This window comes from Gossypium arboreum, chromosome 12, assembly GCF_025698485.1.
Source record: "Gossypium arboreum isolate Shixiya-1 chromosome 12, ASM2569848v2, whole genome shotgun sequence".
NCBI classification, from domain to species: Eukaryota; Viridiplantae; Streptophyta; class Magnoliopsida; order Malvales; family Malvaceae; genus Gossypium; species Gossypium arboreum.
Genome location: NC_069081.1, coordinates 101,659,969 through 101,732,057, shown reverse-complemented (window position 1 = coordinate 101,732,057; position 72,089 = coordinate 101,659,969). Strand labels below are relative to the sequence as shown.

Genomic DNA, 72,089 nt, shown 5'->3' with positions numbered 1-72,089 from the left:
ATCCCAAACCGAAGAGGAACACATCCAAGTGTTGAGAAAGCTATTCTTGAGATTGAGAAAATTTCAACTAAAGCTTAATCCAACAAAATGTACCTTTGCGGCTAGACCAGGAAAGCTGTTGGGTTTTGTAGTCAGTGAGAGGGGAATTGAGATTAATTCAGACAAAGTACGGGCTATACAGGAATTTTCTCCACCACGCACTCAAAAAAAAGTTCGAAGCTCCTGGGAAGATTAAATTACATTGCTCAGTTTATTTCTCAATTAACGGAGAAATGTGATCCCATATTTCATCTTCTTAAAAAACATAACCCAGAAGAATGGGATGATGAATGCTAGATAGCTTTTGATAAAGTTAAAAAGTACTTGACAAGTCCTCCAGTGCTGTCACCTCCAAGCTTAGATAGGTCGTTAATATTGTATTTAGCAGTATTTGATAACTCTATAGATGTGTGCTTGGTCAGCATGATGAGTCGGGAAGAAAAGAAAGGGCGATATATTACCTCAATAAGAAATTCACTGAGTGTGAGTTGAGATATTCACCAATTGAAAATTTGTGTTATGCTTTGATTTGGATAGCTCGGAGGTTGAGGCAATACATATTGTACGATACGACTTGGTTAATCTCGAAGTTGGATCCTCTAAAGTATATGATGGAGTCAAATACCTTGAATGGAAGGATGGCTAGGTGACAAATTTTGCTTTCTAAATTTGACATAGTTTACGTGAGCCAAAAGGCCGTGAAAGGGAGCGCAATAGCAGATTTTTTGGCCAGTAGAGCTTTAGAAGATTATGAGCCCTTGAATTTTGATTTCCCCAATGAAGAGATAATGTATGTGGTAGCTACCAAAGAGGATACTACAAAAGATCACTCTTGGAAATTAAATTTTAATGGAGCCTCAAATTCTGTGAGTAATGGAATTGGAACAATCTTGGTATCCCTAAGTGAAAATCATTATCCATTCACATGTAAATTGGATTTTAATTGTACAAATAATATGGCAGAGTACAAGGCATGTATCATGAGACTCCGTGCAGCTATAGAACACAAGATCAAGACACTGGAAGTATATGGAGACTCTGCGCTAGTGATTTACAAGCTTAGGGGTGAATGGGAGACAAAAGATTCCAAATTAATTAACTATCGAAGGTTAGCGTTGGAGTTAGTTGAGGAGTTTGATGATATTACCTTCCCACGTGATGAAAACCAGATGATAGATGCTTTGGCTACTTTGGCTTCCATGATCCAAGTGAGCAAACAAAAAGATGTAAAGCCCATCCAAATAAGTACTTGCGAGGCTCTATCTTATTGTTACAATATAGAAGAAGAGGAGAGAGATGATCACCCTTGGTATCAGGATATATTGTGATACGTAAGAAATCGTGAGTACCCTGATCAAGCAACGGAGAATGACAAAAGGGCATTAAGAAGGCTAGCCTGTGATTATGTCTTAGATGGGGAGATCCTGTACAAAAGAAGAAAGGATCAGGTACTATTGAGATGTGTGGATGCTGTGGAATCCAAGAAAATTTTGAAAGAAGTTCACGAAGGCGTTTGTGGAACACATGCTAACGAATTCACAATGGCCAAACAAATTATGAGATTTGGATATTATTGGTCTACCATGGAAAGAGACTGCATCAATTATGCTAAGAAGTGTCACAAATGTCAAATTTATGGTGATAAAATTCATGTACCTCTTTCGCCTTTGCATGTTATGACTTCCCCATGACCATTTTCCATGTGAGGCGTGGATGCCATGGGTCTAATCTCGCCGAAGGCTTCAAGTGGGCATTGTTTCATTTTTGTAGTCATTGACTATTTTACCAAGTGGGTGAAGGACTCTTCATATGCCACTGTAACTAAGTCGGCAGTTAGAAAATTTTTAAAGAAGGAAATTATATGTCGATACAGAATGCCTGAGAGGATCATATTTGACAATGCATTAAATTTGAATAACAGCACGATAGCGGAGGTCTGCAGTCAGTTCAGGATCAGACACCATAACTCATCACCATATCTCCCAAGAATGAATGAGGCAGTGGAATCAGCCAATAAGAATATCAAGAAGATTGTGGGGAAAATGACCGAAACTTACAGAGATTAGCATGAAAAGTTACCATTTGCTCTCTATGCTTATCGAACATCGGTCAGAACTTCTACTGGGCAACACCTTTCTCATTGGTCTATGGAATAGAGGCAGTTTTACCCATCGAAGTAGAGATACCGTCCCTCCGAGTTTTGTCAGAACTAAACTTAGATGAAGCAGAGTGGATAAAGTCTCAATATGATCAATTGAACTTAATTGAGGAAAAAAGGCTAAGGGCTATCTAGCATGGTCAGATGTATCAAAAAAGAATGATGCGGGCTTATGACAAAAAGGTTCGCCCAAGAGAATTTTATGAGGGAGATTTGGTTTTGAAAAAGATCCTTCCTATACAAAAGGATTTTAGAGGAAAATGGATGCCAAATTAGGAGGGGCCTTACGTGGTGAAGAAAGCTTTCTCCGGAGGAGCATTAATTCTGGCTGAAATGGATGAAAAAAACTTGTCCAATCTAGTGAACTCAGATTCAGTCAAAAAGTACTACACTTAACGAGGGGAAGAAGTCAAAGTGAAAACCTACATAGAGCGCTTTGAGACCCAATAAAAAAATAAAATCAAAAAAAAATTGGGTCAAGGTGAAAACCCGTAAAGGGTGCTTTAAGACCCAATAAAAAAATGAAATAAACAAAATCGGGTCAACGTGAAAATCCGCAAAGGGCGCTTTGAGATCCAATAAAAAAATGAAAAAAAAAAAGAGGCCAAGGTAAAAACCCGCAAAAGGCGCCTTAAGACCAAAGGGTATTTGAGTTGAAAACTCGAAAAGGGCGGCTCAAATATTGATCTAACATGGGGAAGGCGATGATTTTGCTATACTTGAATTAACAAGGAAAAGGGTATGTTGCATCTTGGGGCATTGGCGAAGTACTTCTAATCTCCTAAACACATGACAAGTTTAAATTGGTCTTCAAGAAGTTCGTACAGAGAAACTTAGTTTGCAATATCAGGGGTACCTAGTCTTCATCTTATTCATAATAAATTGGCTATCTTTGAAATATGCATTCCCAATCAATTACCATTTTTATTCCTTTGATAATTTATTCACTTTGAGCTCAAATTTAATTCCATTCTTATCCATTATTATGATTTGATGCAAGCATGTTGCGTTGAAATAATGATTAATGAACTAGTAATGTTTTCACAATAGAAGTTTCACATATTATTCTAGAAGTTTCTAGAAAATACAAGAACCTGAAATAGGACTATTGCTTAGAACTCCTCAAGCTCAAGGAAATATTTGAGTAGGGAGGGTTTAAATTGAGGTCGTTTCCTTAGATTTTTGTCCAAAATGATGACTGAACAAAAGGACAAGATATGGCGTCGGTGATACAATTTTGAAAAAATGATTAGTATAAAAAGTAGTCATTCTCGAGAAAAGAAAATCATATTATGCATTCATGCAAATATCAAACATACACATCTGGCTATGACACCTAGGAGTGAGGTAGCAGACCAAATGGATGAAAAATGCACCTATGAGTTGCAATGGGAGGTAAAAAAAAACTTTTTGTTCCAGAAGGAACAGTGGAAGGGACATTGGAATTACAGCGAGGCAAGCTTGGTGAGTAGAATGTGATTGTTTCTTTGGGTACTCTATCAAAATGCTAGTTGAGCGAGATGGTAGCGTAATACGTCAGTGACAACATACTGATGAACAACAAGTGATGATACATTAAGCATTTAAAAAAAAAAAGAATCATTCTCATTTCTTCATTCATATATCATTCATAACACATTTAGTTAGGAGCATTTGATTCATTTTGATCATAGCATCATTTGACATAAGCATCGCATCTAGTTAGGAGCATTTGATTCATTTCGATCATAGCATCCTAATTATTTGGCATAAGCATAGATACATGAAACTGATTTTACAGATCATGTCCCTAGAGGACGGTGTAGCAATATCGGTAAATTCACAACCTTATCTCCCTGAAGTTGCAGTGGAGCGGGTTGAAGTGATAGGTCTTATCTCCCTGAAGTTGCAGTGGAGCAGACTAAAGATAGTGAATCTTATTTCCATGAAGTTGCAATGGAACAGATTGAAGCTATAAATAAACAGATCTTATCTCTCTGAAGTTGCAGTAGAGCAGATCATAGCAAACATTATCTCCCTGAAGTTGCAGTAGAGCAGACTGAAGATAGCAAATCTTATTTCCATAAAGTTATAGTGGAACAGATTGAAGCTATAAATAAATAGATATTATCTCTCTGAAGTTGCAGTAGAGCAGATCATAGCAAACATTATCTCCTTGAAGTTGCAGTGGAGCAAGTTGAAGTGACAGGTCTTATCTCCTTGAAGTTGCAGTAGAGCAGACTGAAGATAGTGAATCTTATTTCCCTGAAGTTGTAGTGGAATAGATTGAATCTATAAATAAACAGATCTCATCTCCCTGAAGTTGCAACGGGGCAGGTTGAAGTGACAGGTCTTGTCTCCTTGAAGTTGTAGTGGAGCAGACTGAAGATAGCGAATCTTATTTCCCTGAGGTTGCAGTTGACCAGATTGAAGCTATAAATAAACAGATCTTATCTCTCTAAAGTTGCAGTAGAGTAGATCATAGCAAACCTTATCTCCCTGAAGTTGCAGTGGAACAGGTTAAAGTGATAGGTTTTATCTCCTTGAAGTTGCAGTGGAGTAGACTTAATATAGCAAGTCGTATCTCCCTGAGGTAGCAAGGAAGTAGACTGAAGATCTTATCTCCCTAAGCAGTAGTGGAGTGGATCGAAGATGGCTAATCTTATCTTCCCAAGATAGTAAGGGAAAAGAATGAAGCCACCAGCCTTATCTCTCTGAAGTTGCAGTGGAGTAAGTTGAAATCATTAATTTTTATCTCCTTGGAGTTCCAAGAAAGTAGATTAAAGCACTATTTCTTATACACCTAATGGCGCAGGGGGATAGAATGGGACTACTTGAAGAAAAGAAGTGCCAAGAAGTCAGGATTCAGCAAGACCGGGAAAAATTGGTCCTTTTAAAGTCTTTGCTTCATTCCCGTTACACGACAATGAGCAAAGAGGGGCAGCTGTAGAAGGACCATTTCAGCCGGGCCCATAAAATCATTAAAACAAAAAAAAACTCCCAATAAATAAAGGTCCATTTATAGTTTTTACTAGCTCATACAAAAATGAAACCGTAAAATAAAACCAAATAAATAGTAAACCAAAATAAACTTTTAAGGGTCCAGTGTCCTTTTACAAACTTCAAGGCTAAAATCATAAATTAAAGGCCTAAACATTAAATCTAACCCAAGCCCGGATACTAAGTCTAACCCAACAATCCTAGATGGCCCAAAGGGGCCCAACGATTTGAAAATACCAGAAACCCTAGAGGTTTCTGGAACATGCTAGCATCATAGCCAGCCAGGGAATTAGGCCTTCATGACTGGTTTCCCACGCACGGCCTTGCCACATCACAGTCTTCTCCTCCGTACGGCGCTCCTGAGCCAGTAGAACCTGCTAGAAGAAGCCAAAGAAATGACAAAAAGTGCAACAAAGAAATAACAGAAAATGAAAAAAGAAACAATTGTAATTTCATTCTTTTAATTTTTTTTCTCTTCGGCTATATAAGGCCAATTGTAAACAAGGAATAGAGAAAAAATGCATACTGAATACCAGAAAAAGGCAATCAAAAAAAAATTATCAAAAGGTGATTTCAAATTCTGTCTCCTTTCTTTGAAGTTTTTTTTTTTCCTTTTGTTTGTTTGGAATTTTTAGCATGGAAAAACGAAAAGAGATTACCTAAATCGATGCCGATGACAGCCCAAACACCTCAGAAGCATGGAGGTTTGGGCGAGGGTCGAATGATGTTGAAATCCTTTTCATTCTTTGAATCTCACTTCGTTTTTTTTTTTTTTGAAAAAATAACAGAGGATTTAAAGTTTTTTTGTAAAGAATAAATGAGAGAATAAGACTTACCAAATCTCCATGGGTATAGTCAAAGTTCTCAGTCGCTGGTAAGTTCAGGCCATCATTTTGCTACTGTGTACCAACGGATATGGTGGTGGTTAATTCTTTGCAAGTTTATTAATTAGAACCCTAATTGAAAGGGTTAATAATTTTGAAGGTTTTTATTTAGAAAAGGGAATTTTGTAAGCTTTTAAAATATATAAATATAATAAAGGTTATATTAATTTTTAAAGCAGCGCAATTAAGGAGGGAAAAAGCCCGCGCGTTGACCAGATTTGTAAGCTGGATATGAGCATTTTTACCTTAAATGGGAAATTTACGCGGCCAGTCCCTCCCATTTGCGTCACCTTTAATTTAATCCTATCCTATTTCTTTCATTTTTGCCCTGAAGTTTGCGCGCCATTCCAATTCAGTCTGCGCTTGAGTGCTGTTTTTTGGGGTTGGGAACATTTGCACTTTTAGCCCTTGTGCAATCAATCGCATTGCATTTTGGTCCTTATGTCAGTTTCATTGATTTATTTTATTTATCAATTATCTCTGTTAGTTTAATTTTATTTCAATTAAGTTTTCTTTTTATTTCAATATGTATAATTCATTATTTTAAAAAAATTCATTTAGTATTCGTCTTTAAAAAAATTATTTAAATATACACTTGGAATTACTTTAATAATTTTACTTTGTTTATTTTTTTATTTGTTTAAATTCTAAAATTATTGTTTTAAAATTCTCTTTTATATTATGTTGTTTTAAAGTTTTGCATAATATTTACTTTAAATTACCTTTATATTATATATATATATAGTTTATGTCAAAATTAGTTTTATTCTATGTACATTATCAACTCCATGCGGTTTTATGTATATTTTTTTAAAAAATCTATTTTGGTATATATATTACTTTTCAAATCTATTAAGTATATATTTCATGCCTTAAAAATATTTTATTATATATTTTCATTATTTAAAACCCTTTTATGCATTATTATCTTTTTATATATTATATGTATACCATCAACTTTAAATAGATATTTCGTTTTTAAAAATATTTTGTACATTATTTACTCAAGACTTCTTCTTTCATAATGGCTATTTGAATAATCATTCATATATTATTGGTTCTTTTTATTTTATACATGTAAATTATTTCAAATTCTAGCATATGTTTTTCATTTGTAATTTCTCATGTGTTTTTAAATTGTTTTATACCATATCCTAGTTTCCATATTGTTTTGAATATTATGTGTGTTTTTTGTTTTCATATTGTTTCATATATTATTAGTTCATATTGTAAATTAGTATTTGGTGTCACTATCTTAATTTTATTTATCTATGTTTGAAAGCTTGTTATAGTTTTTATTTTGGTTTGTTTTAATTATATTTTTAGTTTTCATTATTTTGATTGTTAATGTGTGGATATGAGCTTATTGTTACTTTGTACATGTTAATTTGTTTTTTTTTCATTCATTAATAAAGTTCGCTATCCATTTATATTGTCTCATGTCTATAATTTCGCCTTTCATTCGCAATTTTCGCATTGTAATTTTCAACTTTTTGATCCAAAATTAATTATTCCATTTTATTTCAAGTCAAATTAATGTATTTTGAGCCGACTCTATAAAACAAAGGCGATGTTTGATGCTTGGAAATTCGGGAAGTCGTGCCCTAACGTGCTGGGTTTTGATCTTCCGTTTGTCCAAATAATCAAATATCCCTTTAAAATTTCGTCTGCGTTTTCTAAACTTTAAAACAAAGGTGATGTTTGCTGTTCGAAAATTCGGGAAATCGTGCCCTAACGTGCTGGGTTTCAATCTTTTGTTTGTCCAAATAATCAAATATCCCTTTAAAATTTCGTCCGCGTTTTCTAAACTTCAAAACAAGGCAATGTTCTATGTTTGGAGATTCGAGAAATCGTGCCCTAACGTATTGGGTTTCGATTTTTCTTTGGACCAATAAATCGAATATCCTTTTTGTAATTTTCAAATGTATGAGCTTTTAGAAGTCAAGAATTGATCATGGTTTCGAGGGTTTAAAGGATCGTGTCCTAACGTACTGGATGTGATACTGTATTCCTATGAAACAAGAGAATTTTGACGTCCAATTTGATCCATTCAAATGTTTTAAAAGAAATTGTATTTCAAAACAATTTTTTAAATCTTAGATATAAGGACATTATTTAATCAATTTGGTACCAATTTTGGGCGTAGCGAGAGTGCTAATCCTTCCTCGCATGTAACCGACTCCCGAACCCGTTTTCTCAAATTTCGTTGGTCAAAATTGATTTAAATAGAATAAAATGTTTTATTTGGTGATCCAATCACACCTAAACAAAAAGGATTGGTGGCGACTCTACACTTCGTTTAAAGGTCGATCCCCTTTTTTTTTCCAAATATAAAAATTGGTTTCGACAGCGGGTTTTCACCTTGGCCTCCCTTTTTTTTCAGATGAAATACCTTTTGACTGAATCTAAATTCATAGGGTTGCGCAAATCTCTACCATCCATAACAGTCAAAATCAATGCTCCTCTAGAAAAGACCTTTTTTACAATATAAGTTCCTTTTCAATTCGGCATCCATTTTCTTCTGAAGTCCTTTTGTATAGGAATGATCTTTTTCAACACCAGGTCCCCCTAATGGAATTTTCTAGGGTGAACCTTTTTGTCATAAACTCGCATCATTCGTTTTTTAGTACATTTGACCATGACGGATAGCTTTTAGATTCTTCTCTTCGATCAAGTTCAACTGATCATATCGAGATTAGATTCATTATGTTTCATCTAACTTCAACTTTGTTAAAACTCGGAGAGAAGGAATCTCAACTTCAATTGGCAAGACTGCCTCCATTCCATAAACCAATGAGAAAGGAATTACCCTGGTGGAGGTTCTGACAGACGTTCGATAAACATAGAAGGAAAATGGTAACTTCACATGTCAATCTTTATAAGTCTTTATTATTTTCCCCACGATCTTCTCAATATTCTTATTAGCTGCCTCCACTAAAACATTCATTTTTCGGCGATATGGTGACAAGTTGTGATGTTTGGCCTTGAATCGACTACAAACCTCTACTATATTGCTGTTGTTCAAATTTAATGCATTGTCAGATATGATCCTTTCTTGCATTCAATATCAACATATGATCTTTTTCTTCAAGAATTTGCTAACTAACGACGTTGTGACATTGATAGAAGAAGCGACTCCTACCCATTTGGTGAAGTAATCAATGACCACAAAGATGAATCGATGCCCATTGAAAGCTTTTAGTGAAATTGGCACAATGACCTCCATGCCTTATATAGAGAAATGTCATGGAGAAGTCATAACATGAAGAGGTAAAGAAGGCACATAAATTTTGTCTTCATAAATTTTGCATTTGTGACATCTCTTGGCATAATTAATATAATCTCGTTCGATGATGGACCAATAATATCTTAATCTCATGATTTGCCTGGCCATTGTAAATCTATTAGTATGTGTTCTACAAATACCCTAATGGACTTCTTCTAAGATTTTATTGGATTTAACAGCATCTACTCGCCTTAGCAACACTTTGTCCTTTCTTCTTTCGTATAGGATCTCCCCATTTAGGACATACTCATTGGCTAGCCTCATTAGCGTCCTTTTATCATTCTCGGTTGCCTATTCAAGGTATTCACGGTTCTTTACATATTGCAATATGTCATGGCACTAAGGGTGGTCATCCCTTTCTTCTTCCTCGATGTTGTACAATAGGTCGGGGCCTTATAAATGCTCATCTAAATCTTCTTGATTGTTTACTTTGACCATGGCGGCTAAGAGAGCTAATGCATCGGTCATTTGATTTTTATCTCGTGTGAGGTAGAAGGAGGTGATGTCATTAAACTTCTTAATTAACTCAAGAACTAGCTTTCGATAACCAATCAGTTTTGGATCTCTCATCTTCCATTCACCTCTGAGTTGATAGATTACTAGTACAGAATCCCCATATACTTCCAGCACCTTGATCTTGTGTTCTATGGCCGTACGGATACCCATGATACACGCTTCATATTTTGTCATATCATTCGTACAATCAAAATCAAGTTTACTGGTGAAAGGATAATGTTCTTCGTCTGGGGATACTAGGACTGCCCCAACTCTATTACCCATAGCGTTTAAGGCGCCATCAAAATTCAGCTTCCAGGAATATTGTCTTGGAGCACTTTCTTCAATGGCTGCAACATACATCAAATCTTCATTTGAAAATTAAAATTCAAATGCTCGTAATCTTCTAGAGCTCTGCTAGCTAGGAAATCTACTAATTTTCAATCCAAATGGCATTACTTTATAATAAAATATTCCTCACGTTGTTCCGAACGTGATCTTCTTCATATCATCATGATGCATCTTTATCTGGTTATATCCGGAGAAACTGTCCATAAAGGAAAACAGTGAATGACCTACCATGTTGTCTACTAAGGTATTGATGTGGGGCAACGAGAAATTGTTCTTTGGGCTGCCATTGTTTAAATCCTGATAATCAACACATATTCGCACTTTCCCATATTTCTTAGGGACAAAGACTATATTGACTACCTACTCTGAATATTTGACCACTTGTAGGAAACGAGCGTCAAATTGTTTCTTGGCCTCTTCTTTGAATTTCAACAGGACGTCGGGCATCATTTTTCGAAGTTTTCACTAAAATAGCTTCCATTCTTCCTTTATGGGAAACCGGTGTACCACAGCATTAGTACTTAGACCAAGCATGTCCTGATAAGACCATGCAAAGACATCTTTGAATTTTTAGAATAACTCAACGAGGTCTCGCCTTGTTTCTGCAGTGATGCAAGTTCCAATTTTCACCTCTTTATTTTCTTGTTCATTCTCTAAACTCACAATTTCCACTGACTCTTTGTGAGGTAAAATATGTTTCTCATCTTGCTTTACCATCCTTAACAAATCAGGAGACAAGTTACAATCTCGATCATCTTCAAAATCCTATGGTCCTTCTAGACACATATCCTGCTCAAAAGGAGACTCTGAGTTAACAACCGCATCACTCATGTCATTGATATCTGGAGACCTATTATAGGAATAAAAGGAGACCCAAGAAACAAATAAATTTAAGAATGATTAGTTGTGTCGTATAAGTTTGAATGAAGGAGATAGTGAAGTGTTTATTAAATAGGATATAAAAATGCATTGTTTTCATTGAAATAAAGATAATGGACATGTACCTTTTTCACAAAAGGATCCCTCTTATTCCTAGACTTAGAGCAATAGGTATGTTCTAAATATTACTCTGAAATGGTCCTAAAAACTACAGGGATCTCCTCTACAGTCTAGTTGTTAAGAACACTTTCGGGGATATAGGGATGAATTTTTGATAGGTTCCCTTCTTCAGTTCCATCTTCAGAGCCACAATCATATTCCCTTTCTGAATCCTAAATATCTTCAAAGAATTCTAATTCTTTGTTGTCCATCAGGCTCTATACCAGAGTTCTGAACTCGACGCACTTTTAGATTTCATTAAATTTATTGGATGTAATGAAATGTAATGTTAATGAATGGAAAAGATGTATGCAAAAAGGCTTGATTCCAGTTCAATTCCATTAGAAAAACTTTACTAGAAAATAAGTTTTTATCCCATAAAGCGAATACATATACAACCTCGCTTTAACACTCAAAACCTTAATTTTCCCAATAGGCCAAGCTAATTCTCGGCCTTGATCTGACTCCGATTCATATTTCAAGCTTTGAATTACTGGGGTTTGCAAGTGGTTAGCCACTTCTCGTACTCAGGCCACAGCTTCGCTCATAATGTGGTCCATATCTCTAACCTGCCCCTCTCACAAGCTATCACATTTCTTTTGTTGCCTTTTCTCGGACCATATCCGTACGGCCACATGGTCTTCCACTTTATCAAGAAATCTCTTTTCTATGACAAGCTCTCTATTTAGCAACTGAACATGAATCAACACTCTTTTTTCTAAGATGAAAATGTAAAGCAATCATAGCCAAAACAAAATGCAACAAGTTAATATATTCTATATAAAGCTAGAATATAAAGCAAAAAATAATAAATAGAGCATTTATTTGGGTGACCGCTAAAGGTTTGACATGGAGAGATGGCCGAGTGGTTCAAGGCGTAGCATTAGAACTGCTATGTAGCCTCTTGTTTACCGAGGGTTCGAATCCCTCTCTTTCCGCACCTTCACTAGGGCTGGCGTTTAGGGTTCATTACATGCAGTTTGGTTATAAAGTAAAGGTACTTGAACTGAAAGATTCCTCGATCTTCATCCATTATAGGTTCATAAAAACAGGTTTAGTTTAGGGGAATACATTTCCCTATATCTTTGCGGAGGTAAACATATCACGAAGACATAGGTGCAGATGTATCCCGAAAGCGATCCACTATCCTATGCGGAGGTGAAGGCCTCACGAAGGAATAACTTTCTACTCCCACTTAAGAAAGGTAAAATAGAATGATTATGCCATGCAATATATGTGAAAAAATAATAAGATAAACTCAAACCAATAAAACAGACGTATTAGATCGTTATGTAACCCAAGATAACAAAAACATTATTCACTACCAAAATAAAGCATGAAGGGTGAAATGTAAGCAAGGAATTGTAAATTTAAACTGAATTATCAATTTTTGACAAAAGACTAAAAAATAATCAACTCGCAACTTGACTCTCTTATTTTATCCCTAGCGGAGTCGCCAGTTGTCGAAACCCTTTTTTTGGCTCAACTTTTTATTTTAAAAATGAAGATGGAGTCGCCACCAATCTTTTTTATTTAGGTGTGATCAAATCACCTTGAAACTTAATTATTTTAATAAAATATTAAATATACTAAAATGATAATTTTTAGTTTACAAAATCCAAGAAATGAGTTTGAGAGTCGGTTACATATGAGGAAGGATTAGCACCCCCATAATGCCTAAAAATTGTACCTAGTTGATGACTTGATGTCTTAGCGTAAAAAAAATTGAGAATCTGAAGAAAATTTAAAATCAAATCCCTTTCGCACGACGTTATTTGATGGTATTGAAAAAGTCCCTATCTAAATTGAATTTTTTCTTTAACGAGATCTTCACATTTTGGGTCGATAAAGACGAAAAATCATATCCTGTAAGTTGAGGCACAAAATCTTGAATTTTCGAAAATAAGAACACTCACCTTTTAATTATTTCTCAAATCTTATATATTTAATTAATTTTTTTTAAAAAAAAGAAAAGGGACGTTCGATTATTTCAGTTCAAGGAGAAAATCGTACCTCGTCAGTTAGGGACACAATCTCTCGACTCCTCAAAATAAAGAATATCGCATTGGTTTTAATTTCTTCTTATGCATTGTGCAAAAATGAATGCATCACTTAATTGGATATGCAATTGAGTGTAAAAGAGAAATAAATAAACGTATCTAAGCATAATGGATAACATAGTAATGACTAAAATAAAATAACTACACAAGAAAAAAATAAAAACATAAATAAAAAATTTGAAATGACCATAGTAAAATACTAATATAAGAAGAGAAATAACGATGATTACTATAATCAAATAGCAATAAAACAACTATAATAATAATAACACAAATAGATGATAATAACAATAACAATAATAATAACGATAATAACGTGGTTAATGTCATATTTAATAATAATAAATAATAATAAATCAAATACATAAGTAAAAATTGTTTAATTTAAAGGTCAAAATGCAAATAATAAAATTAAAAATACTAAGAAAACAAAAATATATTAAAATAAATGAGTTAAATTAAATAAAAGACCTAAACAAAAGCTGTGGTAAAATTTAAAGGATAAACTACAAAGAATTCGAAAATAAAAAATTAAAGTAAAATAAAACAGAAAAACACAGGGAGTCAAAATGCAATTATCCCAACCACTGCACATGTGCCATATTTAAAGAAGCTGCCAATCAGTTAGAGGGACCAAATTGAAAATGTAATAAAATTTAAAGTGTAAAATTAAAAACAAAAACAAAACATAAAGAATCAAAATAAAATAAAATAAAACAGGGTCCTAGATGGTTATTTTCCAAACCCCTTCTGTCAACAGTGGGTCAAAAGATGGAATCGCAAGGAAATTAAAATAATGGGGTAAAAGTTTAAAAAATAAAAGAGGAATAAAACGAAATTGAAAAGAGCCATAAAAGCGGAAGGACTATAGAAGAAATTTGACCGGCATTTTTAAAACGCGCTAATCCTAGGGAATCCCGATCGAGTTGTCGATTCACCCATCAAAACGACTCAGTTTTGGACATTTTAGGCTATGCCTCAAAATGACGTAGTATGGTCTCTTTATATAAGTTAATAAATAATAATAATAAATTCATTTCCCCTTTTTTTATAAAAAAATATTCTTCTTTTTCTTTTCTTTTTTTTCACTTAAGAGGCCTTCCCCCTCTGATCCCAAAGGCCGCCGCAACCATCGGTCATCTACGACGGCAACGGCAACGGCGACTTTCTCCTCCTGTGACCAGAAAATACCCAAAACGCCCCTTTTGAGCCTTTTTTTCGCGAAGAACACGAATATAGGGTTGGAACCCCCAAAATCTTGACCAAAATCAGACCAAAGGCGGGGAAACTTTTCAGTTTCTCCCTTTTCCGATGGGGCCTTTGACGAATTTTAAGGGATTCGAAGCCCTCTCAAGTTGGAAAAGAGGGCCCGTACAACAGAGGCACAGTGAAATAGGAAAAAAACGTAGCTTTTCTGTTTTTCCCTTTCTTATATTTTGAAACTTAAAAAAAAATGAATGAATAGATGGACTATCTCTTGTTAAACTTTTTTTTCTCTTTTTTTTTATTCTCATTGATCTCCTTTGTTACAAACTGTTTTCGACTTTTATAGCTGTAATATAATACATTATATTATTTGTTTTGTCTTCTTTTTTCTTCTATTTCTGCCTCTGTCATTTGCTTTTGTTTCTCTGTTATTTTGCAGGTGGTGGTGGCAGAAGGGCGAAGTCAATGGAACGCCTGCAGACATGGTGAGGCTACGGCGCAAGAAAGAGCTAGGGTTTCTAATTTTTTTTAAGGTTTCAAGCTTTTAGGGATTTTGTATTTGGGCTTGTAATTAATGGACTTTTATTATTTATTTGTTTGTTTGATGTTGTTTGGGTTGGACAAAATTGGGTTGTTACACCACTATCTATTTAGTTAGTCATTGAATTTCCTTGATTTTCTCTGAGTTAACGTTGATTCCTCATATTGAAGAATTTTTCAATGCTAGCTTCGAAAATGCACTTACTCAGATTGATTTTCATGTTGTATCTGTGCAATATTGTGAACACGTTCGAAAGGTCGTTTATATGTTGTTTCATGGAAGCAGTTTTGATCAGCATATCGTCAACGTACATCTCCATATACCTTTCTATATGATTTTGAAATAATTTGTTCATCAATTGTTGGTATATAATCCCTATGTTCTTAAGATCGAAAGGCATCATCTTGTAGCAAAATAGCCCGTCTTCAAGGATGAATGTTGTTTTTTCTTGGTCTTCCTCTACCATGAAATTATCTGAAATGTTGTCCACACTCACCAATTGTTGATACAATGATACAATAAGGAAGAGATACAGAGGAGAGAGTAATGATAACAATGGAGGCTAATTCACCTAATCAAAGCAGAGAGCTAGATGTTATAAAGAGTGAATGTGAGGAGAGTATGAAGGTTTAAGAATAAAGGTGAGTTAGCAGGGTGTAGGCTTGGTACCTTAAGAAGTCAATCTCTTCTTCTTCTGTAATAGCCCAATGTTTAGTGGTGTCAGAAACAGTGCTTCAAGATCACTAAATCAGACAAGTGAGCTCGTAAATTTCTTATTTAGTGTTTATGAGCCAATTGTGAAGTTAGGGAAGCTATGAAGTAGTGATTTATGCTTTAGGAATAATTATTAGATTAATTGGTTTTGAAAATGAGGTATCGAGACCTCAATTTTATAAATCGAGCCGTAAATATTTATAGTTAGTATTAAAGTTTCGTTAGAAAATTTTAACATTTTGATAGTTAATTAATTAAAAAGGAGTAAATTGAAAAAAGTGCAAAATTTGCTAAAATGATTAAATTGCTCAAGTGATAAATGAGGGAGGACTAAAGGGCAAATCAGCCCAAAGGGGATGGCTAAGGTGGCATTAGCAAGGAAAAAAATCTGGAAATTAGGTGAAATAAGGGTAAAATTGGAAGTTTTGCAAAATTAAATAAATAAAACAACAATTAAAAGAAATCTAGACAATTCTTCATCAATTTTTCAGCCAGAACATCATAGAGGAGTCCTCTTGAGCTGGTTTTTCATATTTTTGCTACAAGTGAGTTCAATTCTTGCCTTTTTCTTGTAATTTTGTGTTTTGAGGACTTTTATAATTAGGTCCAACTATCTAATTCATTAGTTTTTGATTCTATGGGTAATTTTAAAAGTTACCATTGATGAGTGTTGGATGTTTATGATGTATTAACATGGATTTGAAGCTTTAATTTTGTTATATGATGATTTTATTAAGTAATTTTGATTGATATGGATTTTAGAACCAAATTATTAAAAGGTTAAGAATTAGGGTTTGGTATTAAAATTCTGAATATTAAAGGCTGTATGACAGCATAAAATAATTAGATAAAATGTTAATTGAGAAAAATTAGCTCAATTGATGGGTTAATTGATGAAGGTCTAAATTGTAAAAACTATAAAAGTTGGGGTAAATGTGTAATTTCAAAAATGGAAAGGCATAATTAGATCAAGAGCCCGAAGAAAATCGTGAAAAAGGGAAATTAACAGTATAGTCCCTGAATTACAACAAATTCTACAAATTAGCCTAGGTAAGTTCATATGGTTGAACTTTCATGATTAATTGTTAGTTTAGGAATGATATAATGTATTATTTCATATTTTTGTTATTGAATTATGATTATTGTAAAAATATGAAAATTGAATTGAATGTTCAAATTGAGTAGAACGCGGGATTGAGTACTATCGTTAGTGACAAAGTATGAATTAACGGATAAGACCATGGTTGAACTATGCCAATATTTAAATGTAAGATTATAGTTGGGCTATGACATTTTAATGAAAAAACTATAACTGGGTTATGGCATCTTGAACATAAGACCATGGTTGGACCATGGCAATATATTTATGTGTAAGACCATAGCTAGGCTATGGCATCCTGATGGTAAGACCATAACGGGGTTATGGCACTACGAATGTAAGACCATGGCAGGGCCATGGTAATACACGTGTAAGACCATAGTTGGACTATGGCACAAAGAAAATGATGTACTCAAATCCGTAAGACGTTCTCTAATTTGACAAGGATTGGTAAGTATTATATGGAATTAGTGTGGAAGAACTTAAGTAATTATTGTTATTGAGCTCAATCAATTGGATTCATCAATCGAAGTTGTGATTAGCAGGAAATGTTTGTGAAATGCTTAGTCTAAATGAAATATTTAGTATGTTCGATAAGATTTATATTTAAATCCTATGAACTTACTAAGTTTCATTAAGCTTACCTGTGTTATTTAATGTTCTATGTAGATTTTCAAGAAGTTTGGAAGATCGGATCAACACATCAGGCTACATTATCCAGATTACCCCAGTAAATTTTATTATACATTTTTAGGGTTTATATGGCATGTATAAGGTTGGGTTGTGAAAGAGCTAAATTTAAAATATGGTTGTGAATAACATATAAATAAATATGTTTGCATGCATGTATTTAGTAGTATATTTTGGGTAAACCAATGAATGAAGTTGTTTTGGTAAGTTTAGGTAAACAAGTTTTGTGATGATATGCTATATTTAAAACATGAATTTTGGTTGTTTTGGTTGCTTGGTTGGGACATATTAGTGTATTCAAATGTTGAGTGCAAGGTGGAGTTATAAAGGGTGAGAAAAGTAGCCTTAAAATAGCCTATTTTTGTCCACACAGGCGGAGACATGGGCGTGTAGTCTAGCCGTGTGTCCCCTGCACCTTGAAATTTCAAAACAGAATGCCCAGGTTTTTACACACGGCCTAACACACGGGCATGTGACTTGGCCGTGTGACCCCTGCACTTTACCCACGGCCTAGCACATGGGCGTGTGGTTGGCTGTGTGAACCAAGTCAGAGAGTTACACGGGTAAGGACACGAGTTGAGACATGGCCGTGTTTTTCACATTGATTGCCCACACGACCTAAGACACAGGCGTGTGTCTCCTATTCCTAAGGAAAATTTTGAAATTTTGAGAAAAATTCTCTAAGTTTCCGATTTGGTCCTGATTTGTTTCTAACGTGTATTTTGGGCCTCAAATGCCCATATAAGGAACAATATGAGTGATATATGAATAATTCTTGATATTTATGTTAATGGTTGTGAAATTTTTGTAATTAATCCATAAAGCTCGGTAATACTTCGTAACCTTGTTTCGGTGACGAATAAGGGTTAAGGGTGTTACATCTTCGTTCCTAGAGGTATTTATAGGAAAGGGCTCCATGTAAGGTGATGTTAACGTGTTGAGCATGCCATTAAGCTATCATTATAGAACGTGTGAAATGGTTTTCTTCCATGGAATGATGATGTCTGTGATAATATGGAACAGTTGAACTCATGTGGAATTTGATGACTAACAACTTTATATTCTCAATAAAAGCTCAAGAATCCGAATAATGAATGGCATGTGGTAATCTTGATGATCATCCTAGAAGGGAGATTTGTAAGGGACCTTCCAGCTTATTAATAACCGGCTTACTATTCGAGTATCCTTGACCTACCTCGTGCGCTAATACGGATTGGATATCATATAACAAATAATAACAACATTCGTTCTCCACCATAATCACTATCTTATTTTATTTTAAAATTGCCTTTTGTCATCAATGATGGGGTTACTTTTACATTACTGTAAAGTATGTGTTTTCCAACTCCGCCGATCGATCTCACCCTCGTACAATGCAGGGTTTGAAGGATTGGCATTTAACTGTAACACGTGATCTCTAACAATTCAAGGCCATTATTTCCCTGGGAAATTGTGATTTCCATTTCCTGCAAAGATAAGAATGAAGTATAATGATAGTTTTCACCTCTAATTTTATAAAAAAATTAATTTTTTATTTATTTAATTTTAAATTTATATTTTTTGTTAAATTACTTCAAAATAAATTCAAAAATTAATTACTATGTAGAAAACATATTAACATTTAATTAATCTTTTTCAAAATTTAAAATATTTAAAAATATTTTTATAATTTTAATTATTTAAAATTAATTTTATAATAATTTTAATTTTAAAAAGTTAAAACGTTAACTTTTTAATCATATTGAAATGATTTAAAAGAAAATACAAATCTAAGAGTTAAAAAAGACGAAAAATTAAATGCAAGGCTAAAATAACTCTTTACGTAAAATTAATTTTTTGTCAAAAAATCTTCTTTTTTTCTTTTAACCCGATAATTTTATGTTTTTAATTGTTATTTCATTATTTTTAAAAGGATTATTGAAAAGATAAATTATTTATATTTTAATAAATGATTGATAATTTAATTTGTTTTAAAAATACAATTGTGTGATAAACAGTAAAAATAAAAAGCTGGCATAAAATAACTAATTTCTACAGTATTTTCTCTAAGAAAAGAGTACACAAAATTAGCAAACAGCTAAACAAAATATAAGATAGAACTATGGGCTATTAGCAAATTAGCAAATCAGCACGGGGTGTGGTGCGAATGTTGTTCCAATAGGGTCGGAAGCGTGTAAATTATTGTACTAAAAAATCACACAAAGTTCAATTCCCAGGGAAGAGAGGTGGATCACATGGATCTCTTAAATACCAAGTCTTTCCTTAGTCAGAATATCCCTTCTATAGTAATTTAATAGCACAATTAAATACTACTATTATACCCTCAAATATTGAAAGAAAAATAGGACAAGAAAGAACACAAGAGTTTTAACGAGGTTCGATAAATTATACCTACGTCGTCGGGCACTAACACCAGATGATAACTTTACTATCTTCAAAATATTACAAACAAATAGAATTCCTTAAGAATTCTCAAATGGGAAAAGAGAGAAAACTAAGAGAGAAAGATTGGTTGGGATGGTTGAAATGAAAAATGATTAGGCCTATTTATAGTTGAGGTTCAAGGACTAACTTGCAAATGGCCTAAAAAATTAGGGACCAAAATTGCAATTATCCCATTCAACTTTAAACAACTTGCCTATCACTTTTTCTTTCGGTGCCAATTGCACCTCCCATTTTTGACTTTTCAACACCCCTTTAATTGACTTTGCAACAATCTCCACCTTGAAGATTTGATTAGGATAATCACATCTTCACACACTTCCTTCAACTCCCCATATTCGATAAAGCTATCTTTTGTAATGCCTCTAAATGCGCTCTCGAGCGCCATACACTTGAAGGTGCTCAAATTCTCAGGATGTTAATCAAGTTCAAACAATGATTAAACTTGATTGTTGTTACCACCTTGGTCATCATATCTGCGGGATTATCTGCTGTCGAAATCTTCTGAAGTAGAATTTTTCCTTTTTCAAAGACTTCCCGCACAAAGTGATATCTTACGTCGATATGCTTGGTTCTTGAATGATAGACTTGATTTTTCGCTAAATGAATAGCGCTCTGACTATCACAATATAGACTAATGTGACTTTGAACAACTCCCAAGTCTTTCAACAATCCATTAAGCCAAATAGCCTCCTTAACAGCTTCTGTAACTGTCATATATTCTGCCTCTGTAATAGACACTGCTACTATAGACTGTAAGGTAGACTTCCAACTCACTGGGGCTTTCGCAAGAGTAAACAGATACCCTATAGTTGAACGATGTTTGTGTAAATCACCAGCAAAGTCGGAATCAACATATCCAACTACAAACTGACCAAGTGCTTCATCCTGTTCAAAAATTAAACCAACATCTACGGTTTTCGAATATACCGTAGAATCCATTTCACTGACTTGCCAATGTCCTTTTCGAGGATCATGCATATACCGCCACAAATCCAACAACTTGTGAAATGTCGGCAGACACACCATCAAGATACATCAAACTCCCAACTGCATTAGCATATGGGACTTTTGCCATATATTCTCTTTCTTCTTCGCCGGAGATAATTGAGCACTAAGTTTCAAATGAGAAGCAAGTGGGGTACTTACATGTTTTGTGTTTTCATTTACACCAAAACATTGTAATACCTTTTTCAGATATTGCTTCTGATTCAAACAAAGCTTGCCTCTCTGTCTATCTCTACTTATCTCCATGCCGAGAATCTTCTTTGCCTCACCTAGATCTTTCATCTCGAACTCTTGATTCAACTGAGCCTTCAGCTTATCTATCTCTTTTTGGCTCTTTGAAGCGATTAACATATCATTAACATACAAGAGTAGATAAATGAAAGATCCGTCATGCAGCTTCTACAAATACACACAATTGTCATTTTTACTTCTTGTGTACTTCTGCCTTCTCATAAAGCTATCAAATCGCTTGTACCACTGCCTCGGTGATTGCTTCAATCCATATAGCAATTTGTTCAGCTTACAAACCCAATTTCTACCACCAGCATCTGTGTATCCTTCGGGCTAAGTCATATAGATCTCCTCTTCTAACTCACCATGCAAGAAAGCCATCTTAACATCAAGTTGAGCTAGCTCCAAATTCAACTGTGCTACCAAGGCCAACAAAATTCTAATGGAGGAATGCTTTACAACAGGGGAAAATACATCATTGTAGTCAATTTCTTCCTTCTGAGCGTAGCCTTTAGCTACCAATCTTGCCTTGTAGCGAACATCTTTCTTGCTAGGAGATCCGTCTTTCTTTGCGAATACCCACTTGCATCCGATTGCCCTTTTACCTTTCGACAATTGTGCCAACTCCCAAGTATTGTTCTTCTGGAGAGATTGCATTTCTTCATCCATGGCGCTTTTCCATTTATCACTTTCTAAGCTTTGCATTGCTTCTTGATAAGTGATAGGAATATCATCATCAACAACGAGAAGGGTGTAGGCCACCATATTAGTAAATCGAGCAGGTCTACGAATTTCTCTCCGTGGCTTTGCAACTGCAACTGGTTCTGATGTACTTAACTGTTCTTGGGTTAGAACCTCTTCAACTTCTAATTCCTCCATTGTGGCTGGAGAATTAGACTTATTAACTGGGCAAATCCCCATCTGCTCAAACTCCACCTGTTTTGGAGTACACTCCATCTGCTGTGGAGTATCGCTCGTCTGAATATCTTTATCTACTACCTTTTTCAATGTGGCAGATTCATCAAAGGTAACATCTCTGCTATGATCATTTTCTTTGTGTCTAAGCACCAAAGACGAAATCCCTTCACCCGAAGTGATTCCCATAAAGAGAGCTTTCTTTGCCCTCAGATCTAACTTTGACTCCTTCACATGGTAATATGCGGTGGATCCAAACACATGTAAGGAATCATAATCAGAGCCGCTTTTCCGACCATACGTCCATAGGAGTTTTTCTTTCTAATGCGAGATGATGGCAAACGATTAACAAGATAGCCAGATATATCACACCTCATTCAAAATTGCTTGCCCAACCCAAAGATTGGACAACATACGTCGAACTTTCTCCAAAGAATGTTCGATTCATACGCTCTGCCACTCCATTCTCATTGTGGTGTATCCCTAAGCGTGAAGTGTCGAACAATACCATACTCTTGGCACACATCGAAGAACGGATCACTTTTATATTCCCCTCCATTGTCCGTCTTAAGCCGCTTGATTTTCTTGCCAGTCTGGTTTTCGACCATAGTTTTCCATTTAAGAAAAACTCCAAGCACTTCATCCTTAGTTCTCATGGTATACACCCAAACTCTTCTAGAAAAGTTATTAAAAAAGTAACAAAGTAGTGTTTTCCTCCCAATGAAGGTGTCTTGGAAGGCCCCCACACATCTGAGTGAACATATTCCAAAATACCTTTTGTATTATGGATAGTAGTACCAAATTTCACTCTCTTTTGCTTTCCCAGAACACAATGCTCGCAAAATTTTAATTTCCAAGCCTTTGCACCTTTCAACAATCCTTGCTTTGCCAGAATTTGCGAGGATTTTTCACTGGCATGTCCCAACTTCATATGCCACAACTGCATTGAGTCTAATTCTTTGTTACCGGAAGCTGCAGCGACTGTTCCAATAACTGTACTACCTTGGTAGTAATACAAGTTATTTTTCCTGATCCCCTTCAATATCACAAGTGCGCCAGATGTCACTTTCAAAACCCCATCTCTCATAATAACAACTGAACCATTGGATTCTAAGGCTCCCAATGAGATAAGATTTTTCTTCAAACCGGCACGCATTACATCATCGAACTCGTTGATCCATCTTGATTCTTTAATTGGATTGAACCTATCCCAACAGTTTCTGAGCATTGTCATTGCCCATATAAACAACTCCTCCATTTAGTTCTACTAAATCGAGAACCACTCGGTTAGGGACATATGATAGGTACAACCCAAATCCAATATCCACTCATCCGAATGGAACGACGATGATGATGCAACCAAATGATAGTTCGAGTCACGGTATCATGCTTTGCAACACAAGCATCTACGAGCATTGTCATTGCCCATATAAACAACTCCTCCATTTAGTTCTACTAAATCGAGAACCACTCCGGTTAGGGGACATATGATAGGTACAACCCAAATCCAATATCCACTCATCTGAATGGAACGACGATGATAATGCAACCAGTGATAGTTCAGAGTCACTGGTATCATGCTTTGCAACACAAGCATCTACAGGCATTGTCATTGCCCATATAAACAACTCCTCCATTTAGTTCTACTAAATCAGAGAACCACTCCCGGTTAGGGGACATATGATAGGTACAACCCAAATCCAATATCCACTCATCTGAATGGAACAACGATGATGATGCAACCAGTGATAGTTCAGAGTCACTGGTATCATGCTTTGCAACACAAGCATCTACAGCAGCTTTTCCCTTATTCTTCAGCTTTGGACAATTTTTCTTCCAGTGGCCTTTCTCATGACAAAAGGCACATTCATCTTTTCCGAGTCTGGACTTGGACTTTGACTTTGATCTTCCTTTCTGAGTTTTCTTCCGAGTGTATGAACGACCTCGGACTACTAAAGCTTCTGTATCTTTGATTAAGTTTTTCTGTTTGTCCTTCTTTCTCTGTTCATAATCAGATAAGGCCGCATGAGACTTAGCTCGAGATATATCACTCCCGCCATGAAGTAGAGTAGTTTCTAGGAACTCAAACTCCTCGAAGTGACCCCAACAACATCAAAGCCAAATCTTCATCTTTGAATGTCTCATCCAGATTTAGCAAATCGGTGACTAAGCGATTAAATTTGGTGATGTGATCATTCATTGTGGTACTGGGACGTAAGTGAAGCGAAAGCAGTCTTTTCTTCAAGTGGAGCTTATTTTGACTGTTTTTCTTCAAAAAATTTCTTCAAGTGCCACCCACAACTTATTTGCGAAGTTTCCTTTGAAAAAGCATACCGCTCTCGAGAAAGGCATGATCGAATTGTGCCACATGCCAACCGATTGATCGCCTTCCAATCTTTCTCCTGTACATCATCCGGTTTCTCTTCATCAATGGCAATGTCTAGACCCTGTTGAAAAAGGGCATCTAGAACCTCACTTTGCCACATACCAAAATGGCCCGTGCCATCAAAGATCTCTACGGCCAATCTTGCATTTGCAATTATCGGTCTTGTCCACATGGACGATGTTGAAGCTCCTACACCAACCGCTTTTCTCCATAATCTTTCAATATACCTAAGGAAATCTTTTTCGATGTGGAAGATCGGTTTAAGCGCAACCACAGAGCATACTACGATTAACCTTCTACTCGATACCACTTGTTGTTCCAATAGGTCGAAGCGTGTAAATTATTGTACTAAAAAATCACACAAAGTTTAATTCCCAAGGACGAGAGGTGGATCACATGGATCTCTTAAATACCAAGTCTTTCCTTAGTTAGAATATCCCTTCTATAGTAATTTAATAGCACAATTAAACACTACTATTATACCTCAAATATTGAAAGAAAAATAGGACAAGAAAGAACACAAGAGTTTTAACGAGGTTCTAAATTATACCTACGCCCCGGGCACTAACACCGATGATAACTTTACTATCTTCAAAATATTACAAACAAATAGAATTCCTTAAGAATTCTCAAATGGGAGAAGAGAGAAAACTAAGAGAGAAAGATTGGTTGGGATAGTTGAAATGAAAAATGATTAGGCCTATTTATAGTTGAGGTTCAGGGACCAACTTGCAAATGGCCTAAAAAATTAGGAACCAAAATTGCAATTATCCCATTCAACTTTAAACAACTTGCCTATCACTTTTTCTTTCGGTGCCAATTGCACCTCCCATTTTTTACTTTTCAACAGCCCCTTAATTGACTTTTCAACAGCGAAATCACTTGGGGGAATGAGTTGTGGGTTATAATTGTTGTTTGGGCACTTGTTCAATTTTTGACGTTAAACTATGAAATATTTTAAGTTGGTTGATGTTTTTACAAAACTGAGGTTTAAACAAGATTTTGATTTAATCTGATAGTTTAAAGACGGTTTATAGTTTGCATATTAGAAATTCAAATTTTTCGACGTCATCACTAGTAAGACGTATTCATCAATTGCTAAAGAATAATGAGTATCAAGTGGTATCATATGTTCCTAGGGAAACTAATTAGATTACAAATTAAATTATAAAAATGGTCTAAAGTGATTTAGAGGGTATCAATGTGATAGCAAAAATCCTTCCAATTTAATTGAAAACCTTATTAATGATAAGTCTAAAGAGTTGTTCAAACTAATCAATATAATTTAATTTTCTAAGCTTTGTTTTATCTACTAAAATATATATAAGATTGAAGAAAAAAAAATTGAGGGAAATAAAAGAAGATATTATTTTTGATTTAAAAGTTTAGTTCGAGAATATATATATATACAATGTAGAAAAAAGAAATGACAGATCCTCAAAGAAAATAATGCAATCAAATTAGCAACGCCCACGCGCTTAATCGATATGAAAGCAGGAACAGCTAAACTCAAGCTTCAAAATAAAAGGATAAGGCTTACGTCAGCTGTCCCCACCTAAGATTTCCACGTCTGCTCTCATCCATAAAAGCAATTTCAATACACGCGCTCATGATTACTTGTCATCCAAAAAGAGTTGTTTACTGTTCTATTTATTTTGTTTTTGGTTTACGAAAATTCCAATTAATCGGAATAAAAGCACCGCCGCGTCTCTTCCTTTTTCACTTTCCCTCTATAATTTCCAGAGAAACAAACAATTGTTTGGCTATCAGAACTCTCTAGTTGTTAATTATTCTCCAATCAAACTGTGGTTTTGATAACTGTCCCTGGGTTTATCCATTCGCCTCGTTTTTAGAAAAAATATCTCAAAATCTTTTTAATTTTTTCTTCGGATAATAGGGTTTAGGAAATTTTTCATCTTCCAATTTTCAATTGGATTTTGCCTGAGAAAAAGAATGATGAGAAGACAAGAGGAAAATCATCGACATCAGGATCAGCAATCAAGGGTTTTCCACGAGCTGTCGGCGCTGGTTCTGAATCTTATACGATCGCCGCCGATACCTTTCGCCGACCAATCTCCGGTGCCGGGGTGGAGGTCTCACCCCCAATACTTGTCGACGACGACGATATCTCCGGCGGGATACGCTTGGCTGATGCTAGGGATATCGGTTTCGTTGATGTTGTGTGGATCGGTTACTTTCTTTATAGGTTTCTTGTTGATGCCTTGGGTTATTGGCTTGTTCATGGTATTTTACGTTGCTGGGATTGTTTCCGTGATTTCCATGTTAGGTCGTTCTATTCTTTGTTACGCCATGGCCCCCCCTCCTTCGCCTCGAAAGGATATTCCTGGTAAATTGTTTCTTTTACTTAATTTAATTACTTTTTTTCTTATTAAAAAATCGATGATTGGGCTATGGGAATTTTCATGTTTGAGATAAATTTGTTTTCTTTTACTGATTGTCTGTTTTCTGGGTGTTGGCTTTTTTGTCTCTGTTTTAATCTAAGTTCTTTTATTCTGATTTGAGATACTATAGTTGAATGAATAAAAGATACTAAATAGATCATTGTGAATTAAAACCTTATATTCCCCAAGTTACCTTTTCTAGTCAGTAAAATTAAATCCCTTACTCCCAATTTGTCTCTTTAATTTTTTATCGATGAATATGATTTGTTAGAATGGTCATTCAGCTCTTCTGCTAAATTTTAGCATTGGATGTTCTACAATGAATGGTGATACCATGTTTTAGACTACATGAAGTGATGAATTTTATTTTGAGAGGTGATCACCAAACCCTTATCGAATAGAATTTGCTGATCAGTGGTCGAAAAGTGGAGATACAGATTCTATGACGACTTTCTTTCAGTTGGTTTTTTTATTATCCTTAAAACAAGAGGTAGATGAACATTTTATTAGTTGAAATAACATGATTGGCAGGACCCCTCCTGCATTTTATAGTTGGAATATTTAGATTAGATTGTTTTCCAGTAAGTTGTTTTCTACTGTGGAGCAAAATATACTTGCCAATTTCTCCAGTTTTGATTTTACTTTATTCCTTGATCTTCAATGCGTGCTTCTTGAGAACCTTTTATGCAATCAATCAAATGCTAATGATACAGGAAAACTCTGTTAACGGTGAAACTATGTTTAAGATGAATTAATTAGGTTCATAACGAGTTTGGTGTATTGCATTTCCATGTTCTGTTCACTTTGATGGTTTGAACCATAATGAAGTAGTTATCTTTATTATTTTTGCAGTAACATTTGATGGTATAGGAATAGCTAGTTTGAAATGTGATATACTGCTGGTTGGTGGGTTTCTTTGACAAGTAATGGAATAGGAACACTAATAAGGGTTTTGGTTTGTCAAATTTTGGAGCAGACTGTTTCAGTTTGTTGAGCTTTGGATCTAACTCTTAAGATAAATTAAGCTTGAGGTTGAACGTTGTGACGTTGCTTATAAGTTGTATAGGTGGTTCATCATGATATCAAATTATTGGCAATCTTTTGCACTTGAATTAGCTTAATTTTACTATGTTGTATCTCACTTCTATGCTCTTCGGTATTGCTTTGTTCAGTTATGTTTTGCGTTGTATAAGAAGTTTTCAAATGCTTATGATTTCTGTTTCCAATCAATTGAATATTGAATGTATGTAAGATTTAGTAGACTGCTGATGGACTCTGATTGTGGATTGCAGCATGGAAGGTTTTGTAAAGAGGAAAGGTGGATGGGGCAAAGAGTCAGGATGCCTTAAAAGAATGGAGCAGCATTGGAGTTATTGTGAAGGTGCCACACACGGGGAAAAAGAGTTTAGCAGGTTTCTTCGAGTATTAATGCAGGAAATGTGGATAGGTCTTTGCTTCAAATATTAACTGAAATATGTGAATATAGCTTCCTTGTGTAGCTGAAATAGACAAATAGCGAGTGACTTTGTAAAGTATTTAAATGTGTATTTTGTATTCTTCTTATTTACCATTAAAAAAAAAAAACATGGGAGGGTTGATTGATTCCCATTTCTTTTCTATGAGGTAAGCCTTTAAAAAAAAAAAGAAAAACTGTTAGAGAAATAATTATATAAAGCAGTAATTTTGTAAGATGAAGGCGGCGGGAATTTTTGCGTTGATCTATTCAATTCATCAAATTTGATTTTCTTATTTTTAAAAAATATTATAAAATCTAAAAAAAAAGAGCTTCATCTTGGCTCTTCCCTCTTACTCTGTTCCAGGCAAGTGATGAAATGGTTTCCTTTTCTTATTGTCTTTGGTTGAAAGAAAAAGACTTTTAAAGAGAAGTAAATTGATTTGAAATGCAAGTGTGTTTAAATAGCTTAAGCATGGATAATGCTTATCCAGAAATGAGAAATGTGGATTACATCATTCACAACCCAAATGCCTTCTTCTTTGTTTGGTCAGTTACAGTGATTAGCATTGGCCACAATTCAACTTTGTTATTACGAAGACCATTCATTGTAGAAGAAGATGGATGAAATATGTCGAAAATCATAGATATATCTTAAAACACTGTGTAACATACAAAACATAAAATGACAAGTGAGGTTTTTTATTTATTTTTAATACTCAAGTATCTATTAGTCGAAATGTAGTGTGTAGCTTAATAATACTCCAAAGACGCAATGGAACTTCTTTTCTTAATTGAAAAAACACAGGATTAACAAAACGCGAGAGAGCTTAGATTTTCGTGGGGATTAAGCTCAAGACTCAACATTAGAACACGAAGCAAGCAGAGTGACATAACAAGTTTATAAATACTTCATAACATCCTGAATCAGATAATGCATGATCAACCTAGATACAAGTGAACCTTAACAGCAAGCAAGAAGACACAGATTGGCCCAAAATACAGCAGAGAATGGATTAGAACCGAAGCACCACTTTGTCTTAAAATTCCCAAACTCCACGCACCTATGGTGCCCTGGAACCTGAAACAACAGCCCTGGGGTTAGCAACACGAACAACACCATTGCCACAAAAACAGGTCCCCAATCCGCTATTGTTTTTTCTTCTTTTAAATAACGACGAAGTCCCAGACAACTCGGTGAAGGTTTGTGAGTTTGAGGGAGAGAGTGAGAGGGTATATATATATATGTGTGTGCAAAGAAAGTGGTGGGTAGTGTGGGGCGGAGTTTAGGGGATAAAGTCATTTGGATTCACAACAGCCGCCCCATTTGTACTGCTGGGAATAACTTGCTTCCCATGCTTTACCCAAAGCGTTATATCGATGGACAAATGCACAACCAGAATCTGCAGAGAATATGTGCTGTTCAAGTAAATTAAATTTAAAAGAAAACAATCCCATTCTCACCTTTACTAGGGAAACGCCTACTTACCAACATAATCAATGCACTCAAAATTTTGACAGCGTAAACCCACAAGGATTTGTCCTAGGGCGTGACAAATGGGGTGAAGGAAGTCCCAATTGTTAATTGAAAATCACGTTATCGGCCAATTGAAAATGGAGGTCTATGTATGTTAAAAAATTGGAGGTCTCCGTCTAATAAAAATAAGAGCTAATATATGTTTTGTCTGAGTTTCATCATCTGTATTTAATTAGTACCTAATTTTTAATTTGGTCATACATTGATACTGCAACATAATTAAAATATACTAATGTGATAATAATGACCAATAGTATGATAATTCATGACAGTACATATTTTAACATATCGCAAAAATTAAAAAATAAAAGTAATATTTAAAATTATAAAAATTATAATTTTTAGCATAAAGAATGAACCTAGACAAGTGATTGTTCAGATACGTTTGAACTCGGACAACTATTTGTTGAGGTTCATTCCAAACATTTTATAGCAATTTTATATAATTTTAGTTTTAATAAAATATTATATTTTTATATTATTATGAAATTAAAAATACAATTATATATTTATAGATTTTATAGTTTTTATAGTTTTTATATGAAACATATTTTATATATTTAGAGATATATATTTTACAAATTATGATATTTTATAAAATATGATGGGAATAGATTTTATAAAATATCAAATTTGATGTATTTTAATTCAATAACATTTTTTGCCACATAGGATTGCCATGTGTCACCATACTATTTATCATAAATGCTATGTTAGCGTAATTTAAGAGTGTTACCAAAGTATGTAACAAAATTGAAGTTTAGGTATTAGGTAAAAAAAAAAAGGTACCAATTATGTACAAGTGGCCAAGATCAATGGCAAAAGATATATTAACCCTTATTATTATTAGGAATAATATCATATTTGGCATCTGTACTTTTATAAAATGTCTAATATGGTGCTTATACTTTGAAAATGTCCAATATGGTACTTAAACTATCAATTTGTATATTATTTGGTAGTTGTACTTTTATAAGATGTTCAATTTGGTACTTATACTTTGAAAAATATTAATGTAGTACATGGACTATCTATCTGTGTATTATTATGGTACTTGGAGTTAACACACTTTGTAAATGCAAAACCAACTAATAAAAATTTGATACATGATTTTTTTTCAAATCATCAATTCCACGTGGATGATATAATGGTATAAAATTAAATTAAGTTAAATTTAAAACAAATCTAAACCTAAACAACATAAGTTTAACTTAAAAAAAAAAACATCTTGAGATTGTCCACGTGAATAATATGATGGTGAGTAAGTTAATAAGTTAATAAATTGTCCACGTATATTTCGGTACATAATTTTTTTTTTTTCAAATCATCAATTCTAAAAAACTGATTAATACATATGTACATCACACGAGCAAAAACATAGTTGAATAAAAAGAATAAATTGTTTGCAACAAATTTACACTAAAATAAATTTCTAACAAGATAAGTACATGCCTTTTTTGAATAAAGGAATGTGAATCCGTGTGAACTTACATTTCCCTTGAATTATGCCTAAGTAAACCTTGACTAAGGAAACAAATTAGCAGAGACCTTATAAGAAGAAATTTGTGTTTAATTCAGTCACACAAAATTTTCAAAGAATCTTACTTCATTTTCTTCATAAATTGTTGCGTAAGATAATGCCTACATATATGACAATACTAACACTTGAAAAATTAATAACATTAGACCCAACCACATTAAACATAACGTAATAGCACCATACAAATACAACACCAAAATGAAACAGCGACCAACACTATATAAATATACACCATTGCTCCAAATATACATTAACACCAATTATGATAAGATAACATAGATGAACATGATACAATTTGTTAAATCTGAATAAGGTACTGACCAATCATTTTATTGGAGCATTAATTAATGTATAAGACTCAATCCTCCCCCCCCCCGGGGATGCTGAGATACTGATACACTCAAAGGAATATGATTTTCTTCCATTCATTTCAATATGGTAACTTTGTTTTTACCCTAAGTTAAAATCAGTGTTTTTCTTTTTACTGCACAGAAATCTGAATTCACCAACCCTGCTGGAAGGCTTGTGATCGTGACCAACTTTACAGGCAAAAATGAAAAAGGATCTACAACCTTTGTCAACTGCTTTGTAGAATACAAGAAAATCCCATACCCAAGCATGATTTTATATACACCCTGCTACAAAAACACGTTTTTTTCCTGCAAGAACATCATTCATGGCAAGATGTCAAGAGATTGGTGAAAAAGAAAAACATGATGTTTGATTTTGTTAAGGTTTGAGAAATAATTGCATGGTTTCTTGAGGTTCTGAAAGAAACTAAAAACCAAGGTTGGAGGCAACTCACTCTTGGGAAGAATTGCGACTTATTAAGGTATCTCAAAGCATGCCATAGAAGGGGCGGTTGTACTGATGCCATCAGCAAGTCATGCACAGAAGTCCTTCCAACCGATTCTGATCTGATGCCTAATGGAAAAATCGTGAAACTTCCCGGTATAATTGCTCGGCTTCAAATGGTTTAGATACATATCCATCCATTCCACGCCGTAGGCACTCCTCATGTGTGGCCTGGATAACATCTGCCGTCATAGCCAAAATTGGTACATGCCAGTTTGAAATGTTGTTATAAGTTTCGACTGATAATTCTCCAAAGTGAATACGGTCATTGATATTTTGTTCCGAATCCCGAATTCTCTTTGTAGCTTCAAACCTGTAAAATGCAAACATAAGACATTGTAAAGGCAACTTCAACGCCAATTAAACCAACTAGAAAATATTATTTTTGTCTTATTTTGTAAGATTTTGAAACTCAATTTCTGAATCAGAATTTTATAGGGAAGTTCTAAAAGCAACACGGGATACATACCCATCCATCTCAGGCATTTGGATATCCATGAAACAGGCATCAAACCGGTGAGGCGGTGTAAGCAGTTCAATAGCTTCCATTCCTCTTGAAGCACTAACCACATCAGCTCCATATTTTTTCAAAGCACCAGCAGCTACTTTTAGGTTCACGTTGTTGTCATCTACAATTAGAATTTTTCTCCCAGGAAGAAGATTCTGAAGAGATAGGCTAGGTAACTCCCCATTACGAGGATTCCCTTTGTTCCCATCACCCATGGCTCGTTGTAGAGATGCCGCTAACATGCTAGCCCTCAAGGGCTTCGGGATGACGGTCAAGTTACAAACACCAGACGTAGTAGTATTTGCTCGGGAAGAACTGATAGAATTGGACAAAAGGAATACCTTCGGAGTAGTAATAGCTCTTTTCTCCAAGTTATCGATGAAGTGAGCTGAACCATTTAGATCTTGATCCCAAACTTCCTGTTCGATGAGAACCATGTTGAAAGCACTACCACCTTGGCTTATGCTAGATAAACCTTGTTTCCAATCGGAAACTACTTCAACATGAATTCCCAACCGCTGGATATGATATCTTGACACTTTGGCCCGGACAGATCTAGGATCCACAACTAGTGCTCTCTTCCCACGGAACTCTGAGGAAACTGAGTTAGTCTGGTTGTTGATTTGCTGGCTTTTGTACTCCTTCGAACTAGAAGAGCCACTGGTGAAACCAGCAGTAAATGTAAAGGTAGAACCAATCTTGGGAATGCTAACAAAACCAATTTCTCCCTTCATTAGATTAACCAAACACTTGCTTATGCTTAGTCCGATGCCCGTGCCTCCATGCGTTCGGGAAATAGAAGGGCCCACTTGCATAAAAGGTGTGAAAACACGAGATTGTGCTTCTATAGGGATTCCTTCTCCTGTATCTTCAACTGATACAATAATATTAATGCTGTCAGAGAAAGGATGAATGGATCCTTCTTGACTGAAAGTTCTAAATCCTTTCCAGCTCTGGAGTCTATCCGCAACTGGAAAACCACTCAAGGTATTGTTTGATGAAGATTCAGTCTCAACTTCTATTGAATCAATCACCTCCTCCACAAGATGAACCGTAACATGGATGTGCCCTTTCTCTGTGAACTGCACCAGTAAGTAAATGATAAGTTTATGCCACTAAAGCATAATTAAGATCAAACCCAACTTAAATCGAAGCATCCACAAGTCAGAATTAATTGATTTGACAAAACTTATTCCAACAAGTTTCGTTTATATATTAAATCGAGAACCAACAACATACCTTAATTGAGTTTCCCATGAGATTGGTGATGATTTGTCTGAATCTCCCGGGATCGCCAATTAGCGTCTCAGGCACTTGATCTGAAATGAAAACTGCCAACTGCACTCATCCGCAAATCAATTATACAAAATAAAATATATGTTAAGACTCTTGGATGAACACCGCACAAAGGGTGAAAGAGAACGAAAAAGGGAAGAGAGTGGAAGGAAGGTGGTGAGTCATAGAGATACAGGTATCTCACCTCTACTCCTTTGTCTTGAGCCTTCCCTGAAAAGAGTGATAAGACATCGTCCAAGACTGCTCGTAGATCAAACTGCACTTCCTCGAGCTCTAGCTTACCAGATTCGATCTTAGCCTGATCCAAAACCTCATTTATAAGCGCAACCAGAGCCTTTCCACTAGCTTGGGCAGTTCGGACATAATCAAGTTGTGTAACATCTAAATCCGTGTCCATAAGCATATGCAACATTCCTGTAAGAAAAAGTGGCACACTGTCATGGCTAAGTAAACTCTATTCTTTACTAGTTATTTGATTTAATTTTCTGAGCATTATTATACACTGCATGCAAATAAATTCAGAGAAATAAATGGATGTTTAGACTCACCCAGCACACCGTTCATTGGGGTTCTAATCTCATGTGAAACAGTAGCAAGGAACTGAAAAAACAGTTACAAGTAATTAGGACCAAATATCTGTAACAGGCCTGAACACGTAGGATATAGATCAGATGTGTCATATACCTGAGATTTGGCCACATCAGCTGCCTCAGCCTGTTTTTTGAGCTCCATCATCTTGTGGCAATCATCTTCTACCTTCGCAATTCGATTAACAGCTGCATGAAATATATGCCCAACAAGTAATGCAATCACAAGGATGCCAATTGAAGTGGTTATTGCTAGCCACGGCCACGGTGGCTTTTGTTTAAACCTATAGGAAGAGCAAAATTAGATCATGGTTATGTCCGAGTTACCCTGGTTTTATGGACATGTAACAGTGAAAATTATGTAAAGGTTGGCATCCACTTGCAAAGGCACAGAAATCATTTGTTATCAAAGAAATAACTGAATTTATGTTGAAATGAAATGGGTTGAAAGCTAACAATAGAAGCCCATATCAAAGAGAAGGTGAAACCAAGATCAAAAGGTGATCCAAGATTGATGGACTACCTGCAGCGCATCTCGTGCTTTCTGAAAGGATCTCCAAAATTAAGATGGCTGACAAGCTCCAACCCATCATCTGATGCGTTTGAGCCATACATACTAATAGGGTAAGATCGATTAGTTGTGTCCAACACATTGACAAGTATTGTTTGTTTGCTTGCAAGCTGATGTAGCAACTTCTCCACAAGTGACTCGACATCAAACACTCCACCAAGATATCTGATCGAGCAATGATGGTATTAAGTAACATCTCAATAACTAATGTGATCATCTTATCCAAGCCATTAACTAGAGCATCACATCGGGGACCTTTTCTTAAAAAAACAAAGAGCTTGTTTCATCTTTTCGGCATGGCAAATGTAATGATCGATGCATATGATCATTTTAGAGTCCTTAAGCTATCAGATTTCTTCTTACAACTTTTATCTGTTTTGTGCATTTTAGAGATGGGAAGCCTAAGGCATTCAGCTTCCTACTAATTCTGCAAAATATATGGAAACATTGATTAAATATTTCTACTTTTGTTCATAGTGAAAACATACCCATTAGTTGCTTGAATCCTCTCATTAGGAGTTGCATTCGAGGGAAGATCCCTCTTGTAGACAGCAAATGTCAAAATAACTCCAAGACGATTTGTTTTGAGTAATGGAAAAGGAGCTGTCAGCACCCCCTTTCCTGATTTTCTTGCACGCAATACATTCTCGCGATCTTCCTGTTGATACCCAAAAAATTAAAGATTCACAACTGAATATTATAAACGAATGAATTCAAAATTCTTTATTCAACTAGTGCCAAAACTCTTTAGAGATAGAAAATACTTAATTCGGTTCTCTTTTATACCATTTTTCTTTAGAAAAAGTGCAATTTATCAGTATTGGCTACAGGTACTGAAAACCAAACCTTTTGGAATATTAAACGATCTCACCTTTCCCGACAGCAGATCAATAGAAATCACATGTGATATGATATCCTGTGCAAAGATAACAGGTGCGTATTCTTCCTGAATCGGCGATGGTTCAAAGAGGTCAGGATTATAGTCATCTTTATGAACAGGATTTTTTTCGAGTGTATCCATCCTCTTAATAGTCCATCCTTGATGCTTTTCAAATTGTTCCCTTTCAGAGTGGAGCACCCTTACAGCATATGCCACACCACTTGTGAGGGGCCTTTCAAAAGCAGTTCGCTCCGTGTACCTTGCAAAAGTCATCTGCAGGTTCATAAAGTGAGTTCCCTTTGTTGACTAAAAAACAAATGATCATATAATCCACAACTAAAACCACTCAGATCTTTTCTAGTCTAAGAAGCTTTAAAAAACGTATTCAATGTTTTGAAGCAAGTATGGCTACCCAGTTGACAAGATTCTTATTCAACTAAAATTCGGAAGTATCAATTTTGGTTGAAACTATAACTATATAGCCAACCAAAAACATCAGGTGAGTAAATTGCCAAATATGAGTTCATCCTAAATTAAGAAAAGTGCAGCAAGATTAACACACTGAATCAAGCAAATGACAAAGAAGAAAGTAACCATAGCTATCAAGCACAACACAAACATAATCAATTTGACTCGAGCACGATAAAGAAGAGAGTAAATGAAACAACCCAAAATTTGTTACATTATAAAAGCATTGATAAATCGAGTTGTGTTTTTGATAAATTGAAATAAGGAAATGAAGGTGATAAAAGAGGAAGCTGAGTGATGTTAGAGAAGATTTAATTGAGAAGCATGATCTGATGCATTAATTTAAAGTAGGGACTAAATCATAAATATGTGGAAAGTTCTGGGGCCCAAGTGTAAATACTTAGAATTTCAAAGGTTAAAAGTATAAATATGAAAAATTTGAAAGGCCAATAGGTACAAATATCTTAATGGTGGAAGAATATGGAAAATAAGAAAAATTGATGAATAAGAACCAAATTGAATAAGCAAAAAAAGTACGAGGGACTCAATTGTAATCTTAGAAAAATTAAGTGATGATTCAAAAAAAAAATTGTGGAGAATATTGAAGGATAAAATGATCATTTCTCAATCAATATAAATTTCATGATAATCAAAGGATTGGTGTTGAAATTTGATTTGTTTGAATATTTTATTATTATTTTATTTTAAGATATTTTATTATTAATTAATAGTTAAGAAAATATGGGAAAAAAAAAATGTCTTTCATCTTTCCTTCCACCTTTTCACGCCACTTCTTGGTGAAGAAAGAAGTTTTCATTTTTTACATTTAGTCCTTCCACCATAAATTTATCACTTTTCCCTCGAATTTCAAGGAATTTCCATAAAGAAAAGTGATAAAAAGACTATGGGTAATAAGAATATTACCTTGGATTCAAAAAAATAGAAGCTGAAGGAGAGAAAATCAAGTAAAGTTTGAAATCAATAAGACAAGAACATCAAAATTTAAATATGTTTTTAAGTTTGATATTATTGAAAAAGCTAAAAAATGAGGTTATTAGAGTTTTTTTATATAAAATTTTATATTCTTAATATGTTAGTGAAGGGAAATAAGAGGAAGTGATAGGAAATATTGTAAAGAAAGGAAAGAAGAGTGCTATAAATTTGGTTATCAACATTTTGCACTAAAACAATTTTGGACATTAGCAGTAGTCTGATTTTGAAAATTCATCAAAAATGGTAGAAATCTATTTAGAGGTTGAATCAAATATGAAATTAAATCTTATTGAGTTTAGTTTTGTATAAAAGAAACAGCGAAAGCAACGGATTGTAGATTTTGAGATATATTAATTCTTGTGAGGCAAGGTCGGAATAGATTTAGGTTCCCCTGTTCTAACTTTGGAAAATTATCAAAAATTGTATAAAAATGATTAGGGTCTGAAATATATACGTTTAAATTCTTAACGAGTCTATTTTTAAGAGAAACAAATGGAAACGTCATCCAAACCCCTTATTCAGAGATAATTAATTTTTAGTAAAGAAAAGTCGAAACTGTCAAGTAGCAGAACAGGAGAAATTTTGAAGAATTTACTGTACTGATTGACTAAAGTAGAAATTCTGAAAATTTTATGATAAAAAGATATTTGAGTCTAGTTTCAAAAACATTAAGCAGATCTTAATTTGAATTATGTAGCGTAAAATATAAATAATTTAATGACCATGACACAAGTGCACAACCTTAATTTGAACACATAAGTAAATAGTGAAAATATTGTTACTGTTCATATAAGCATGTTATACTAAAAGTTAAAATTCTAATATATATATTCATAAAGGATTGGGAATTGAGAGGAAGAAGAGGAGGAAAAGAAAATAATAATAATAATAATAATAATAATAGTAAATGAATTTGAAATGTTATGAAATTGTTATAAGTGATATAATGATTAATACATGTGAAAATATTTAAATGAATTGATTAAATATGACTCAGAATAAAAATGAATTTGACTATTGTTGCTTCGGCAACAAATGTAGAATCCCGATATCTTAACCCGGTGATCTGGTCGGTTATAGGGGTGTTACAGTAAACCACGGCAATCAAATACAATAAATGCATAATCACTTTGAATCAAGCACGCCACAAAGAAGAGTAAACGACAGCAATCAAGCACAACAAATGCATAATCACTTTGAATCGAGCAAGCAGTAGCGTAAACATGGAATCAAGCGCAACAAATGCATAATCACTTTGAATCGAGCAAAAAATGCATAATTATCTATCACAACTAGTTTTATTATCCTAACTAAAAATTAGGAGAAGCGGATATAGCTTACTTGATCAATAGCAGAAGGGTTTTTGCCATGGTGGAAAGTTGAGATCAAAATTGACATAGCCTGGATATGGTTCATGCTTACATTAAACTGATCTTGCAACATCCGAGCTCTCTCGTCGCACATGCTAGCGAGCGTCTCCCTCCTCTTTTCGGTAGCTTGAGAACTCATATAACAGAAGATCCAAATAGAGACTACAGTCCAACCAATGACCCATGAAAGCAAGAGCTTTCTCCACCAAGTTTTGCTAACTCTCTTGGAACCAATAAACTGGTAGTAGTGATGGTGGATCTTGAAACTATAAGTTGAGATTATATCCCAGCATTTGAACCACATCTTGGTACCGCTATCACCAAGGAGACTAGCCTCGGTGCACTTAAATTGACAATTGATCAAACAGTTCATGGACATCATAGAAGCTATCCAGCAACATAACATCCAAAACCGATAGACCCACTGTCAAATCTATTGAAACATCACCAGAAAATGAAGAGGCTTGGGGATAAGAAGAAAAAAAACCCAGTAAGCTCCAAATTGACTACAGGACAGATGAATTTTAAGGAGCTTTAGATAGTAAGGGAAAGCAAAGGAAAAGGGAAAAAGAAAAAGAGAAAGAAAAGATGCTATCTTATCCAGCAATTGAGAATGGCAAAACAGAAGACCCAGACTAAAGAAGATAAGAAAATTTTTCTCAATAACCACAAGGAGAAAGAAGCAAACAAAATTCCTCAAAGATTCTCAGTTTCTACTTCAAAACAGAGTTTATTTCCCCTCTCTTAAATACCAACCAGTTTCCAGAAAACAAAGATTCCAAATTCACACATCAAATCAATAAAAACAAGCTTAACCTCACCCCCATGCAAAACAACCTGACAGGAAATCTAGTCTTTATATGAAAGAAAGTCCTAAAATTCCAAAAAAAAAAAAAAATTCAAGCAGGAAGACAATCACCAAACATGTGGGTATATTATGGTTTGACCCCAGAACTTACTGCTAAAATAAGATTAATTTTATGAGTACTATCGAAGCTGACACTGCCCTTGCAAGTTGCAGCTGCTGTAGTTGACGGAAAAAGAACCTAAAAAGAGTGGATTCATGGACGTTTAAGATTGGAGGAATCTGTGAAAGAAAGATGAGAAGAATATGATGTTAGAAATGTCTGCTAGCACACCCCCACTATCTCCATTGACCTCCCACCTTCACATTTTTCATATATAGACTACTAAAATTTCACCTTCATTTCTTACGTAAGATGCTTTTCATTTTTCTTTTAAAAAAATGCTTTTAATTCAATGTTTTTTTTGAATGATTAATTAAATATTTTATACTTTCCTTTCTTTTCTTCACATATTTAAGGCTACGAATTAGTAACATTAATGTATTAAGTCGGTCGTAATTTAATACTAGGCATTATAGCACTCAATAATTATTTTTCAGAAAATTATTATTTTCTTCGGAAATTAATAAAGATATTTTTTTACTTATGTTAAAAATTCTTACCTTTTACCAGAATTTTTCCTCATCCTTCTATTTTAATATTTAAATTTATATTAATTATTTTTATTATATATTTAATAAGTTTTTCTCATATTATTACATCGTAATATTAGAATTTTAAATTGCACAAATAAGATTTAAAGATTAATATAAATTCTATTTAGAAGGTGATAAAAATAAAATTTTTACGAATTAAAAAGATTTAAAATTATTTTTAAAATTAAAATATTTTACTAATAATATATCAAATAATAACTCTTAATTATATGTAATATCAATGCAAATAGATATAATATTAATGAAAATTGAGTAAATATTAATGTTGCAAAATTTATGTTGATTATAAAAATTCTTTGGATGCCTTAATTCTATTTGGCATTTCCATGTTGATATTGTTAGATAACATTTTAACCCTTTTCATTAATTTTAACATGTAAAGTAGTAGTCTATATATGAAAATGTGATTTCCTTATTTAGAAAAGGTGTAATTAAAAGCACAAAATAAGAAAATTGTCAAATATATATAAATTAAATTGTTGAATTTTATAACATGTAAAGTAAATTAGGAAATTACACTTTTAACTGTTACAGACAACCTGTCTAAATAATGTTTGTCCCAACTTGAAAAGGTTTACTTAGCATAAAGTAAGAAAAATCACTGTCTTTGCTATCACTATAGCCAAATTCATTCCGCTAATTGTACTAGTTTCATCAATTAATTCTATTGACTATTTATTTAAAATTATTTGATAAATTTTAGTTGGAAATTGATATTTGTAAAATGATAAATAAAAGTATTACACATTTTATTGTTAAGTATTTATTTGTTTATAATATTTTAGTATTTATTGCATAAAATTATTGAAATAAAACACTATTATCAAGGAATTATAATCATTATGGAAATTAATTAGTAAATATTTTGAAATTTTAAAAAACAATTTTGACTTAAAACGAACTATGGGGACCCAAAAATAGAATTATAAGGACCAAAAATTCAAATTATAGGGGCAAAAATGAAGAAAAATCGACTAACAAGGAGGAAAAAAATTTGACAAATAAAGACCAAAAAAAGTACAAGAATTTAAAAGCATAAAAAAAACTAATCTTAATGGATGAAATTATATTGCAAATAAAATTTCATACTTGCTTTTTGTATATTTACGGTGGAGTTTTTTTTTTAGATTTACTTAACATTTTTGAGGGGAAAATGAAAATGAGAAAATGGAGATTACTTATATCTTAGCACCCTTATTATGTTTGAGAGCATGTGACAAATGGAGTAATTTTTGAGTAAGCATGGTTATATATGTCATTCAACATATTTCATTCAGTTGTGGGAAAAGTTGTCCATCCTTACTTTTTTTGTTTTAGAAGTTTTAGCTCAACAAGCTCTTTCAAACCTCAATTCACTAAATATTACAATTAGAGGATTTGACTACCTAATCTTTTATTTGTGCCAAAATCAACTAAAAGAAAACTTAAAACTCTGTTTACCAAACCCATCCATTGTATTTACTATACATCTTTGTATTATTCATAAAATTGAAATTTAGTTCATATATTTTATTTTTAAAAATTTAATTTTTATTTTTAAATTTTAAAATTTAGGTATAATTGTTAATACTATTAAATGTATTGATATGATAATTTTAAAATAAAAATATTTATTTAATAACATTATAATTAAAAAATAACATTATAATAAATTTAAATTTAACAAAATAATCTTAACAATATTAAATAATTTAATTTATAATTTTTAAAATAAATTAATTAAATTACTAGAATTAAAAATATAATCACAAAATTTCAAAATAGAAATTTATGTCAGGTTTTAACCTATTATTTTTTAAATGGTTTATTTTAACCATACTTTGTTTTCACATCGCTATGTATGGACTCATCAATGACCAACGCCTCGAGTGGACAACTCCTGCACGCCAAGTGGTCATCTCTCTGTCTTACTATGGCTGTATTTTATGTTGACAAAAGTACCCTCTGCATTAAACCAAATTATAAGCAATTCACATCATCCTTTTTTACCCATTTTGGCGTTAGAAACCCATAATAGTACTTTTGAGTTAAAAATGTAGGTATAGATGAAAAAAAATTGTATTAAACTGTAATTCTACATTATTCTTATTTATTTTCAATAGAAGAATGATAAATCAGATTTTTTTCTCCTGATTTTTAACATTTTTTTGTTAAATTAGAATTTTTTTAAAGAGAAAAAAGTTGAACATCAAGATGAAAAATCTAATTTGTCATTCAATTATTAGAAAAATATAAAAATGATGTAGAATTACGCTTCATACAATCCATTCTGAAAAGAAGAGAGCAAGGCTATAGTTCATATTTATTTTTATTTTACATAATAATTAAATATATTCATTTGAATTTTATTAAAAATATAATTGTTTGAATAAAATAAAATAAAATTTTATATAATTTATCAAAATATAAAATTTTGTTGAATTAGGTTAAAAACTTTAAAATACTATTTGACGTTTTTCCAGATTTTTAAAAGAAATTTGATAAACTAAACTGATACAAATAGGGTTTATTTAAATGAATGTTTATTTTAAATTAGAACTATTATTACCATAATTGCATGAGTATTTTTAAATATCCAAAATTAATATCAACTTATATATTTCTAAAAACATAATATATATATATATATATATATATATTGGATAGAGATTCAAACCTGGACAAAAAAATTAATATTATCAAAGATTCTACTATGATTTAGATTCTAATAATAAATAGATAAAAATTAAAATATATAAAACTATAGAACTAAAATTGAGTTTGATGTAAAAGATTAATTCAGTAAAAAATACATAATAAGCAAATTCAAAGTATAATAATTAATGAATAAATTAAGGATATATATTTTAAAATTTTAAAAATAATTATCGCTAAATAAAATTACTCATTTATTAATTAAATCTTATTGTTATCAAAATCGAGAAAGAAGATGGAAATAAATTTTGATAAAAATAAAATGCAAATTTAGGCCCCAAAATCGTAATAATTATTAGTAGGAGTGACACCTCAACGACTTTTTTATTATCAAGTTTAAAACACAAAGTTAAACCCCACCAAAAAGAAGAAAATGTAGTTGTAACCAACTTCCTCCAACCCCTTCATAACATTTCGAGAAACCTACCTTACACAACCAGTTCTTTGAAAAAACCAACTGATTGTTTGTAAATTTGATAAATGTTGGCAAAATATCTCCTCTATTAAATACATGGTAGAATGGATTTAAGGCACCAACCTTGATTTAATGTGCAATGTTTTACGAGTTTTTATATGAAATTTTAATTTGATTCAATTTTTACAAATTTTTAACAATATTATTGAATTATCACAATTTTAAGTTGATATATTTCATACACAAACAATTATGTTAATCTAATATGAAAATAAATATTTATATTAATTTCTTTAAATATATACAATTGAATTAAAATTTAAGTTTTATGTATACATATAAATCATAATTTAAGTTTTATGTGTATAATTACACTAAATTAAAGTTCATGTATCAAATTTCACATTAAATTTAAATTCATATACAAATTTTATAATCATGAATTTATAAATAAATTTTACCATTATATCAATAAATTAGAAAAAATATAAATAAAATATTTTTCACACCCACTTTGCATGTATAGATAATATCATTAATTCAACATTGTAATAAATAAAAGAAAAGAGGAGGGCAATGTTGTAAGAAAGCTTAAGGGTGACAAAACAGTAAATAGAGTAGAAAAGCGGTGGCGAAAAGGAAAGCACATTAATCAAGGCAATATCACCAAACGAGATGATTGATTAGGCCATCACTACCCACTTCTTTCTTGTCTTTGACAAAAACAAAACAAACATACAGCCAAAAATATACGAATTTGTTTAAATATTATTATAATCAAAATGTAATGTATCGCAAGGTTAAATTAGGAGTAAAAGCAGTTTCTTTTAATTAATCAGGCGTTTAGGTGAATTTTAAAATTTAAGGAAATAGATTAATTTTAGAGAAAATGATTAACTTATTTTTTAAAAATTATAATTTTTACTTTTTTAATTATAATTAATTAATTTTTTCTTTAAGTTATAATTTTGACTTTTTATTATTATAATTAATTAATTTGATTAGATGGTTAAATGTTAATAGTTTTATTTTTAAGTCTCAAGTTTCAATTTATCTTCCACTCACATTTATATATTTTTTATTTCATTTTGTTTTAAAAAATTAAAATTTTTAATTAGTATTTTTAACATATCATTTCGTTTGGTTAAATAGTTAAATAAAATAATTTTATCCTTTAAACTTAGGTTTTATTCCTTCTTTTAAATATATTTATAATTTTTATTTCATGTTATTTTAAGCTCTCTTTTATGTTTAATTAATAAATATATAATTTTCAAATTTTTATTTTTAATTTATCATTTGAAAATGATTTAAGCAAATACTCGAGTTGATAAAATTGTCACCATATCAAATTACTAGGACCAATCAAAACCATCGCAAACAAGTTGAGATGACTAAAGCGAGAAGAAACCTCTATTTCTCCATTAAACCTTTGGTCCCATATCTTTTATCTCCTGTATTCATAGCCCTGTAATAAAACATTAAAACACAGGCTGTGTAAGAATTGAATGTGAGGAGAAAATACCAGATCAGAGAAATTTAAAGAGTATATATTTATCTAAGCTGAGCAAGGGAATCTTGACTCTTTAAGTACTTAAGAGTACCAGCTATTATTACGGTGTAATAGAACTATTCTCCATCAATTCACAAAAAGAGAAACCATGGCATACAAAGATACAAAAACGAAGCTGATATGTTCATTAATTACAAATAAAAATAACTTAAAACAACTTAAAATAAAAATTATAAATGTGTTTAAAAGAGGAATAGAACCTGAGTTTAAATGATGAAATCATCATTATTTAACTATTTAACCAATTAAACTAATATGTTAAAAATATAAAAAAACTTAAAAACAAAATGAAATAATATATATATATATATATATATATATGAGTAGGAGAGAATCAAATCTAAGACTTAAAGGATAAAACTACTAACATTTAAACATCGACCAAGGTAATTAATTATATTAAAAAATCAAATAATTACCCTAAATTTTTAAAAATTCAGCCTAAAAGCCTAATTAATAAGAAAAAAAATGGCCTTTACCCTAATTTAGCCGTATCGCAGTTTGAAATGGTTAAGGTTTAAACTTCGTCCAAAATAAAATTTAAATATTGATTTTATTTATATAAATTTATGTTAATATATTTTGGTTATGTTTTTATTTTAATTATAACCATTTAACTGTATCTCATATATGATTATTTACTTGAAATTATATTTATTGATGTCAATTATTTGATTAAATTAATTTCACCAATGGTTGAATATCAATTTAATTAGAAAAGATTAAAAACTTAAATTTTATTATAAAGATACTTATGATTTTTAATATTTTTAAAATTTTAAATTAACTAGTTTAAACTATAATTTTAAAAGAATTTTTAAAATAAATGAGCCATTAAATTAACATAGTTTCGGTGGTGTGAATTCAAATTTTGATTTTGATTATATATAAATTTTATAGGTTAAAATATAATACTCTTTGTAATAGTTTTATATTTTTATTTTTAAGTAATTAGTCCCTTTATTTTTCGGGTTTCAAATTTCAGGTATAATTATTAAAATTGTTAAGATTATTTTGTTAAATTCAAGTTCATTATTTTAATTATACTACTTTTAAATGAGTTTTTTTTTAAATTTCGAATGTTACACCAACAAAATTAACAAAAATAATTTAACAATATTAACAACTAGACTTTAATTTTGAAATCTCAAAAGTAGAGGAACTAAATTTCTAAAATAAAAGTATAAAACTAATTTCTAAATTTGTGAAGAGGATAGGGATCTATGACATATTTTAATCAAAATTTATATATACTTTTTCTTATGTAACAAATATGTTGTAAAATTTATATATATATATATATATATAAACATCAAATATGGTTTTGGTTGAATGGTAATGTATAGATGTAATTGTTTAAATATTATTATGTGTATATTTTATATTTTTGATATAAAAATATTGTATGACAAAAATACTCTCAAAATAATACAATATATTTTGAGAAGTGAAGGTTTTTCATCTTTTCTCAACCTAGGTAACGTATGGTGCTTTCTCATATTATGACCCTAATAGAATATGATTCTTTGAAATGTAATCGCTAAAAAGTTAATTTACAACGTTTAGAATACATTTGAATGTATTAATTAAAATCACAAGAAAGTGACATTATCTCATTTAGTTCATTAAGTACTGTCTTAAAAATGTAATGATAATTTATAAATTTACTCTTATTAAATAAAATAATAATAATCATGTACCTAATTTTTATAAGAAAATTTATTCTTAACAAATATTTGAATTAAATATTCAATAATAAAATTTAATTGATAAAATTTAAATTATTTTTAAGTTATAAATTTAACTCAAAAGTAATAGGGAAAATAAAGTAGTAGGAAAGAGGCAATAGTATTTTTTTAACAGTTATTATTAGACTAATATCCTAAACTAATATAAAATAGGGTTAATTTTGTTGTAATATTTTTTAACTTTCCAATATATATGAGAAAGTAAGTTTTCCTACTTTTTATCTTAAGAATTATATTGTCATGTTCATTGTAAAATAATTCTCAAAACAAAATTAAATTTTAAGAAAAGTAGATAAAATTAACAGATTAATTGTTAAAATCACTTTGCAATTGTCAAGAAAGTGATTACTTTCCATCATAACAAACGCTATTTAAATTGATATCCGATTAACTTATGACATCAACTCAATCAAGTTGTTATAATAAGCATAAATAAAGAAACCTATTACAAATATTATTTTAGTAATAGAAATATATAAACATCATGTAAATACATTAATAATAGGATTTACCTGAGAGTTCATTTACGAGAGTGACGTTCAATTGTTATTATGCTTCTTAGATGCTTCAACCAATACGACTCTTCCACGCGTAAAATGGGGAATGGGTATTGGTTTTTGTTACGTGTCACTCGTGTGGTTGCTATTCTTCATCTATTTACTTACCAACATGTATATGCAACGTATGCAGTAAGGAGGTTTCCTTTGTCAGTTTTATCTTTTTCTTTTCGCATAATGATTTTTTTGCCTAACTTTATAAAAAAAAGTTATTTTAATCATTTATTTAATTTTTATCTCTTTTACCCATTAAACTTACATTTTTATTAAATCACTCTAAATTAAATAAAAATTTAATATTTATTAATTTTATTAACATGACATACATGTAGATTGCTACGTGAATAATATGTCAACATTTAATTTATTTTAAAATCTTTTAAAATATTAAAATATATTTGTTAATAATTTTAGTAATTTTAAATCTTTAAATTAAATAAATACATCTATATATATATCACATCATCAAAATTAACAAATATTAATAGTTTGATGAAAATAAAAATTTAAATACTAAAAATATAAATAAAATTATTTTTTTGTAAAGTTGAATGGTGAAATAGATGATTATAGCTTTTCTACTTTTCATTTTGGTGAAATTCTATTTTCGTTTTTAAGGCTTGCATTGTGCCCGTGGCTCTTCGCCCCGTTTTTCTCTTCTCCCTAAATTTTTTTATTTCTTTGTCCTCCTTTCGTTGACGTGTTCTAAACCGACAGCAATAAAATTTAAAAATAATAAATTCTTAAAAATATTTCTAACTTTTTAAAATTAATTATCTATTAATATTTTAATTAAATTGATATCACTTTTACTCAGAAATTTAATTCGATTATAAAATTATCAAAAATATAATATTTTTTATAAAATGGTAAATATAATCGTCTTTTACATATAATTTAATTCCACAAAGGGACAATTGAGACATAAAAAACTTAACACTTGTTTTATTTAGGGGTTTTAGACATTTAATTATATAAGGATGCGTGATGAAACTGCATTGTCAAAACTTTTGAGATAAGAATAATGTGATAGAAAGCATGTTGTTTGTTTGATGCTTCAGGGTCTTGTTTTTACACTTAAGTAAAAATAAAAATATTCATCTGCTAGAGACAAACATCTTTAATCATAATATAATAATAAATTTTAAAATAAATAAGTGCAAAAAAAAGGGTTCAAATTTCGTGTACAGGTGGAGAGCAGGATAGGCCACCTCTTTTGCAAACAAACTACTGGGGAGTATGTTTTCATTTTGTATACATTTTTTGTTAATACTATTATTATATCTAGTGTAGTCTATATATTAAAACCTAAGCCCAAAGAAACATTTGGATCACATAGCTTCTTAACATGCTTATCACGTGGAGTTTGAAATTTCTAGATTGCATTGTCATACATGCCACCCCTATTTAGGGAATATGTTGATTGTAGTTATGGTCTGAAATTAAATCATTTTTGTAAAATGCAGAAAAGGAGCATGTGGGTGTCCACCATTCTTTTATATATATGGAAGGGTGAAGTTTGGGAAGGAAAGGCATAAAAGAAGGAAGAAAGTGAAGTGAATGTAAGCTCATGCTTTTGCAGCGACAAACAATGCTTTGTGATGTTAATTCCCCCAATGTTTGACTGAAAAGAAGACCATTTGATATTAAATGAGAAAAATCAAATTTCTTAATATCAAGTATTAAGGAACAAAGCAAGCGTCAAAGTTTACGGCGTTGCCACCAATCCCCCTCCTCCAAACAAAGTGCTGACAACGACTTGCTATCCTCAACAGTCGAGGAATCATTTTGCTTTTTCAATAATATATACATTAGGCGGCCTTTTAATGCTCCGTAAACATAGCATATAACATCCACCTTCTCTTTAATCTAAACCAAAGTTTTCTCTACCTTTCAACTTTTAAAACATTTGTGTAAGCTCACTGCAGTGCTGCAATTGCCAATCGTACGATCCACAGACTTTTTTCGTGAGTTTTGATTTGCTTTAACAATTTTATCATTTCAAAGATATATATGTTTTTCTTTTTTCGTTAAAAAAAATTTTACTTTATCAAATTTATATTAAAAATTGTGCATTAAAATTATAATCAGCTAAAACCCATTTATTTATTTAAAAAATTTGTGTGCACAACATTTTTACAGTGGTCCCACGCTCGCATTAAGTGGTCTATTGGAGAGATGCCTACGGGGACACATTGGTGCGAATTTGGTAAACCTTAATTCTCCTTTTAGCCTAACATCATTAAACAAACCTTATCCAGCTTTTAACATAAATAACTTGTATCACCAAGTCAAAAGATTAAGGCTATGTTTTGACATGGTTGAAACTTGAAAGTGATGTAATTTTTTTTTTATTATCTATATTATATATTAAGTATTTAATTAAATTTATGTCACAATTAATTTGATATTAATTTATTTAGATAGTGGTGAAATATCATTACAAAGTAAATTATATTATTTGGAAGGTTAATGCATTTTTAAAAAATCTAAACTTGAAAATTATATTTAAGTTGGACTTTAATTTTTTTGTGGTACTAGTTTATCATTGAACTTAACAATTATTCTTATCTTAGGACCTAAACTTTTTTTTTTGTCCAAGTTAATCTTGAACTTGACAATTATTCTGACATCGGACTTGAACTTGGGAAAAAAATTCAAGTCCCAATTTGGAAACAATTGTCAAATTCAAAGATTAACTTAGACAAAAAAAAAGTCTAAACCCCAATATAAGAACAATTACCAAGTTCAAGATTAACTTGGATAAAAAAAAAAGTTCAAGCCCCAATGTAAGAACAATTGTTAAGTTGATGACCCAAAAAATGCAAAAACCTTTATTTTGATAGTTTCTTTTGTTGATTTATATATTTTATATAGAAAAATATACACATAATAGGATTTGAATCTACACTATCTTACTAATTAATAGTTAATTAATATTATTTTGGTTATTATCAAATAATAATTAGTAATATATTAATAATTTTTTCTAAGGTCAATTATATTTAAAATTTTATTCATTAGTAATATATATATATATAATTATATATATATATATATGATTATGATTTAATGGTGCTATTTTGTTCTCTAAAACTTTTAAGAGATATCATAAAGTTAATATACCATCAGAACAATTAATATTAATTAATATTAATTGTGTAACTCCTCTGTTTAACCTCCACTTTTCAACACAAGTAGTGCGGCCTCTGCTCCGCTGATTGAACATCAACCAGTCTCTCTCAGCTCACTCGGGTATACGTCGAATGACAATCAGTATCATATATGAATATTTTATATCTTTAATAAAAAATTCACTTATTTTGAAGGTTCCCTCTACATATATTTAGTTATGTGATAAATACGAGTATTTTTTTTTTTTGATTGCATCAACATATCAGCTTGGTAAGAAGTTTCCTGAGGACCAACATCCTTGGAACCTTCAACAACCGAATGTAACAGTAAGACTGTATAATTTTCAGCTTTTCATCATGGTAAGCAACTGAATCGAAAATGAGACATCAATTTGAGGAGTAAAAAGTGAATTCATAAGAACTGCGCCCCTATATAGTTGGAAAGGTATATAAAAACAGCACGCCTTTCCTATAATGGAACTATCATGAAGGAGATGAACTTGGAATTTGCAGATAATGACGGCCGCAACACCTGCCACTCATCCAACACTTTTTTTTCCCCTCCTTTTACACATGTCACGGTTGACGATCAACCACGCACCGTGGTTGGTGTAGGAAAAAAAAAACACACTTGCAGCATTTGGTAATTCTAGCAAATGGGTCCCTCAATCCAGTCGCAATCTGCAGGCCAACCTATTCTTCAATGAATGATAAACATCTGCCATCGTGCATGTTGATCACATTCATAATCCCTTTATATTGCGCCATCTCATTCTCTTTACAATTTTTAGTATATAGGGGCATATCTAATACATACAGTATATATAATGTTTGTGTATATATAAAACATGCATAAGTTAAGAGGTAAAAGAGTAAATTTAAACATGGTGCAAAGTTTACTTGTCTGATGGGACACGATTTATAATAGCAAAACAGGGGGTGCAGCTCCCATTTCCTAATCTAACATTTCTCATCATTGACCACAGTAGTATAACACCAGAAAGTTAACTCAAATGGACCAGCTCACTTCAAATGATGAGACCAACAACATTTGACAAATTAAAATTATTGAAGGGCTAAATATGATACATACCGGCTCCATGTTTGAAAAAAGAAATAGGGTCATGAACTTTATCTTAAACGTTTTCATTTCTTGTCAAATAAATGAAAAAGACATCCATGGGCTGAGAGAATTACAAGGAGAAAAAAAAGTAGAACAGGCTGCTTAAGACTAAGCTGGAATTGATCAAACATGAGTATTTTTGAAAAATGGACTGTCGGAAACTATTTGAAGACTGAAGAAGCTAAATTACAAAGCACCATGGATCGGAGCATCAATGGAGGTCCAAAAACAATCTATAGCTATATCTTACAAATAATGCAAACCATTGATATCTTTAGGTGTTTGAGATCATTTATAGCAACCTGTAACTGAGGTAGACAAGCTTGGAATGAATCCATTGTTAAGTTAAACCTTGTTTACAAGGGTTGGCTTTAAAGGAAAACCGATTGTGGGATGCATATCCCACAGTAAAAGATAATTGCTTTATTCTAGATGGATGTCATATAATCAAGTGATCCCATAGCTTTCTTTTACGTACATATGAAATCATAAGGTTCTAAAGAAAGCTATCAAGACATTGTCTATTCACCGCTATCAAATTCTAGCGAGATGTACCCCAAAATATGCTCGGAAATGTTCAACATATAGTCTGAGCTAAGTATAATTTTCAAGGGATTCATTCACTAAATGCAAGAATAACTTTTAAAAAATGAATATATCCAACACTGGGGTATTAAATGAAAAGTTTTTTACCCCAATCCAAGCAGCAATGATGGAGTCGTGGCCCTTTTCATTTCACTCTAACAATCAACATCAATTGGCAACCCTTCTAATCAAAAACCCCATCAAGCCTCTACCGACTTTATTTTTTATCACAAAGAAAAGTAGTGATGATTGAAATGACATCTACTATGAAAAAGGCACTAATTTTATGTTACTCCATTCACCAAAGGAGGAAAAGAAAAGAAAATAAAATAAGATAAATTAAATGCCAAATCCATGGAATTCACGCTACCAATGGATTACTTCAAAGTTCAAATACATCAACAAAAATAAAAAATACAAGAGAATAAAAACTTAAGCAACAATTAATTGAAAGGCTTAATACTCTTTTTCGCCCTTGTAATATTGTGACATTCTCACTTTCATCCTTTTACCATTTTTTCAGTTACTTTGTTCCCTCTACTTTCTTTTTGTACTCAAGTTATTCCTTTTAACAATTTTCATTAAAAAAAATTAAACTACTGCCACGTATAAAAAAATAAAAATCATTTAAAAAATCTAAAATCATAAAAAAAATCCCAAAAATATGAAAACTTAGAAAATTACATAAAAATCATAATTTATTTTTAAAAATTATATTATTTAAAAAAGCTATAAGTAAGCGAAACTTCAATTTTCATAAAATTTTAAAATGCATTTTCTTGGAATTTTGGTTTTAGAAAATTTAGGATTTTTTTTGCATTTTATGATATATTTTATATTTTTAAAAAACAAGTTTTTAAGTAAAATACCATAAAATTCTTGAAAATTTTCATGAAATTCTTAAATTCTCTAAAACCCTAAAATTCCAAAGAAAATTTATTTTTAAGAAATTATTAATTTTATTTTATTTTTAAATTTGCATACTTATAACTTTACAATCTTTTTATGATTTTCAAAAATAGATTAAGATTATTTTAGAGTGTGTTTGGGTGAAGAATTTTAAATTTTTGAAAATTTTAAAATACTAATATTTTAGAATTCATTAATTCAAAATGCTAGCATTAATAATTGGTTTTTGGATAAATAATTGATATAAAAAAATTAGGTTACTGAAATTTCACAAATTATAAAAAAGAATTAATTATATTAAAATAAAAATGTAAAAAAAATCAATATGGATATCATTGTTTTTGTCAAAATTATAAATATTTTAATAAAATAAATCTTAAAATATATATTAGAATAAATAAAAATGATTTTTGAAATTGATTTTTTATTTTATAGTGTAACCATGTTTATTACATAAAATAAATTTAGGAGGAATTTTGAAAACGAGCTAGAATTTGAAAAAAGAAATTGAGCTATTGAAACTCTTTCTTGAAATTAATCACTAATTTTGAAATTGTTTGATATTTTTATCCAAAATAAGTAATTCATTTTTATGATTTAGAAAATATTGATGTAAATGAAATTTCTCCTTAGTGTTTTTTATTTATTTATAAATTTTTCATCCAAACACACCATTAGTTTATTTTTTAAAATAATTCTCAATGTCATGCCCCAAAAAATAAGCAGTTAATTGAAATAAATAATCAAGCAATTGATGTAGGTTTTATGGTTAAGTAGTTGGTACACTTCCTAGTTCTAGGTTATATTACTCCTCTCTCATTTCTTTGGTTTTTTTATTTATTAGTAAATTAGAATGAAAAATCACACTAAAACAAACATTATTGGGAGTGAATATTTAATAAGTATGGGCAACAAGTTAATGATTAAGCTTGCTTTTTGTCCCATTGCATACTTGAGTTCGAGCCACCCCATCCTCAAAATCGTTTCTTTCAAATTCTTCTTTAAATTTTGGCCCAAAACTTTAAGAAAATTACTCCTGCTGCCCTAGGATTCTTAAGCCCTAGATATTTAATCCAACTTTCCCCAATTGAACTAGAATTTTGTTTCCTCTTCAAACCCAAATAGAATTTTCTTTCTTTCCTTTCTTTTACATCAAATTTTACATATTTTGCTGCTGAAATTAATTTTGCTTTCCATATTTTACTACACCCAATTTCACTGTAGATTTTAGGTCATTCTCCTAAATAATCTGATATTTAATTTATTTTTTAATATTATAGAATTAGTTTAAAAAAAAAGAGTCCAGAAATGAGCAAAAAGTGGAGACGGTAATTTAATCAAGGAATGATCCATGAATCCATATTGATGGAGGCATACGATCCGCCATTTGCACAGTTCATCTGAAGATCAAAGATGATTTCGTTTGTCATTGGGTTGTTCTAACTAGGTTCTTAAGACACCAAACTTTTGGGTTTAGTTGGCCTTAGGAACCTGAATTTGGTATGGGCTTTTCCGTGACTATACATATTGAGAACTCACTCCATCACATCAAAGCCACACAGGTTTCAACCAATTAATAAAGTAGAAACAAAGTTTGTTTTTCAATCTTGACGGACCAGATCATGTTCTTCTTAAATGATGTCTGTATGAATACAATAGAGTATTCTTCAGACTTCAAACCATGGATCATCATTTCAATTCTTCTCAACGGTGTCAGATTCTGTTCTTTTCAATCTTGAAGGACCAGATCATGTTCTTCCTAAATGATGTCTGTATGAATACAATAGGGTATTATTCAGACTTCAAACCATGGATCATCATTTCAATTCTTCTTAACGGTGTCAGATTCTGTTCTGATAAATGGTGAGGAGATGAGATCTATTCAGCTCAGTCAAGGTTTGCAACTACAATCTATTTTTCATAAAAGCCAATGATACACAAAGAAAGTAAGAAGTCCCGTTGGCATGACATGGTTACCACCATTTTAAAGTGGAAGGAATGGATCAGATTTTCAGTTTTGTATAAGGTTAAGGGGCTCCTTAATTTTATCCGCATTTCTTCTCTGGACTTTACAACAATTTTGTAGGCTTCACATAATATAGAGCAATAGCTGCCTGCTATTAAGCATTTCAATCTCCTCCTTTCGGAAGCGCCAAGCCAGTGTTAATAAATACAAAAAAATCTACTTTTATAGATGTGGTTAAGCATTTATATCCATATGTATCAGTTATCAGTTCACACAGTATCAAGTACGTGTTTTGTTTATTACCAACTTTTATGTTTTTTTTTTAAATTTTGTTTACATAATTATGATTTTTTTAATTTATAAATATGTGTTTTTGTTATGAAATATTTATGTGGATGTCATTATCAACCCCATAAGTTATAAAACTCTTCCTATACCCCATAAGTTATGAGACTTTTCCTATACCCTATTAATATGGGAGATAAAAGGTCATGACCCTTTACATGCCCTATAATAATTAGAGAGTTACTTTTAACCCCTATATATATGAGGCTCATATACTTATGAAAAAAAAAAATATATATATATATATATATATATATATAAAGATACACTCTCTTTTCTATATTCTCTCTACACTCTTTCTTCTATCATATTTTAGTTTATTCTTTCTTTATTATTACACAACACGTTATCAGCACGAGTCTCTAATACAAGAAATCAAGGCCAACAAATTTTTCCTTAAAGATTGCCGAAGGACGCTTAGGTGAAGTAATGGTAACAAGTTGATCTATTTCATTTGCATATGTGTTATTTCATTTGCATATTAACATGCTTTATTTTACATTATGGACTTGTATATTTTGTCTTATAGTATATAATGTCAAATCTTACGAAACTCGAATTTGTGGATCTGGACATCACTGGAAATAACTATTTATCATGGGTACTAGATGTTGAAATTCACTTAGATGCAAAGGGTCTTAATGAGACTATTAAGGAGGGAAATGAAGAAAGTACACAAGATAAGGCCAATGCGATGATTTTCCTTCGCTATCACCTCCATGAAGGTCTAAAGACCGAATATTTGACTGTTAAGGACCCTCAAATTCTTTGGGCCAATCTAAAGGAAAGATATGACCATCATAAAATTGTGATTTTGCCTAAAGCTCGTTATGAGTGGCTGAATTTAAGATTGCAAGACTTTAAGTCTGTTAGTGATTATAACTCAGCCATGTTCAGAATCACTTCACAATTGAATTTATGTGGAGAGAATATTACTGATGCAGAAATGTTAGAAAAAATATACTCAACTTTTCATGTAAATAATGTTGTCCTGTAGACACAATATCGTGAAAAAGGCTTCCAGAAATATTCTGAATTAATTTCTTGTCTCCTAGTGGCAGAGCAAAACAACGAGCTGCTAATGAAAAACCATGAATTACTCCCAACTGGCTCTGCTCCATTCCCTGAAGCGAATGTGAGTTTACATAATGGGCAAGAATTAAAAGAAACACACCATGCAAATAGTAGTGTGCGTGGCCGTGGCCGTGGTCGTGGCCAAGGGCGTGGCCGCGGACATAAATATAGATATGGTCGAAGTGGTTGTTTTAAAAATTCACATTCCTACCAGAAGTGGGATCGAAAAAATTGTAACAGGGAAGAGAAAGAAAAATGTGAAAATGTGACTCATGTATGCTATAGTTGTGGAGAAAAAGGACATTAGTCTCGTATGTGTCGCACACAAAAGCATTTAGTTGATCTTTATCAGCAGTCCATAAAACAGAAGGGAAAGAAAGTAGAAACCAATCTTGTGTATAAAGATGGCGAAGGTGATTTTGATGATGGCAATGCAACCCATTTAGAAGTGGCTGATTTTCTTTCTACCCCTGAAGGAAATTATTAAGGCCACAAATTTCGATAAATAATAAAATAAACCTCTACTACTCTATGTTTCATTTAGCAACTTTAATAATGATGTTATGACCTTTACTAGTGCTATGTTTTATGTGATAATTTTGTTTTATAGACCTTTTAGTAATTTGAACTTTGAATACCTATTTTAACCATTATGTGTGACATTTTAGGGTTATGTTGTTTCTTTGAAGAACGTAATCTCGCAAAGGCAATCAGCTATGAATGGTGAAAATATATGTCTAGCAGACAGTGCAACTACTCACACCATACTGAAAGACAAGAGATATTTTTCTCATTTAATAATGAAAGAAGAAAGTGTGAGCACTATATCTGGTAGTACAACTTTTATAGAAGGCTCCGGAAGATCAATTATTTTATTACCAAGGGGAACAAAAATTGAAATTATTAATGCATTATACTCCCCTAAGTCTCAAAGAAATTTATTGAGTTTTAAAGATATTCGCCAAAATGGATATCATATTGAGACTTTAAACGAAAGAAATTGTGAATTCCTTTAAATTATGAGTATTGCTCAATGCAATAAACAAATTGTTGAGAAATTGCCTGCATTCTTTACTGGTTTGTACTACACAAAGATCAGTTTTATAGAAACACATGCTATAGTAAACCAGAAGTTTACTAATGATTTTGTTCTTTGACATGACCGGTTAGGCCATCCCGGTTCAATAATGATGCGAAAAATAATTGAAAATTCATGTGGACATTCATTGAAGAGCCAGCAGATTCTTCAAAACATTACATGTGCTGCATGTTCACTGAGGAAATTAATAATCCGACCATCACCAGCTAAGATAGATAATGAACCACTTACTTTTCTTGAGCGAATTCAAGGGGATATATGTGGGCCTATACATCCCCCATGTGGACCATTTAGATACTTTATGGTTTTAATCGATGCATCGAGTAGATGGTCTCATGTATCTTTGTTATCAACTTGCAACCTGGCGTTTGCGAGATTGCTTGCTCAATTGATTCGATTACGAGCCCATTTCCCAGATTTTCCTATTAAGACCATCCGTCTTGATAATGCTGGTGAATTTACTTCTCAGTCTTTTAATAACTATTGCATGTCCATTGGAATAAGTGTTGAACATCCTGTAGCTCATGTTTACACACAAAATGGTCTAGCAGAATCTTTAATAAAACAACTTCAATTGATAGCAAGGCCATTACTTATGAAATCAAAACTCCCAATCACTGCTTGGGGGCATGCAATTTTACATGCAGCTGCATTAATTTGCATCAAGCCAACAAGTTATCAAAAAGTCTCCCCCTTACAAATAGTTCATGGTCAGGAACGAAATATTTCCCATCTAAGAACATTTGGATGTGCCGTATATGTTCCAATTGCTCCACCACATAGAACTAAGATGGGACCTCAAAGAAGGTTGGGTATATATGTTGGATTTGAATCCCTATCCATAATTAAATATCTAGAACCATCTACAAGGAATCTATTTACGGCTCGTTTTGCAGATTGTCATTTTGACGAGTCAATTTTTCCAACATTAGGGGGAGAAATCAAACAACTGGATAAGAAAATTAGTTGGAAAGAGTTGTCATTAGCTCATCTAGATCCTCGAACTAAGCAATGTGATTTAGAAGTTCAAAAGATTATTCATTTACAAAGTTTAGCTAATGAATTGCCAGACGCATTTTCTGACCCAAAGAAAGTGACTAAGTCACATATACTAGCTGTAAATGCTCCAATAAAACTTAATGTCCCAGAAGGACAAAATCTAGTTGCTATTGAATCTAATACACGCCTGAAGCGTGGTAGACCAATTGGTTCCAAAGATAAGAATCCTTGAAAAAAGAAAGGAGCAAAGATTAATGATGGTGAAATCAAAGAAAAAATGATTATACCAGGATCTCCTGAAGAGACTATAGACATGATTGGAAGAATAGTTTTAGAAGAAAATCAGGTACCTGACAATGAAGAGATCTCTATTAATTATGTCATGTCCGGTATAAAATGGAACCGAAATCAAATTGACGTCGATGATATTTTTGCATGCAATGTAGCACTAGATGTTATAAATAATAAAAAAGATTATGAACCAAAATTGATTGAGGAATGTAAACAAAGAGATGATTGGCCAAAATGGAAAGAAGCAATTGAAAATAAATTGAAATCGCTAGCGAAAAGAGAAGTGTTTGGACCTGTAGTCCGTATACCTACAGGTGTGAAACCAGTGGGATATAAATGGGTTTTTGTGCGTAAAAGAAATGAAAAGAGTGAAATTGCAAGGTACAAAGCACGTTTAGTTGCACAAGGATTCTCACAAAGACTTGGAATTGATTATGAGGAGACATATTCTCCTGTGGTGGATGCAACTACATTTAGATTTTTGATAAGTTTGGCTATAAGAGAAGGGCTTGATTTACGCCTAATGGATGTAGTAACAGCTTATTTGTTGGCCCAATGGATACTAACATTTATATGAAACTCCCTGAAGGATTTAAACTGCCTGAAGCAGTGAGTTCAGGTTCTAGAGAACATTATTCGATCAAATTGCACAAATCTCTTTATGGATTGAAATAATCCGGACGCATGTGGTATAATCGCCTAAGCGAGTATTTGTTGAAAGAAGGATACAAGAATGATCCAATTTGCCCATGCATTTTCATTAAGAAGTTTGGATCTGGATATGTAATTATTGCAGTATATGTTGATGATTTGAATATCATTAGAACTCCTGAAGAGATCCAAAAGACTGTTGAGTGCTTGAAGAAAGAATTTGAAATGAAAGACCTTGGAAGAACGAAATTTTGTTTGGGGTTACAAATTGAGCACCTAAAAGAAGGAATCCTTGTGCATCAATCAACGTATATTGAAAAGGTGCTAAAGAGATTTTATATGGATAAGGCACATCCAATAACTACCCCGATGGTTGTAAGATCACTTGATCCAAGTAAAGACCCTTTCCGTCCTCGGAAAGATAGTGAAATTTTCTTGGTCCTGAAGTGTCATACCTCAGTGCAATTGGGGCATTAATGTATCTTGCTAGCCATACCCAACCTGAAATATATTTTTCTATAAATTTGCTAGCAAGATTTAGCTCATACCCAACTCGAAGACATTGGACTGGAGTAAAACAGATATTTCGTTATCTCCAAGGCACAAAGAATATGGGTTTATTTTTCCCCAATAAATCAAAGACAGAGTTGATTGGTTTTGCAGATACAGGATTTATGTTAGATCCTCATAATGGAAAATCATAAACTGGATATGTTTTTACATATGGAGGTACTGCAATCTCTTGGCGCTCAATGAAGCAAACAATTACAGCAACCTCGTCTAATCATGCAGAAATCTTAGCAATCCATGAAGCAAGTCGTGAATGTGTATGGCTAAGATCTATGATCCAGCATATAAGGAATAATTGTGGTTTATCATTTGGAACTACAACTGTCTTGTTTGAAGACAACACAAAATGAATTGATCAGCTCGATAGTGGATACATCAAAGGTGACAGAACAAAACACATTGCACCAAAATTCTTCTTCATTCATGACCTCCAGAAGATTAAAGAGATAAAAGTTAAGCAGATCAGTTCAAGTGAGAATTTGGCAGATTTATTCACTAAGGCGCTTCCTACATCAATGTTTCAGAAGCTTGTTTACTACATTGGAATGCATCACCTTCGAGATCTCAAGTGATGTAGCCATTAGGGGGAGTTAATACGCGCTGTACTCTTTTTCCCTTAACCTTGGTTTTATCCCACTAGGTTTTCCAGGTAAGGTTTTTAATGAGGCAGCATATCAAGCGTATAATTATGTACTCTTTTTCCTTCACTAAGTTTTTGTCCTACTGGGTTTTTCTTAGTAAGGTTTTAACGAGGCATAATTAGATAATGAACATCCAAGGGGGAGTGTTATGAAATATTTATGTGGATGTCATTATCAACCCCATAAGTTATAAAACTCTTCCTATACCCCATAAGTTATGAGACTTTTCCTATACCCTATTAATATGGGAGATAAAATGTCATGACCCTTTACATGCCCTATAATAATTAGAGAGTTACTTTTAACCCCTATATATATGGGGCTCATGTACTCATGAAAAATATATATAAGAAAAAAAGATACACTTTCTCTTCTATATTCTCTCTACGCTCTTTCTTCTATCACATTTTAGTTTATTCTTTCTTTATTATTTCACAACAGTTTTGTTTATTATATAATTTTATATTTTTTCCATAATTATAATTTTAAAAATATTCTTATAATTTCAAAAATAAATGATGAATTTTAAGATTTTTTATATTTTTAATAATTTTTCTGAATTATTGTTGAAACTATTGTAAAAGTACCAAATGAATGTTTTAATTATAGTTTGATAATCAAATTAGGTACTAACCCTTCATTTAATGTGTTATCTCACTTGCCCGTTAAGGTTATAACTTTTCATAATTTAGTGATAAAAAAGTTTCACCAAAGTTTAGCCACTAATTTTGTAGGTTACTTAATGATTAAAATTTTCAATATGATTTTTAAATGGAATAAATAAATAATGTATAAAAGAATAAAAGAAGTTTATCTTTCCGGTAAACAAATAAAGGCATAATGGTTTTTTTCCCTCCAACTTTATAAAAAAGTCGTTTTATCCCATTGAAATCATCATGTCTTTTAATTCTTGAACTTACATTTTTTATCAAATCACCTGAGAATGGATGAAAAAGTTAACATAACTTTAATCAAGTGACATACATATAAGCTGTTACGTAGATGACATGTAAGAATTTAATTAATTTTTAAAGTATAAAATATAATTTTATATTTTAAATTTTAAAATAGTTTTTATATTTTTTAAAATTAATTAAATATTAACGTATTACATGATAATTAGAGGTGATCATGGGATGGGCGGGTCAGTCGGGCCTGACAAAATTTTAAGCCTGTTCTACTAGGCTCGGCACTGCCCGCCCAAATATGGGCCTAAAAATTTGTCCAAGCCCGACCGAAATAAAATTGCTAAGCCCGAGCCAGTCAGGCCCGGTCCATATTAAATTTTTTTGCTTATTTCATTAAATAAAAAATTAAAAATATAATAAATCAAATATATTTAAAAACATAAAAACAAATATTAAAACAAATAAAAATGATACTAAAACAATTCTTAAAATAATACACAAATTGACAATATAATAAAAATAATTATATTAAAATTTTAAAATAATTAAAAATAAAATAAAAAAATATATTAATATATTATTAGGGCGGGCCGAGCCAAAAAACTCTTATTTGAGGCCCGGCCCATTTTCTAAAGAGCCTCTTTTTTTTACCCATGCCCATTTTTCGGGCCTATATTTTTACCCAAACCCTCCTATTTTTCTAGGCGAGCCTCTGAGTGGTTAGACCATAACCCATGATCAGCTCTAATGATAATGATGTATATGCAATATTAGAAAATGAGAAAAATATTAATATTTTCGTAATTTGATAAAAAATATAATTAAATTGAAAGTTAAAATAAATTTTTTATAAACTTCATTATGCAAATAAAATGAAAGTTACTTCCATTATTAAAAGGCGGTTTGATCAAACTCATTCAAGGCCACACGTCTACGTTAATTTTAAAGAACCAATAAAAATTCACCACGTGTTTCTATTAGGGTAAGGAGCAATGAAAGTGAAGTAGTTGACGTTACGCCCGGAGAAGGGAAGGGACCCCTCAAATTTATCTTTTATCTGTAATATAAAAGGCGGATGAATTAGTTTGGCATATCGTGTATGAAAACGATAGAAGAAAAACTCGTTCTCCGGGAAAATAACAATTCGCCTAAAATTTTCCTACCGTTTCTCGCTGCACTCGTCTCCGGCTACCTGATCTTCCCCTCATCATGGTATTTTTTTTTTGTTTTCCGCTTTCCCCCCCCTAAAAGCTGTTAAGTTGTTTATGTGATCATCGGTTTTCGATTTTCACCATTCAATTTTATCAGTTCGTTTATTTTTTTTCCCATTTAATCTGCTTGTATCTGAAACGATCTAATCTAGACTTTTTTTTCTTCGTTCCGATTGTAGATCTCAGTCTAGCGCATTTATATGCTTAATTCTTGATGATGTATGTGTTCAAAATATGCTAATGATTTAGCTCAACAAACCTTAATTTAATTAGCTGTTTTTTTATGCAAAAGCTAATCGCACTATTTCTTGAAGTAGTAGTGCCTTTCATCGTTTTATTATCTATTTAGAACTCTTAAAATGACCGAAATGCAGATGGTTTTGATTTTCTTTAAGTTAGGAATGATTTTTTTATTCTATATGAATGGTGATAAAGTTTGATTTGGTCCAAATGTAGGTATTAACTTTGGTTTTTGTATTAATTGTACACATTTTTGACAAAAATACAAATAAATTCAATTATTATACAATTCTAATGTTGGTAAATAGATAAATAGAATTGCTAGTGATGTATTAAAGGTGTATTAAGATGAAAATTTTATGTATAAAATTACAATAAATCAAAATGTCATCTGAATCAAAATCATATTCAGCTTTGTAATTTATCCCCAAATTTTAAATCACTGTTTTTCTCGTGTTATCTAGTATCAATGTTCAAAATATATCACCAAAACGCTATTCTTCGTTAAAAAAAAAATTGGTTTCTTTTTCTAAAGAAAAAAGATTATCCTTTTCACATGGTGTCCCCCTTTTTCTTGTACGTGCAGACAACATCAAGGCGCCTTGCAGAAAGGAAGGTGGAGAAGTTCCAGAAGAACATAACAAAGAGAGGAGTTGTGTCTGAAACAAGCACAAAGAAAGGGAAGGACTATCCTGTGGGCCCTGTGCTGCTCGGGTTCTTCGTATTCGTTGTCATTGGATCATGTAAGATTCTCGGCAGCTAATCCTTTCATCATCATATTTCCCTTAGATATTTCACGTTGGCTTTTTAATATAGCTAACACAATACATGAATTTTGCATTAATATGGTATGCTTGCCCCTGATAATTCAGATACATGGTGTACTGCGCTTTGTGCCTGTGCATGGATTATGTGTCTGGTTTCTTTAGTAAAAGACTAATATATTTATGCTACGGAAAAGGAAAGGAAAGGAAAATATACTCTTTATTTTGTTTGGATAATATTCTTCTTATTTAATTTAAGGAGAGTTGTGTACTCTTGTTTTTCCTTAAATTACTCAATTTTTATATACCCAATTTAGTGAAATACATGAAAATTTCAAAACGGAGTTTTGAAGTATATTTCAAGATGTAAATTATCTTTTCTTATCCTCATCGTGTTTTACATGTCCAAACTAGAGTCATTGATACAAACCAAAGGAATCAAGGTGATGAACCACAAGAGCGTGCCTTCTTTTCTGCAAGCTTCCTCTCTTTTCCTTTCCTTTCTTTTCTCTTACTTTTATTGTCTATTCAAAAATATCGTTGGTTTTGTTTCATAATGCAAGTTTATGCCCTATGGACCTTATTGATCTTAGCATGATATCTGCTGCTCTTGTATCGCGGAGTTTTCTTTTGTGTTCATCAATTCTATGTTTGGGTTAAGTTCCTGGGTTTAGATGCCTTATGATTGAAGAAAGAAGATTTTGGTGTTTTTATATAAAAACAAATGTGATTTAACATTGTTCAAATTAGAAAAGAATAAAACTTATGGATCATACTTTCTGAGACTGGGAAGGGTTGAGTTAGAAATGATTATATTCATCTCCAAGTTGGAATAGTTTCAATAGTAAATAAGGTGAGAGAAACGTGTACAATGGTTTGACCACATGGAATGCAAATAGGGATATACCTATTAGAAAGATCGAACAAATTCAAGCTGCGTAGAATTAGAAGGTTTAAGAGGAGACAAAACAGACAGTTGGAGATGATAAAAACGGTTTAAAACTCTTAGTACTTGAATAGAGAAATGTGGCGTATAAAATAAAATGATCAACAAGGAGGATTCATGTTAACTGATGTAAACATTTCTACTCCTTTTGGTTGACCCCAACTAATATTGAGATTAAAACTTGGTGGTTAATTGTGTATAGTTATTAGTTAAGTTTTTGGGTTGTAATCTTCAAGGGAATTGCCTAAAACACCTATAACTACAATTTAGAATCTAGCAGTAGTGTCTCACCATGTATATTTGGCAATTGAGACTTTTTGCCTATACTAGGACTAAGTTGTGGGTATTTGACAGGGATATGGTTAGATTTTTTAAGTGTTTTTCATCTATTTAAAGCATACTTGAAGGTCATATCCTCATACTCCATGTCTAGGACACGAGTGTAAAACACATATTTCAAAAAAAAGAAAGTCGAAACAACATAGACATTTACAATTTTTTTTTTTTAAATTCTTTATAACAGCTCTCTTCCAGATTATCCGGACAGCAGCCAGCGGAGGTTTTGCATAAACCTGCAAAACCCGTGTTAAGAAATTGCAGAGGAAACTTGTGTTTCGGGGCCCTTTTTTTTTTTTTCGTTTAGTTTTGTAGGAAACAGATGATATGTCTACCACATGTGATACGTTGTGAAGTATTCAGAAATTGAATAAGACCTCACTTTCTTGTCTCTTCGTTATATTTTATATGTTATTTCATATATATATGCCTCATTTATGACTGAATGGGATAAGAAGCTAAGCTTTCTTTAAAATCCTATTTGTTCTCATTGCATTAGATGTTTGAATAGATTTTCATGGGAAAAGAAATGCTATTCAACTTTGTTATTTCTGTTTAAAATCTTTTTTCTGGATTAGTAAGCATTTTTATTCATCTAAAGAAAATGCAAACGTTTGTTATATAGACAACCAACCAGTTGCATATTCAAATTTCTCAGATATCACATAGCCTACGTTCAAATGAGCGGATGCATTTGTTAAAGACTTACAATTTGACGGTCGTTGCTCCATTTAACTGGTTAAAAAGCACCCAAACTGGCCTTCTATTGGGTTCCTGGCAGACAAAGTAGATATTGATGATAGTTGAGAGAAGTGAGTTCCTTTTACCATGGCTGAAGATCCAAATGGTCATTTTCTGCAATGGGTTGCGCAGCACATCCAAACAACATGCCTGTATGAGTCCATAAAAATGTTATCCGCACAAGATACATATGGGATCCACTTGACAACCGCAGAAATCAGTTTATTATGAATGAATGCCTGGGTATTGAGAGGCCTCCCCTATTAACTCTATGCCAAGGCACCTTGTTTGCTTATACCTTGCATTCTCCCATATTTTCCTTACCTTATATGGTCCTTAAATCTTCCCAACTTGCAGCTGTGCATCTCTAAGCCTAAGAAGCTCCTTGATAAAGTTAAGTAATGAGTTTAAAATTAAGTATGGGTATGATTAGACTATTTGATTAATTTAATTTTAAAGTTTTGAAGGTAAAGTATTTAAATGATAATGATAAAAGAAATAAAATAAAATAAAAATTTTATTAAGTGGTAAGTAGTTTTTTATCTACTTATTTTCCATACTGTTTTATTAAAAATTATTTACTTAAAATATATTTTGAACTTAAATTGGTCAATGTTGATGTGTAATTCAATGAATTATGTCACTAAAGCACGTGCTTGATGGACTTGCTTTATAAAGTCGGGAGTGCCTTAATTGGTGGTTCCTACAAAGACTTGAGAGAAGTGTCGGTATAATGTGTGTGTGAATAATAATGGAGCTCATTTAGGTGCGAGAACTCAAACCATCAAGCAAAAGGCTTACAAGGTTCTTACTTGCAACCATGATATCACTTGAACTTTATAAAAAATTTCTTAAAATAAAAAGAATAATTAAATTTCAAATATATATAAAAAATACATAGACTTGTAATACGTTTTAACTATATTTATATTATTAATTTTAAAATATCGTTTTATTATTTTTCAATAAGTTGACGTGATTAACTCAAAGATTAAGTACTCTTCAAACCGTAACAGTGAAAGAGTGCACCTTAAAATTCATATAAAATGCAGACACAAGTTGGAGCAATTTTTTGGTGAGTAATCCCCCAGGATCCCAAGGACTCCAATTGTTGAATTTCAGCATTATAACACATCGATGACCTTTTCTTCCTAGACCTCAATTATTTATCATAGATAATTGAATTCACTTAAATCGAATTTTATAGATTTGAATTAATTTAATTCATAATTTTTAAAAATGTTTTATATTTTCTAATAATTTAGAAATTAAATTATAAAAATAAAATTGGGTTTATTTTGGATAATTGAAATATATTTAATTATTATCTAAATTTTAATTGAACTGAATTTAATAACATTCGAAAGAAATATAGCTTGAATTGATGTTCATGTTTTTCATTTCATTTCTTTTTCGTGTTGGCATTAGCCCCTTCTCCCCTCAAAATTCGTTCCAATAATATTAGATTATAATCTGGAGACTGTATCATTTGAAAAAAATATTATGTATAGAATATATTTAAAATATATACAAAAATAACTAAAATTTTAATTTAAATGATAAAATTAAAGTTATAAATTTTATTGTGTCCTAAGATATATGAATTTTTATTGATTTTATACAAAAAAAAATACATTCATAATAATATAATTTACTTTGTAAATTAGAATGGTATTTTAGGCCGGTTGACTCGTGACATCAACTAAATTAGAGATTTTAACAAAATGAGATTTTATCATTTCTCAATTGATTTAGTGCTCAGTTAACTCGTGATACCAACTCTATCAAAGATTTTATGTGTACTAAATTATGGCACACCCGCCATGTGTGTGAACAGAATTTATGTTACAAATATATTTATTAAAGTTTATGTAAAATTTAAATGATGCTTAAGTAAAAATGGTAAAGTTGAATGGTTAAAATTTTTTGTGTCTTTAGTGTAAATCTCACTATGTGTAATTTTTTTATTGCTTTATAAAAATATAAAAAGACAAAAGCACCATCATAACGATATAATTTATTTTGTAAAATGTATAACTTTTAGTTATTTCTCAATTAAGTTGGTGTCCAATTGACTTATGATACCTACTTAAACAATGGTTTATTATATATTTATCTATACTTATATTAAGTTCCTGATTGAATTAGTGTCACGAGTCAACTTTATACCAACTTAGTTAAGAAATTACTGAATACCCTTTCATATACATCTATCTATAGGTATATTAAGTTCCTTATTGAGTTGGTGTGTCTCAAGTCAATTGAGCACCAACTCAATTGGGAACAGGGGCGAAGCCAGAATAAATATTTAGGGGGGGCCGGATAAAATTTTAATTTTTTTATAGTTTATATATTTATAATTTGTAAAAGATTAAATCAAATTTTTATAATTTTAAGGGGCCAAAGTGCAATTTTACTTTTACTAATTTAAAATTTTTAAAAAAATTTAAGGGTCAAAAGAGTAAATTTACATTTTAGGAGGGGCCGGGGCCCATGCCAGCCCCCTGGCTTCGTCCCTGATTGGGAAATTACTAAAATACATTCTCATATACAAAGTAACAAATATTAATACGAGATTGTTTTTATCTTTTTATGTTTTTTAATAAAATAATAATATAACAATATTTGAATTTGGGACACATAAATTTTAACTTAACCATTTCAATCAATGCCTTATTTGATTTTAACATAAAAATTTCATAAATATATGTTTTACATAGATTTTCTTCACCTATATTGTGGGTGTGTCATAATTTAGTTATAATTAAAATTCTAATCGAGATGGTATTATAAGTCAATCGATATCAACTCAATTGAGTAATGACTAAAATATCATTACTTTACCTAATAAATTATATTATTAGTGGTGTTTTTTATATAAAATATATATATAGAGAGAGAAAAATAATAAAATTTGAACATTAAGGCACCATATTTTCAATATCTCTATTTATTATTTTAACTAAAATTTTATTTACATTTTAAAAATATATTTCTCACGTAATTTATGTAAATGAAAATTGAAACTCACTTGAAGAGAGGTTACATAGTGGCCACGCAATTGGCGTGCAAATATTTTAGCTAAATAATTGCATGATTTCACGCATGTGCAAACGGAATGATTAATTGTTTTATCAATTTTTATTCCAAGTCAAGATATTTGGATTATAATCAACACATTATTAGAATAAATTTAAATCAAATCCACTCATAAAATCTTAAAATTTTGAAGAATTTCTCCTTCTCATAACAACATACTTAACTCAGACTCTGTAATGTAAATACCTCTATTGTGATTTTCTTTCTTCTTGTCGCTAAGGCAAATTGAAGCACTGCAACCAACACTTCCATTAACCAACTTGTCTTCTTTTCAATTACCAATTGTAGGTTGCAACAACTTGAATCTAATTCATATTATTTATTTAATTAAATCCAAACATAAGTTTATTGAGTAAAAATAAAATAGAAATTTGGTTAAAATTAATTTAAATATTTTAGGGATAATGTTACATTCAGTACTCGTACTTTTATAGAATGTCCAATGAGGTATTTGTACTTTGAAAATGTCCAATATAATATCTAAACTATTAATTTGTGTATTATTTGGTACCTCTACTTTTGTAAGATGTCTAATGTGCTACTTGTACTTTGAAATGTCCAATATCATACATGAATTATCAATTTGTGTATTATTATGTTACCTGAAGTTAACACCGTTGGTAAATGCTAAACCAACCAAATTTCAACATGTGGAAACTTTTCTTGTTCCAAATCATCAATTTCACATGGATAATATATGTTATGTGAAAAACAAAATAAAACAAAAAGGTCACACTAAATTAAATTAAAAAAAAACAAAAACTAAACCTAAACCACATATAGTTAATAAAAAGAAGTAAATACTAAATTTACATGAGTAAAAAGTCATATTCTACTTAAAACAAATACTAAAGTCATCTTCTCCAAAAAAAATCCCATTTGAAATCAAGTTTTGATAATACTCTATAACGACATATTTTATGTGCTAATTGCATGTTTATTTTGAATATGATCCTACTAATTTGGGTTATTTTATAGTCTTTTATCTTTTAAGAACTAAATTAAAGGCAAAAGTAAATTTAAAGTCAAAAAGCGTGAATTTGGAGATAAGTGGGCCAACATGCGAAATAGGAGAGAAGTGGTGCCGAAAATGCAAAGTGTGGAAGACTTTTGGAGCAAAAATGCAAAAAAAAAAAAGAAATTTTATAGCACAAGACTCTATTTAATGTTTAATTATATTAGGATAATTATTTAGATTTAAATTTAGGATTTATTTTTATTTATCTTTAATTATCTTTATTTATTTGTATTTATCTTTTAGAATTTAATTAGGAATAGGTTAGGTTTCTTAGTACTATAAATAGGGGATGAAGTGACACAAATTTGGTGCATCTTTTGCTGTAAACACTCACTCCCCATAAATTTAGTCTTTTTGTTCTTTTCATATTTTCTTTCAATAAAAATTCCCTTTCCATTAATTTTTGTTTTTCCCCAAAAATCATGAGCTACTAAATCTAATCTACCCGAAGGTTGTCGAAATTCCCCAAAAAGGTTCATGAGGCTTAGAATCCATGCTTAGCCTTCTCAACAGGGTATTTATCGCTTCTCCGCATTACGGGACTGACGCTTCTGACCATGTCCCTTAATAGGTGATCTTTTCAACTTGTGCAAGGAACGGCCGCTTTGTACGTTTTGAGAAAGTTGCACAGTCGGTTCGTTGGCTTTCTGCGTCAGAGGTTGGAGAGTCCAATAGACAAAATGGCGTGGTATTGCTATTGAGAAGTGATGATCTAGCAGAAGATAGTCCTACAAAAGCAATTATTGGCTAGGGTCAGGTTTCGCCAAATCTTAAGTCTAAATTCTTGGAGCTGGTGGTCATATGCGTCCTCTTCCATTATAACTGGCTTACTCTGCTTGAGAATAGTTACTTAAAAGCCAATGATTGAACCTAAGGCGAATCGAGACAACCGGAGGCTGGAAATCCACCATAAGAAATCTTGTTCTCAACTTTACTTTTACTTTTAATTTCTGAAATTTCAATTCAACTTTTAATTTCTTTTTTATTTTATTTCACTCCCAGATCAAAAATTTAAAAATCTATTTTTTTTTAACTTTAAAAATCTATTTTTTTTTTGTTTTTTTCAGGAACGCAGGTTTTGTTGGGCATGAATCTGCCCAAGATTTCTAGAAACAAGCATTCGTGCAATCCGGTTGTAATAGGCCTATTTTGCTCAGCCCGGGCCAATACATTAAACAGTCCATTACAGTCTATTTTTTTTAAAGCAAGCCCAAACTCTAAACAGGCCCAAAACTAAAAACCCTAGCCCACATGCCTAAACATTTTCTACTGAAACCTAATACCTTTAAGCGCCGCAGCCTCCATGTGCGCCCTCGGCGCGCACATCACCCAAGGGTCGCTTTTTCTGTCGAACTTGCACTAGAACAACAAAATTTGCCCTCGTTGACCTCCTCTCCGACCTACAAACATGCAAAAAGGAGAAAGAAGACATGAACAAAACAGAAAAAGAAATAGTAGAAACAGAGGCTAAACAAAAAATCAAATCAATTGTATTTCGGTTATAAAGCCCCAAGACCAGATTGTATTTTTCACACAGACTCTTGAATAGAAAAAAAGAAAGCAATCAGAAGCTAATACCTCAAAGGTGCCATCTTTATTTTTTTGTATTACTTGGAATAAAAGTATGAATAATATATATATAAAAACTCACCGTTGGTCCGTTCTCTGTCGCGGTTGAGCACTTCCAATAACCCATCGCGATTGGGCACTTCCAATAACCCAAATGCCACAAGACCCACTCAGGTTTCGACGAGGGTTGGAAGAGAGTCGAGAACAGAGGTTGTTTTTTTTTTTGCTTTGCGATTCACCCTTTTTTTCGTTTTTCTTTGTTTTTTTTTTAAATCTGACCTAGATCTCTAAAAAGGGAGGGGATACGAAAGGCCACGGCTAAGCCATGGTCGAGGCTCGCCGAAGCCGGGCCTGACACTAGGCCGGAGCAATAGTCAGA

General features: G+C 31.9%; 4 protein-coding genes, 1 non-coding gene and 1 pseudogene across 10 annotated transcripts; 4 read left to right on the top strand and 2 right to left on the bottom strand.

The window, feature by feature from the left end:
• Positions 1–12,081: 12,081 nt before the first annotated feature.
• TRNAS-AGA (transfer RNA serine (anticodon AGA)) lies at positions 12,082–12,168 on the top strand. Its single transcript has one exon. It is a non-coding gene; the product is annotated as a tRNA-Ser (tRNA).
• A 13,971-nt stretch (positions 12,169–26,139) lies between these two features.
• Positions 26,140–28,543, top strand: LOC108476667 (uncharacterized). 2 transcript variants are annotated; one of them, XM_017778938.2, is made up of 2 exons: positions 26,140–26,869; positions 28,217–28,543. In XM_017778938.2, exons 1-2 carry the CDS (start codon positions 26,476–26,478, stop codon positions 28,231–28,233), a joined length of 411 nt encoding a protein of 136 aa, XP_017634427.1. In that variant the 5' UTR covers positions 26,140–26,475; the 3' UTR covers positions 28,234–28,543. The 2 variants fall into 2 exon arrangements, with proteins under 2 accessions (XP_017634427.1, XP_052879439.1); XM_053023479.1 differs by having other exon boundaries at positions 28,177–28,543.
• Positions 28,544–29,149: 606 nt separating this feature from the next.
• LOC108476669 (uncharacterized) lies at positions 29,150–29,832 on the bottom strand (annotated as a pseudogene).
• A 1,670-nt stretch (positions 29,833–31,502) lies between these two features.
• Positions 31,503–40,241, bottom strand: LOC108479439 (histidine kinase 3-like). 5 transcript variants are annotated; one of them, XR_008275853.1, is made up of 11 exons: positions 38,954–40,240; positions 36,143–36,424; positions 35,760–35,929; positions 35,224–35,436; positions 34,798–34,984; positions 34,662–34,713; positions 34,298–34,527; positions 34,057–34,155; positions 32,779–33,899; positions 32,260–32,622; positions 31,503–32,113 (listed from the first exon to the last, which is right to left on the bottom strand). XR_008275853.1 is itself a non-coding variant. In XM_017782024.2 (10 exons), the coding sequence occupies exons 1-10, from the start codon at positions 39,386–39,388 to the stop codon at positions 32,379–32,381; spliced, it is 3,033 nt and encodes a 1,010-aa protein (XP_017637513.1). In that variant the 5' UTR covers positions 39,389–40,241; the 3' UTR covers positions 32,259–32,378. The 5 variants fall into 5 exon arrangements, 1 of the variants encoding a protein (XP_017637513.1); XR_008275856.1 differs by lacking the exon at positions 38,954–40,240 and adding an exon at positions 36,834–36,949; XR_008275855.1 differs by lacking the exon at positions 38,954–40,240 and adding an exon at positions 36,820–36,921.
• Positions 40,242–56,088: 15,847 nt separating this feature from the next.
• On the top strand, positions 56,089–57,114 carry LOC108477670 (uncharacterized). Its single transcript, XM_017780185.1, has 3 exons — positions 56,089–56,421; positions 56,551–56,688; positions 56,995–57,114. Exons 1-3 carry the CDS (start codon positions 56,089–56,091, stop codon positions 57,112–57,114), a joined length of 591 nt encoding a protein of 196 aa, XP_017635674.1.
• Positions 57,115–62,815: 5,701 nt separating this feature from the next.
• LOC108477065 (uncharacterized) lies at positions 62,816–65,758 on the top strand. Its single transcript, XM_053023514.1, has 3 exons — positions 62,816–62,998; positions 63,824–63,980; positions 65,471–65,758. Exons 1-3 carry the CDS (start codon positions 62,996–62,998, stop codon positions 65,515–65,517), a joined length of 207 nt encoding a protein of 68 aa, XP_052879474.1. The 5' UTR covers positions 62,816–62,995; the 3' UTR covers positions 65,518–65,758.
• Positions 65,759–72,089: the final 6,331 nt, after the last annotated feature.

Excerpts from the sequence above, each read along its gene's own strand:
- LOC108476667 (XM_017778938.2), top strand. The coding sequence starts at position 26,476 with ATGATGAGAAGACAAGAGGAAAATCATCGACATCAGGATCAGCAATCA.
- LOC108479439 (XM_017782024.2), bottom strand. The coding sequence starts at position 39,388 with ATGTTATGTTGCTGGATAGCTTCTATGATGTCCATGAACTGTTTGATC. Across the intron at positions 34,985-35,223 it reads AAGCACGAGATGCGCTGCAG|GTTTAAACAAAAGCCACCGT; the intron begins GTAGTCCATCAA and ends CTCTTCCTATAG. Across the intron at positions 33,900-34,056 it reads TCATGGGAAACTCAATTAAG|TTCACAGAGAAAGGGCACAT; the intron begins GTATGTTGTTGG and ends TTACTGGTGCAG.
- LOC108477670 (XM_017780185.1), top strand. The coding sequence starts at position 56,089 with ATGTCAAATCTTACGAAACTCGAATTTGTGGATCTGGACATCACTGGA. Across the intron at positions 56,422-56,550 it reads GATTGCAAGACTTTAAGTCT|ACACAATATCGTGAAAAAGG; the intron begins GTTAGTGATTAT and ends GTTGTCCTGTAG. Across the intron at positions 56,689-56,994 it reads CTCCATTCCCTGAAGCGAAT|AAGGGAAAGAAAGTAGAAAC; the intron begins GTGAGTTTACAT and ends TCCATAAAACAG.
- LOC108477065 (XM_053023514.1), top strand. Across the intron at positions 63,981-65,470 it reads ATTCGTTGTCATTGGATCAT|CTCTCTTCCAGATTATCCGG; the intron begins GTAAGATTCTCG and ends TCTTTATAACAG.